The 72,089-nt window shown below is 37.7% G+C and overlaps 1 protein-coding gene and 1 long non-coding RNA gene across 2 annotated transcripts; both read right to left on the reverse strand.

The window, feature by feature from the left end:
* Positions 1 to 10,571: 10,571 nt before the first annotated feature.
* On the reverse strand, positions 10,572 to 24,452 carry LOC118830302. Its single transcript, XR_005009007.1, has 2 exons — positions 24,269 to 24,452; positions 10,572 to 14,042 (listed from the first exon to the last, which is right to left on the reverse strand). It is a non-coding gene; the product is annotated as an uncharacterized LOC118830302 (long non-coding RNA).
* A 44,426-nt stretch (positions 24,453 to 68,878) lies between these two features.
* LOC118829075 (biogenesis of lysosome-related organelles complex 1 subunit 2-like) lies at positions 68,879 to 69,241 on the reverse strand. Its single transcript, XM_036736016.1, has one exon. The coding sequence runs from the start codon at positions 69,239 to 69,241 to the stop codon at positions 68,879 to 68,881; it is 363 nt and encodes a 120-aa protein (XP_036591911.1).
* Positions 69,242 to 72,089: the final 2,848 nt, after the last annotated feature.

Genomic DNA, 72,089 nt, shown 5'->3' on the forward strand with positions numbered 1-72,089 from the left:
ATTACCCTCCACCCCCAATTTGGTACCTCAACTCAGCCATTGATAAAGAACAACAAAAAGTTGATACTGAGTTGCCCTTCTTTTCATCTAAATAATGATCTTGTGGGCATAGAAAGGACTTCAAAATTCATCTAGGCCAGCCTTCTCATTTACGCGTGAAGACAACAAAGCCTAGAAAAATAAAAGTAAAATAGCTTGCTACAGGCCCAAGGTAAGTAGACTAGGTGATTGTATCCAAGCATTAGCCAAAGTCTCCAGAACCAGAAATATCTTTTCATACACCTGACATTTTCATAGGTCCTCAAGGGGACGTGTGCATTTTCAATGCATTAGTTCATTATGATTCTCCACTAAAGGTTAAACTAATTCTGATTGAGTCATTGAGCTGACCCTGAGTCTAGAAAGTTATGTTACCAGAACTTTGTGCTCTCTTACCATACTGGAAACAATTAAGTAAATGACTGATGATGCATGGCATATCAATCCAAAAGGACTAGCTTAGACAGTTTTGTAGGGGCAAATTATCAACAGGTGGCTACCAAGTGATAAATTCTGACTATGGTGGGATGGCAAGATTGATGGACTTGGAGTCAGGAATACCTGGGTATGATTCCTGCCTCAGATACTTGCCAGTTGGGAAAATGTCCATCTCAGTTTCCTAATCTGGGAAATGGAGTTGAATTTGATAACCTTTAAGTTAGTTTCCAAATATAATTCTATGTTCTCATGAGACAGAGTTAGGTCACAATTAGGGCAAATATTCTGTGAAATGATTGCATTATTTGAATTAGGACTGCATTTCCATTGGACTAGAACCAATTACTAAGTTTTCTATAATTGTAATTTAAGTAATGCAAATTCAAATATATGTGACTACTTCCCAACATTCATTGTTGCAAGTAATTGGGGCCTCACTCTACCATTTACTAAGGTGGAAGAATCTACATCAGTGTAGGGAATATTCATACTAGTAAAATCATGAACATTTTTGAATTATTGAAGTTGAAGAAGAGGTCATGTTGATTGGATGGTTGACACGTTAGCCAGATAAATGTTAACACGAATCACTTTACCCCATATGGACTTTGTTCCCTGTCAGATAGCTTGGGAAACTTAAAAATCTTAGCTCTATTTAAAGTTAAGTTTTGATGAAGAGAGAAGGAAGAAGGAACAAAGAAGAAAAATATTGGACACACGACATCCTTGGTTCAACTTACGGCAGATGGTTGTTGGAGAAAAAGAGTTATGAAAACTTTAAAGCATTGTAGAAGGGAAAGCCACTATTGTTAAATAACCATACTTAAAAAAACCATAAAGGTCCTGTGTGCTGAAGGTAAAGAACTCAAAGGAGAGATGACAAAGACAAATTTTAACTATTTCAATACTTTTCTTAGGAGAATGTTGTTTGTTCACACTGAATAGCCAAAAATTAGCAGTCTTTGGCAAAGGGCAATATGGTATTATATTTGAAGTGTTTAAGAAGAAAACAGACATACAGACTCATGTAATGCCCATACTGACAGGGACCTTAGGAGACACTCAGCAACTCCAACCTCTCCCTAAGACAAACCACCTTGGATAAGTTTTAATGTAGTCTTTATTTGATGATCTGCATCATCAAATAAAGTATCTGATAGATGCTTACTACCTGATAAGGAATGCATTGTGCTTTTGGGTGTAGAATTTAGATTTGGTTGGGACCTTAGAGAGTCCAATTGCATTAATTGACAGATGAAGAAATTGAGGCCCAGAGAAATAAAAGTCAAGGTCACTTGGTAGAAAGTAGCTAAGATTTGAACTTAGGCCCGGTATGCTAATCTGTTGTGTTATGATTTGTACATGTAGTGTTTATTTCTGCCTCGTGGAATTTATGTGGAATTTCGTTCTGTCTTATGATAAGATACATTTTTAGCATGTCCTGTTATATTTAAAAAACCTTCTCTTTTCCCATTTAGCTTTCTCCACATATTTATAAAATTCAATTTTGTCAATACTCTGTTCAAATCTTTATCTTCTTTATCATTCATATTTTGGTTTCTTTAAATATTCATTGGTAGGGTATTAAAATCTCCCATCATTACTATTTTCTAGCTAATTCTTTTCACTTCTGTTAACTTTTCTTTTGCAAATTTAATTTCTATGCCATGAGACACATCTTTAATTTAAATAAATAATAAATATTTTCATTGCTGAAGGTGTCTATGGGCATGATATAGCATTTCTTTTTTAACGTCTTAGTGCTTTTTATTTTTAATTGACTTTGTCTGAAATCTTCACCACAATTCCAGATTATCAAGTGTCATCAACTGGAACATAGCAAGTCTATCTTTTTTTTATTAAGATCTTTTACTTTTAGTTGATAACTCTGAGTTCTGCATGTTTTTGAGCTGCAAATTTTCTTCCGCATGCTCCCTTTTCCTCTCCCCACCAAAGCAGCATGGAGTCCAATATATGTTCTACATATACCTTTGCATTAAACTTATTTACACAGTAGTGAAGTTGTAAAGAAGAATTATGACCAATGGAATGAATCATGAGAAAGAAGAAACAAAACTAAAAAAAAAGAGGAAATAGTTTGCCTCAATCTGCATTCAGGCTCTATAGTTCTTTCTCTGGATGTAGATGGCTCTTTCCATCATGAGTCCTTTGGAGTTGTCTTTGAACCTTGTATTGCTGAGAAGACTCAAGTCTATCAAAGTTAATCATCACAGTAGCAATATATCTGTGGTTGTATACAGTGTTCCCCTGGTTCTGCTCTGCTCACTCAGCATCAGATCATGTAGGTCTTTCCAGGTTATTATGAAGTCTGTATCTTCCCCATTTGTTATTGCACAATACTATTCCTTTATGTTCATATACCACAACTTGTTTAGCCATTCCACAACTGATGGGCATCCCCTTGATTTCCAATTCTTTGCTACCACAAAAAGAGCTGCTGTAAATATTTTTTGTACACACAGGTCCCTTTCCCACTTGTGTGATCTCTTTGGGATACAGTCTTAGAAGTAGTATTGCTGGGTCAAAGTATGTACATTTTCTAGCCCTTTGGGCATAGTTCTAAATTGCTCTCAAGAATGGCTGGATCCGTTCACAAGTCCACCAACAATGTAACACTGTTCCAATTTTCTCACATGCTCTATAGCATTTATCATTTCCCTGTTTTGTCATGTTAGCCTATCTGACAGGAGAGATGTGGTACCTAAGAGTTTTGTTTTGCATTTCTCTAATCAGTAGTTACTTAGAGCATTTTTTCATATGCCTATAGATATCTTTAATTTCTTCCTCTGAAAACTGCCTGTTCATATCATTTGACCATTTCTCAACTGGGGAATGATTTGTATTCCTATATATTAGGCTCAGTTCCCTGTATATTTTAGACATGAGGCCTTTATCAAAGACACTGGTTGTAAAGATTTGCTCCTAATTTTTTGCTTCCCTCCTAATTTTTGTTTCATTGGTTTTGTTTATACAAAAACATTTCAATTTAACATAATCAAAATTATCCATTTTGCATTTTGTAATGCTCTCTATCTCTTGTTGGGTCATGAATTCTTCCCTTTCCCATAAATCTGAGAGGTAAACTATTCCTTGCTCTTCCAAATTGCTTATAGCATCAGCCTTTATTCTTAGATAATGAACCCATTTTGACTTTACTTTCATATACTGTATAAGATATTGGTCTATGCCCAGTTTCTGTCATACTATTTTCCAATTTTCCCAGCAGTTTTTATGAAATAGTGAATTCTTAACCCAGAAGCTGGATTCTTTGGGTTTCTCTCAAAAAGTAGATTGCCATAGTCATTGACTACTGTGTCTTGTGTACCTAACCTATTCCATTGATCCACACTCTGTTTCTTAGTCAGTACCAAGTAGTTTTGATAACTGTTACTTTATAGTGCAGTTTAATATCTGGTATGGCTAGGCCGCCTTCCCCAAAATTTCTTTCCATTAATTGCCTTGATATTCTGGACCTTTTGTTCTTCCAGTTGAATTTCGTTATCATTTTATCCAGCTCTGTAAAATAATTTTTGGTAGTTCGATTGGTATGGGACTGAAGAGGTAAATTAACTTAGGTAAAATTGTCATTTTTATTAAATTAGCTCGGCCTAACCATGAGGAATTGATATTTTTCCATTTATTAAGATCTGACTTTATTTGTGTGAAAAATGTTTCATAATTATGTTCATGTGGGCCCTGGGTTTGTCTTGGCAGGTAGACTCCCAAATATTTTATAATGTCTACAATAACTTTAAATGGAATTTCTCTTTCTATCTCTTGCTGTTGGGCTTTGTTAGTAATGTACAGGAATGTCGAGGATTTATGTGGGTTTATTTTATATCCCACAACTTTGCTAAAGTTGTTTATTATTTCAATTAGTTTTTACATGATTCTCTAGGATTCTCTAAGTAAATCATCATATCATCTGCAAAAAGTGATAATTTAGTTTCCTCTTTGCCTGTTCTAATTCCTTCAATTCCTTTTTTGTTCTCTTTTTGCTACAGCTAACAATTCTAGTACCAAATTGAATAATAGGGGTGATAATGGACATCCTAGTTTCACCCCTAATCTTATTGGGAATGCATCTAGCTTATCCTCATTACATATAATGCTTGCTGATCTTTTAGGTACATGTTATTTATAATTTTAAGGAAGGTTCCATTTATTCCTATGCTTTTTAGTGTTTTTAATAGGAATAGGTGTTGTATTTTGTCAAAAGTTTTTGTGTATCTATTAATATGTTGATATGGTCAATTATGCTCTTGATTTTCCTAATATTGAACCAGCCTTGCATTTCCGAATAAATCATACTTGGTCATAGTGTGTTATTCTCAAGATAAGCTGTTGCAATCTTTTTGCTAATTTTTTTTAATTTTTTCCATCAATATTCATTAGGGAAATTTGTCTATAATTTTCTTTCTCTGTTTTCTCTCTTCCTGCTTTGGGCATTAGTACCATATTTATATCATAAAAAGAATTTGGTAAGACTCCTTCTTCACCCGTTTTCCCAAATAGTCTGTAAAGTATGGGAATTAATTGTTTTTTAAATGTTTGATAGAATTCACATGTAAAACCATCTGGCCTTGAAGATTTTTTTCCTAGGGAGTTCATTAATGGCTTGCTCAATTTCTTTTTCTGAGATAGGATTATTTAGGTATTTTATTTCCTCTTCTGTTAACTTGGGCAATTTATATTTTTGTAAATATTCATCCTTTTGCCTAAAGTTGTCAAATTTATGGGCATACTATTGGGCAAAATAATTCCTAATTATTGTTTTAATTTCCTATCCATTGGAGGTGAATTCACCCTTTTCATTTTTGATACTGGTAATTTGATTTTCTTCTTTCTTTTTTTATATCAAATTGACCAAAGCTTTATCAGGTTTTTTGGTTTTTTCATAAACCAGCTCTTACTTTTATTTATTCATTTAATAGTTTTCTTGATTTCAATTTTATTAATCGTTCCTTTGATTTTCAGTATTTCTAATTTTGTATTTAATTGGGGACTTTCAATTTGTTCTTTTTCTAGCTTTTTCAGTTGCTAAACCAATTCATTGATCTCCTTCTGATCTATTTTATTCATGTAAGCATTTAGAGATATAGAACTTCCCCTAAAAAGTGCTTTTCCTGCATCCCATAGGTTTTGCTATGTTGTCTCGTTATTGTCATTCTCTTTTTTTGTTTTATTTTTCTTTTTTTTGAAAATATTTTGATAATTTTATTATTATGCTGCTAGTATTTAAATAAATATAAATTAAAATAAAAACTTTCAAGAAAAATTCCCAGAAAACAGTAGCAAAATACTTTAGATTACTATGTCTATATCATCCATAAAGCCCTCAACAATCTGCCATTCTTCTATATTCACTCCCCATCCTGGTCAGATTGGCTAGGTAAGTATCCTGCACACATGATTTCACATTGCTTGCTTCCATGGTTTTGCCTAAGTTGACCTCCACATCTAAAGTAAACACCCTCCCATGACTCTGTCTCTTTTTTTTTCCTGATTATCTAAATCATTATTTATTTATTTAATATTGTTTGTTTTCAGCATTAATTTTCACAAGTTTGAATTACAAATTTTTCCCCAATTCTACCCTCCCCACCCCACTCCAAGAGGGCATATATTCTGATTGCCCCATTCCCCAGTCAGCCCTCCCTTCTGTCACCCCATTTCCCCCTAACCCCTTTTCCCTTACCTTCTTGTACAGCAAGATAGATGTTTATGCCCCATGGCATGTATATCTTATTGCCTAGTTGCATGCAAAAACTTTTTTTTTAACATCTTCCTTTAAAACTTTGAGTTCCAAATTCTCTCCCCCTTCCCTCCCCACCCACCCTCCCTAAGAAGGCAAGCAATTTGACATAGGCCACATGTGTATCATTATGTAAAACCCTTCCACAATACTCATGTTCTGAAAGCCTAATAATACTTTGCTCCTTCCTATCCTATCCCCCTTTATCCAGTTTTCTCCCTTGACCCTGTCCCTTTTCAAAAGTGTTTGTTATTGATTACCTCCTCCCCCTGTCTGCCCTCCCTTCTATCATCCCCTCCACCTTTTTTATCTCCTTCCTCCTTCTTTTCTGTGTGGTAAGATACCCAGTTGAGTGTGTATGGTATTCCCTCCTCAGGTCAAATCCGATGAGAGCAAGGTTCACTCATTGCCCCACACCTGCCCCCTCTTCCCTTCCAACAGAACTGATTTTTCTTGCCACTTTTATGCAAGATAATTACCCCATTCTATCTCTCCCTTTCTTCCTCTCTCATCTCTTACTTTGTTTTTCTTAGATATCATCCCTTCATATTCAACTCACCATGTGCCCTCTCTCTCTCTCTCTCTCTCTCTCTCTCTCTCTCTCTCTCTCTCTCTCTCTCTATATATATATATATATATATATATATATATATATATATATATATTCCCTTCAGCTACTGTAATACAGAGATCTCATGAATTACACACATCATCTTTGGGATTTTGATGGGATCGTGGGTGGGAAGCAGCTGGATAATAGAGTACTAGGCTAGGTAAAGATTTGGGCCTAGATAATGAAAGGCTTATGGCCTCAGGACAATGCCAGATCTAGTGGGAAGATTCAAGGACAGTACAAGGGGGGTCCCAGAGACTGTACCCCAACAGGTTCAAAGGGGTTCCTGGACCACACTAAGGCAGGCTGGCCTGGTCCAGAACAGAAGTTAATTTGAATTTGAAGAATAAATATGTTTTCTTTAACTAAATTGATTTAGAAATCAGTTGAGACTTCTGAGGACTTGTCTAGATCAACTTCATCTTTTTCAAATGATAATTTCTTGACCTCATTTACATTCTAAGTGTCTGGAGTTCAAACAACTGCACTAAAAACCTAAATAATATTGATTATAATGAGTTTTCTGGCTTCAAGTTCCAGCTAAAATCTCGCTTTCTGTAGAAAGTCTTTCCTGCTCCTCCTTAATTCTAGTTCTTTCCCTTTGTTTATTATTTTAAATTCATCCTATATCTATCTTGATTGTATATCATTGTTTGCTTGTTCTCCTGCCCGTTGGACTGTGGGACTTTTGAGAGCAGGGACTGTCTTTTGCCATTTTTGTATTACTAGTAGACATTTATTGAATGTTTATGGATTGACGGACAGATGGCTGATTTTCACTAGAATTGAAATTTTGGGTTTCCCAGAGGGGAAAATAGATATGATTGATGTCTGGTGATTACTCAACAGATAAAAAGAAATATACATCTTTTCCACTGTGCATGGCACTTTTATGAACATTGATCATGTCTTAGGTTATTAAAAAAACGACTCACAAACAAATGTATAAAAAGAGAACCACTATACATATCCTTTTTATCACAATATAATTAAAATGATATTGAAGGGTCACTGAAAAAATATTTAAATATTAAAAGCTGCTAGAGAATAAATAACTTAATCCCAAATAATTATTATGTCAAAGAATAAATAATAGAAATGAAAATTTCATTTGAAGATGACAACAATGGGACAATATTCCAAAATCTTTGTGATACAGCTAACATAGTCCTAAGGAGAAGATTTATATCTCCAAACACTTCTAACAAAAAAGAAAAGGAACATATCAGTGAACTGGGAAGGTAACTAAAAATGCTAGCAAGCCAACAAAATTTTAAATTCCAAATTAAATGCCAAAATATAAATCCTGAAAGCTATAGAAGAAATTAGCAAAATTGGAAAGAAACACTTAGTTAATAAAACTAGGGTTGGATTTAAAAAACAAAATCAAAGAAATATGAAAGGAGAATTCACAACAAATGAACAAGAAATATATTGTTAGAAATTATTTTGCCCATCTATATGCCAATAAGGCCATCAATTTAAATGAAATAAATGAATGTTTTCACACCAATGTAATACTGGGAACAAGCCATAAATAAATTTCCAAGGAAGAAAACTCCAGGATAGATTCCAGTGAATTCAATCAAACATTCCGGAAGGGACAGACACATCTGAAATGACTGAACAACAATGACAAGAACAACAAATACAATTGCCTATTGCTGCTGTATACGTGAATTACTGCAGGATGATTATGCTTATTTTTTTGTTTTGCTGTTGCTTCTTTCACTGTATTTTGTGTATTGTTTCTGCCATATTAATGCCTGTTTGTTGTTCTGCATACACATCACTGCTAGCAATTAACTTGTATTTTATATATAGGCCAATAGAGGGTGGTATTGTTGCAGCTGGCTAGCTTTGCTTTGTGGGCCAAGTTTACTCCTTTTGCTTAACTGCTTTGTACTATGGACATGCATGTACTTTTGAAATGTGCATATGATATATTCTGTATGTCATTAGGCATGTTGTCACCATTGTATCCAACTAGGTTATGGTTTGCTTATTGCAAAGTTTACAATGCTATGTTCTGCTAAAGTTCATTTATTTAGTTTAGTTTTCATAGTTTTTAAGTTGATTACACAAGATGCCAAGAAAATCACCCTTGTTGTTTTAAAGTGCTGATGCTTCTGTTTATACTCTATAGTTACAGGTTTTGGAATTCTCCCAGGTGATCTTTGCAAGGCACTGCAAAGAGTTTAAATCAGGGCAGAAAAGTAACCCCAGGACCAAAGCTCAATGGTATAGGATGCTCTTCTTATTGGTAGAAATCAATGCCCTGTACTTGCATGGTGGGAAGGGGGTGGTCTGTGAGAAGAAGAAGAGATATGAAAAAGAGAGCAGGAAGAAGAAGAGCTCCAGTCTCTCCAAATCTCTTCACACTAAGAGATTAGTAAAAGATAGAAAAAGTTAAGTTTCCACAGAATAATTAAGGAAGTGTCAGCTTGAACAAAGAAGGGAATAAAAATTAACTAAGCTGGGTGGACCCAGCCAATTAGAGAAGGGCTAATGGTTTTCCGAAAAACAACCAAACCAGGATGTTAGGAAAACTGGCTTAAACCAGTCAGATAACAGTCAGGGTTGAGCAGAGAGCAGGGTCAAATTGGTATTATGCATGCTCAATTGGCTAATTGAATATTACCTCACACACCCACAGGGAGGAGTGGTCTGCCATTTTGAACATGGGACATATGTTGGGGGTGGGGGGAACATACCCAGGAATTGCATGTGAGGGGCATATAGGGAAGATTGTAACCCAGAAAGGAGCAGACCAATCTCTTCTCTGAAGGGACTTACTGAGATGATGCTGCATCAATCTGCAGTGGTCTAACACTATAAATATGATCTCATTTTTGTAGGCAGTACTCCCTCTTCCTGAAGAAGGGCTGGGTCCACTCCTGCCCAGGAATGTCAGCCTAACTCCCTTGGATTCTTCAATAATAATAAATTGTCCTTGAGACCTAAATCTCTGTGCCAAGGGTATTTCTAACAACTCCTTTCATTCTCTTCTGGCTCTTAACTCTCTTCAGATCTCTTTTCTATCTCTTGAGAGTGGCAGTTGCTTCAGGTGCCTCTGGTTTCCAGCTTTGAGAGAAAAGGTTAGTGCCAATCCAACCTCCTGGCAGGATACAACTCTGCAAAGAAGCCAGCATAAGAACTGGCAGTTTTCATCAATTTCCTATACTTAGCTTGCTACAATAGAGACATTAGGAAATTTACCTTTGGATAAAATCTGAGACTCTTTCTCTTTTGGTTGAACTGACTTACCTCGTTCCCAATGAGGGAGCACCATCACTCTGTATTGTCTAGATTACATTCTCCAGTGTGTACTTAGTCTGATTTCAGTTTAGCAATCTCCTTGGAGAAATAGCTTTCTTTGCCACTTACTATGTGTGCTCATTGTGATATTTGGGGAGGGGGAGGAAATGATGTCTTGGATTCAAAGCTTGGGTCTTCCTTTCCCCATTAAGAAAGAAGTTTAGCTTCAACCTGAAAATCATATCCCTTAGACCTCTACTCCAACAAGGAGCAGATAGATATAATTCTAGCCCCATACCCATACTCTCTGAAGGAGAACCCCAACTTTCTGCTTGCCTTCCTAGCAGGAAACAAAGTCTCCCTTGGAGAAGGCAAAAGGGGGTGGGGGGGATGTGGAAGGTTTTAGAGATATCTGCCTCCTTTCAAACCACACAAAACACCCATTTCTCATGTGGAGGACAGCCTTGCTATGCCATTTTTCTTTCGATTTAGAATGCAAGGTAGAAAAGTTTTTTTTATCTACTTTGTTACAGGGAAAATCATTCATTGATACATAGAGGAAAGTATGTCTATAGGACACATGTGCTTCTGAATACAAGCCATTTCCCACAGTTACTTAGTAAACAGAAAACGTGTAGTCATGCAGGTCAAGTATTGGTCTTAGAGGCAGTTGGTTGTGACTTTCTACTCTCCTAGTATGCCATTAGCCTCAAGGCCAGAGGCAGGGTGAACTACTTTTGTCTTCTGATTAGCTTTTCAGTAAAACTAGGATAAAAGAAGATAAGATACATCTGCACTTGAATGGGAGGCTTATTCTAAAACGGTATTTGTCAGGTCCAGAAAGGGAAAAATATAGTGATCTCCTTTCTCTGCAATCACACTCAAAATAGATCTATAGATAAATGTGCTGCCTTCCCCAGATACACTACAAGACTGCACTTTTGTAATTGTGTTCCTAACACTTAGCATGAGGTGGTACATAGGTTCTTAGTAAGTACTTACTGGCTGAGTGTTTGCTTGATGAAAGCAACTCCTTCTCATTCTTCCAACTGAGGTATTGTATTAGCATATTTTTGGGTGGTCTCAGTTTTCTAAACATTTTGTCTCCAAATAGTGGAGTCATTTACTCCTCTAAATTATCCCTCCCATCTAACAAGTAGCCCTTCCATGATGCCATGTTGTCTGGATTCTAGGGCCATAATGCTTGTCACCAATTCCTCTCACCTTGGTTTCAGGGTCACGCCTCTATTAACACCTCCTTTTGGGAAAACCCCCAATTAATTGGAAAGAAAAGTTATAGATTTCCTGCTCCTTATCCCTGACTCCCACCTTATGCAGGCCCCTTTCCTCCTTACTATAGCACCAATGCCCCAGCTTCTTTTCTCTTTTAGACCTTTTTGCAATAATTAGTAACAAAATTGGTGCAGTGGTTAGAAAACTAGTGTGGAAACTATGAAGACCTGGAATCAAGTTCAATCTCTGACACACAATGACTATGAGGCCCTGGGGAAGTCACTTAACTTCTTAGTGATCTAGGCAACTCTGTAAGCCTATAAATTGCAGAGAAGGTGAGGTAGAGGGAGTCCCTTCACTGGTAGAGGGAATTCCCTCAATTAGGAATTAGTTCCCTATGCTAAAGAAATCATAGTTCAAGTCATCCCTTTGCTTATGAAAGAAGATTCCCCACAGTTGTATGCAAAAAGGTCTTTACTGAAACCAGCACAACACATCTGGCTCAGTCCAGCCTTTGCAGTACAGCTCATAGAGGGTAAGCCTCCTTCTCACTTTCACCTGTGGTATATTAATCAGCAAAAACACTGTTAAGATGATTTCTACTGAGCCTGTTTCTAACCTGAGAACACTCCCAGTTATGCAAAGCAGGCCTAGAGATAGGATTGACAGTAATCAAGTAGTTTAATTAATCAGTTTCAGAATGAAGAATGTTCTCTTAGCTGAACTAAAAGCACAGGTTATATACTGAAATCACAAGTGGGAAAGGAGGAGGGAAGGTGGACTATAAACAATCTTTTAGTGGTTTCCCACAAGAAACCTATCAATCCCACAATGGAGTCAAGTGTTTGGGAGTCAGGACCACTTCTCCCAGAGTACAGAACCAGAGTTCTGTGATGGGAACAGGTTCTACAATCTTTGATTCACTTCACTTAAGATCCAGTGATTGTGAGTGTTGTTGGAGTTTGCATTAATCAGTTTAAGCTGCATTGTGAGCTCTGACTCCCAAGCCAGACAGGCAGCTTTTGAGAATACTATATCAGTATTGTATTCATTATACATATTGATTAATTTGAAAATTATAAATTCTCTTCCCAACATTATTTCTTCTATTCTCAGGATTAGATAGCTAGGTAGATTCTACATAGATTGATAGATAGATTTAACATAGATTATAAATAGATTGATAAGTAGATGGGCAGTTAGAAAAGCAATTTTAAAATATTTCATTTTTTCCCAAACTAGATGTAAAAACAAATAACATATTTCTATGTTAGTCATTTTGTAGAAGGAAACTTGAAGAAGGAAAGAAAGAAGGAAGGAAGGAAGGAAGCGAGGGAGGAAGGAAGGAAGGAAAGAAGGAAGAAGATAAATAGTATGCTTCTGTATTCAGTTGCCATCAGTTCTTTCTATGGTGGTAGATAACATTTTTCATCATGAGTCCTTTGAGATTGTCTTGGACCATTGTGTTACAGAGAAAAGTTATTCACTGTTGCTCAGCATACAGTATGGCTGTTACTGTGTACAATGTTCTCTTGGTTCTGTTTCCTTCACTCTGCATCAGTCCATATAACTCTTTCCAGGTTTAGAAAAGCAATTATTGAGCGATTCCTAGGTACCAGTCACTGAGGATAAAAGTATAAGCAAAGAAGATAATCCCTGCTCTCAAGGAGCTTACATTTCAAAGAGGGAAAACCATAATACAGAAAATATGGGGGAGTGGTACCCAGAATCAGAATACCCAGAGGTGGAAAAAGATATTGTTGAAGAATGAAAAAAGAGTGGAAGCAGCAGAGTGAAGAGATGGCAAGAAGCTAGAATAAAAGCATATTTATCTACCTCCTCCTTTTCCCTCTATTTGGATCTAAAGTGTTAAGTAAGATGGGAAAGGTGAAGAAATAGTGAGGAGTGAGACAGATAGAGTATTCCATTCCACATCACTGCTGGGGTGGAGAATAAGAGAGGTCAATGTCATCTATAAGCATCAGGCTAAAGATAAAACCTCCCAGAAAGGTAAGCTCAGCCCCATAAAAACCTTTTCCACAAGAATTCCTGATAAACTCGTGGGGAAGATAGGATTACTGAGATTTGTGCAGGAAAAAAAAGCAAGAGAGCAGATTTCCATAGTGCATCTTGAAATGAAAGGGCAAAACACTGAAAGATTAGAAATCAAGGAGATACAAGTATGGGGTATTGCCCCTAAGTGCTATCCAAATGCACAGGAAGCAATCTTCTTCCACTGTGGTCTGCTGGCTTGGGGGGATTACAGGCAACAACAAAGTATGCCTGTTTAGGTCCTCCACGGTAACGGCAGTTGGGATGAGCACCACCAGTCAATTGACAGTCTGTGATGGGAACAGCTGTAGTACTATTATAGCAGTTCTTATCCACTCCATTCTTACAGGTGATGTTGGACCCGGAACAAACCATGATGACATTGTTAAGTGGGTAGTGCAGGAAGCTATTGAAGGCTTTACAAACAGGGAGATGCTGATTGAGTCGTCTCATCTCATTGTTGCAATATACATTGTCACTGGGGGCCCTAGTCTTGGGATACTGCACATGCTGCTCATTGAACCACTGAGCTGGAGTGAAACCAGGAGGAATCCCTTCAGTGACCGAGAACATAGTCACACAAAGTCCCAGCAGCAACAGTTGGAAAGTTCCCATCAGAGTGAGCTGTCTCTCCTATAGAGGTTTAGTAAAGAGAAGGAGAAAGAACATGAGCAAGAGGAAATAAAATATCCACTTGCCCTCCCAACCCATTTGCTATGTGACTCCCAAGGCATTATGTTACTATCTCCTGTCATCCCTGTCTCTCCATTTGGCCAGTTGACCATCAGTTTGATCACCCTGCAGACAAAGCATCATATGAAGCAGCGTATGGAGAATTACTGGGAAAAGGTAGACGAAATTATAAAGAAGCTACTCCAAAGCAGAAAGAGGGCATTACTTAAAACGAGACTACAGACCCCTTTTTACTTCAGGATGTCTTTTCTTTTCTCTCTTAATTGTGATGGCATATGTTCCAGAGGTGCTTAAAAGCTAGGCCCTTTCTGCCTACTGATGCCAAGGGGCCTTGTTGGACAATTCGTTGGATTCCACCACCAAATCCAATTCTCCTGAAACCAAGACATAATATAAATGTTCTAGGTAGACCATATCTGGAATATGATATTCAATTCTGGATTCACTAGCTTAGGCAATATGATAACGAGATGGAGAACATCCAGAGCAGGGCAACCATGGTTGTGAAGGATGATGAGTTCTTATCACATTGGACGGAGGACAGATGGGTCATGGGGTCAAAAATATAGAACATAATGGGACCTCAGAAAGGGCGATCTAGTCCATCCCCTTGGTTAGGGGAGACATGACAGCTGTGCTCAAGTATTTCAAGTTTCGTAAGATAAAAGAAGGATTAAACTTTGTTTGGATCCAAAGGGAAGAATAAATAGAAGTGGACAGAAGTTGAAAATAAGCAGATTCAAGCTCAATGTCAGCCACAATTAGAGTTGTCTAAAAGTCAAATGGGCTGCCTCAGAAAATACTGGTTTAGTTCCAACTGGAGATCTTCAAGCAAGGACTAGATGACCATTTATTATATATATTAAATTCAGACCTTCTTTGGTGGTCTGAATCAGACTAGTTCATCCAGAAGCCTCTTCCAACTCTAAAATTCATTGATTATCTGATATCTCTCAACATAGAAATGGATATGAAAACCTGTTGTCTATTGTGTCACAAAAACGAAATACCAGCAGGACTTTCCCCCATGAACTGTCCTTCTTTCTTAACTTTTGTACCTGATGTTTTGAATCCAACTGTTGGATTCATATTTCTTTCCATATTCTCTTCAAATTTCTTGGACTTGTGTTCCAAGGTGCCTAGATCTCTTTGGATGATGATCTTTTAATTAGTGTTGTTAATGGTCCTTCCCAGGGGTGGTAATCCACTATTCCAAATTTAATGAGCATATCGCTGCTTTTCATATTCATCTCCACCTGCTGCTTTCCCTGACCTCCTTCAAGATTTTTTTCAAACCCCACCTTCTGCAAGAGGCCTTTAATTGTCCTCTCCTTCTCACACCCAATATGCCACTTCTAGTACTCTACCTCTGAGAATGCCTTCCATTGATGCTGGACTTATTCTGAATGAACATACTTATTTTTGTGTTGCCTCTTTCATGGGAACGTGAGCTCTTTGGGGATAGGAATCCTGCCTATCTGCCTTCCTTTCTATTCCCAGTGCTTTGCATGATACCTGTCATACAGTAAGAACTTAATAAATGCTTGTTGGCTGACTGATACAGTCCATTCTTTCCCATAGTAGACCTGAATAAAGCCTTCTAATTTTTTGTAAAAGTCTTGGCTTGTAACTAGAGGTAAATTGTAAAATAAAGCAAACCTAAAAATCACAGGACTGATGCCTTATAAAAGATGAAGATTGTGTCCTAAATTATCTTGACTCCAGTACTAGATTAGCATGGCTTCCTGGGGTACATACCACCCATTTTTATATAAGAAGTGTTGAGGCCTGACATTTCTAAGCCAATGATGATGCTTCTGGAGAGGGCCAGAGCATTATTGCTCTCTACTAGCAAAACAACCAGTGCTTACCTCTTTTTTTTTTCCAAAGATGGCATCTTTTCATAGTCTTCCCACCAAGTTCAGGTATTAAGGTGTTCCTAAGTGCTATTTTTCTTAGCTATTTCACTGTCCCCACATAATGGAGACAACATATGTCTGATTATCCTTTTCTTCCTAGAGGCTTTCACTTTAAAATTGGCTTATGATTATATGGTATCACAAAATTACAGTAGTGACAAATACAAAAATCAAAACACAGTCCAACAGTGGTAAGGGAATCATTATGCTGTTTTGTCTTCACAGGAAGTTCAATTGTCTAGGGGGTAGGGGAGGGTAGAACATATATCGAACAAAAATTTTAAAAGTATTACCAAAGAATGTAGGAATAAATGTTTATTCTAAATTGATGATGTAGTGAGGTCGTATGATACAATGGGCAAAAATGCTGGTTTGACATCAGAGAATATATATGCAAATCATGCATCTGCTGCCTACCATCTGATTTGACGTTGCTCAAGTCACTTAATCTCTAAGACCCAGTTTCTCCATCTGTCCCATTATTAAGTTGAACTAAATGGCATCTAAGGTCCCTTCCAGTTCCAAGTCTTTGAACCTTGGATGCTATAAGTTCTATATGTTCTGAGGGCATGCACAGTAAAAATAATTAGGTTTGGGGAAGGGAATAGGCAATTATCAGGAACTCTTTCTTAGCGACATCCTGAAAAACATTCCATATCATTATAATGGTCCTTTTCAGCATTCTCAGTCTCACCTCCAAATGATCACAAACACAATTTCCTTCCAAGCAAGTGTTGAAATGAAGACAAAGATTTCTATTAGGAGACAGCTATGGTGGGTGGCAGTAGGGAGGGAGGAATGCTGAGCTGGGCAACAGAAAATCCAGATTCATTTCTTGGTTGTTCATTGCCCATCTATAGGATGATGAGAAAGTCATGGAAACTATCTGATGAAAATGGATATTGTACAGCTAAAGAATTGTAAACATTGTGCTAATAAAGACTACTGGCAACATGATCACTCTCATTTGTGTAGGTCCACCGGTCATCTCAAAACCAGACATTATATTTGATTGTGATGGACTTCGCCAGACTCTTTGACTATTTTTGATAAAAACATTTTAAAAGTAAAATAATTGTGATGTAACATAAGTAAAAGTATTTATATTAATTCATTTTATCTGGTCAGTGTTAGAAGACCCATAGCAGTCATTCTCTAAACCGTAAATGTTATACAATTGCATAAGGCAGATTCATTAGTTGAACAAACCTGTATCTATGCAACTCTAACCTGGAAGACCTTTCTAGACCATTTAAAGTCCTTCATAATTGGCCTCCAGCCTCTAAATCTGTACCAATTTCACACCCTCAAATGTTCTACATTACTGCCAAATTAATCTATTTGGTATTCCTCCTATATGCCATGCCATCTCATGCCATTGCAGAGACTATTCCCCATGCCTGTGATACATTCTCTCCTCACTTTTACTTCTTAGAGCACTTTTCTGGGGCACTGGATAAAACATTGGACTTTGTTCATGCAGACTTAGTTCAAGTATTACCTCGGATGCTTACTAGCTGTGTGACCCTGGATAAGTCTCTGGACTTCAATGACCTTATCTGCAAAATTAGGATAATAATACCACCAACTTCACAGGATTATGAGCTAACATATAAAGCGCTGTGCAAACCTGAATGCTCCATATAAGTTCTAGCTATTTTTATCATAATTATTATTGTAATCTCTTGCTTCTTTCAAGGCTTAGCTCAATTTCTAGCTCTTATACATGTCCTTTTCAGACTCCTCCCCATTTATTGCCCCCTTTTCCACAGCAGAGTGCTTTGTATTTAAGTCAATTTCAAAAACATCCAAATTCTGTGTACTTGGTTCCATCCAGTATGAAATAAATATTAGAAATTATTGTGTTAGCCACTTTGCATCACACAAGTAGCAATAGAAAAGTACCTTATGGGTGTGAACAGGCTATTAGACATAATCAATGAGGAACACCAAAGAAGAACAGCAGTATATTACAGAACATTACAGAACTGAATGACAGAAAGAGAAGATGGGCTTCTCATGTGGTAAGAGTAAGAAATTCCACATGGATAGCCCTAGTGCTCCACTAATAAACCAGATCATGTGGTATGTTGGAGAAAGGACAGAGGATGAGAGTGAAGAAATAGAGAAGTATTAGCAGGCTCTCACTTTCCTGCCTGAGGTGCAGTTGTTGGCTTCTGAGCAGTCATGCCCCAAGAGATGGTTAAAGGTATATAGTCATCAGAAAAAAGGGCCAACAGACACAGGTATTGAAAAAAAAATTCTACACTAGGCAATACCCTTGCAAGTTAGTCACTAGAAAAGGAAATTCTGGATTTTGCCTATAGATTCAACCCCGAGAGTATAGAAGAAATGGACTTTTGGTTCTAAGATGAAACTAGGAGCCTAGCAACCGTATCAGGTGGAGCTTAGTGGGCCTGTGACCATAAAAAGCTACTACAAAGGCAGAGAAGACCAAGACATAAACTCAGAAGAAGACAACAATATGAAAACAGCTAAATGTGAAAAAAGCCCTCAAAGAAAAATGCTAATTGGCTCCAAATCCAACAAGACTTCCTGAAAGAGTTAAAAAAAGAGATAAGAGTGGTAGAGGAAGAATTGGGAAAATTAAGAAGAATGATGCAAGAAAATCATGAAAAGAGTTTAAAAATTGCTTCATAAAAGACACACAAAAAATACTGAAGAAAACAATATTTCAAAAACCAAAATTGGCTAAATGGAAGAAGATGTACAAAAATTCACTGAAAAAAAATAGATTTGGGCAAGTGGAAACTAATGACTCCATGAGACAAATAGAAACAATAAAACAAAGTCAAAAGTTTTAGTGAAAAAAAAAACAGAAGATAATATGAAATATCTAATCAGAAAAACAACTGACCTGGAAAATGGATTAAGGAAAGATAATTTAAGAATTATTGGACTACCTGAAAGCCATGATTTTTTCCAAAAATAAAAAGAACCTGGACATCATATTTCAAGAACTTATCCTGGGAAACTGCCTTGGTATCTTGGATCCAAAGAATAAAATAGAAATTGAAAGAATTCACTGATCACCTTCTAAGAGAGATCCCAAAAGGAAAACTCCCAGGAATATTGTTACTAAATTCCAGAGCTTCTAGGTCAAGCAGCCAGAAAGAAACAATTCAAATATTGTGGAGGCATAGTCAAGATGAGAAAAGATTTAGTGATTTCCATGTTAAAGGAGTGAAAACTTTGGACTATGATATTCTGGAAGGCAAAGGAGCTAGGATTATAGCCAAGAATAATCTATCCAGAAAAAGTGAATATCATTTGGACTATGATATTCTGGAAGGCAAAGGAGCTAGGATTATAGCCAAGAATAATCTACCCAGAAAAAGTGAATATCATCCTCCTGGGGAAAAAAAGATATTTAATGAAATAGAGGACTTTTAAGCATTCCTCAATAAAAAAAGGCCAGAACTGAATAGAAAAGTTGACATTCAAACGGTAGACAAGAGAAGCATAGAAAGGTAAGCATAAAAGAGTAATCAGAAGGCACTCAATAAAGTTAAACTATTTACTGTCCTGCAAGGGGAGATGATACATATAACTCTAAGAACTTAATCATTATTAGGCAGTTAAAAGGAGTTTACATAGATAGAGATCATGGGTATGAGTCAATTCTGTTAGAATGATCTCCAAAGAAAAATGAGGGAGTGAGAAAGAGGGGTGAAGTGGGAGAAGAGGGAAGGGTGAGGTAGAAGACAGGAAAAATTTTTTCATGTGAAAGAGGCACAATGGAGTAGCTAGGAGGTACAATGAACAAAGCACCAGCCCTGGAGTCAGGAGGACCTGAATACAAATCAGACTTCAGATACTTGACACCTACTTGCTGTGTGACCTTGACCAAGTTACTTAACTCTGATTACCTTGCAAAAAAAATAAAATCAATTTTAAAAAACAAAAGAAGTACATAAGTACATGAAGGGTAAAAGGAGGGAGAGGGTCAATTCTTGAACCTCATTCTCATTAGAATTGGTTCAGGGAGGGAAGAAAATATATGCACCTTTAATTGTGTATAAAACTGTAACTTACCCAGAGGGAAATAGGAGGGGGAGAGGATAAAAGAAAGAGGGGGTTAGATATGATAAAAGAGAGGGTAGATTAAGGGAGGCTGTGGTTAGAAGCAAAATAGACTTCTGAGGAGGAACAGGACAGAAAGAGAAAGAGGAAGAAACCAAAACAATGAGTTGGAGGAACATACATAGTAATCATAACAGAGAATGTAAATGTGATGAGCTCACCCATAAAACAGAAGCAAATAGCAAAATGGTTGAGAAAGTAGAATCCAACAATATGTTGTTTATAAGTGACACACTTGAAACAGCAAAACACACATGGAGTTTCAAAATAAAGAGCTGGAGCAGCATCTAATGTGCTTCAGGTGAAATTAAAAGCAGGGAGGGTAGGGGTAACAATCATAATCTCAAACAAAGCATAAGCAAAAAGGGATCTGATTAAAAGAGATAACAAGATAATTATGCTCAAAGGTACTATAGGCAATGAAATGATACCAAAAATTTTTACAAGTTTCTTTCACAAAAAGCCTCATTTCTCAAATGTATATTGAGTATAGAACTGAATCAAATTTGTAAAAATAAATGCTTTCTCCCCAGTTGACAAATGGTCAAAGGATATAAACAGGCAGTTTTCAGAAGAAGAAATCAAAGCTATCTATAGTTATATGAATAATGTTCTAAATCTCTTGTGGGGTCTCAATTGGGAAAAAGCCTTAAAACACAGTAAGAAATGAAAGATGTAACTTAAACTTTGTGAAAGATGGAAGCCCAGATATGGTAACTTGTTGAAAATCATAATTCAAACGCTGAGTCATAACTTAGACAATATGTTAGTTAACTGTCAAAACATGAAGACAGTGACCCATGTGTGATCGGTACATGATCAATACAAAAACTTGTGATTGGACATTTTACCCAATTGGCAACATTGGCTTAAAGCTCAAGCTTGGAAATGAGCTCATTACTAAGCAGAAACCCCAAACATTCACCAATCAGTAGTGATATGCTTTATAGCTCCATTTGCTTTGTTTTATTTCTGTAATTACCACTGGACTTTTCTGGGGTCTTGAGGGGATTGATCCATTATTGGAACTGTTTTCATCTGGCAGCCTCCCAAGACTGGCTTCTATTGTAAGTAACAAATTATGATTATTAAAACCATTTATTAAACTCTATATTTAATCATAATGGAGTCCTCGGCCTCTTTCTTCAGTATCGAATTAGCTTTTCTGATTGGGGAAGCTGAGCATATCCCAGTGAACAGGGACATCTGCCCTTAGAAAGGTACAGAATTCCCCAAGCAGGAGAGGTACTGCCTCACACCTATCAAAAATGACAAATGCTGAAAGAGAGGAGGGAAAATAGATATGCTAATGAAGTACTAGTGGGGTAGTGAACTGGTTCCACCATTCTGGAGAACAATTTGGAACTATGCCCAAAGACCTCTAAAACTACGCATACACTTTCACCAACCAATGTCACTATTAGGTCTGTATCTCAGAGATCAAAGCAAAAGGAAATGGATCTATATGTATAAAAATACTTATAGCAGTTCTTTTTGTTTTGGCAAAGATTTGGAAATCAAGAAAATGCTCATCAAATGGGGAATGGCTGAACAAATTGTGGCATATGATTGTGATGGAGCACTATTGTGCTATAAGAAATGACAAGGGGGATAGTTTCAGAAAAACATGGCAAGACCTATATGAATGGATACAAATGAAGTGAGAAGAATGGGAAAATCATTGTGCACAGAAACAGCAATGATGTAATGATGATCGAGTGTGAAAGATTTGGCTACGCTGATCAATACAATGATCTGAGACTATTCCAAAGGGCTCATAATGAAAAAAATGCTATCTACCTCCTGAAAGAGAACTGGTGAATGCTGAGTGCAAATTGAATATCATTTTCTCATTTTATTTTTCTTGCCATTTTTGAAATATGGCTTATATGGAAATGTGTTTTGCATGATTTTAAATGCATAATATCATAGTGCTTGCCTTCTAAGGAGTGGGGGAGAGAAAGGAGGGACAGAGAGAATATGGAACTCAAAATTTAAAAATAAAGAAGTAATAAATTTGTGTTTTAAAAAAGTCCAAATCAGAGGTTATCTTCTCTCCCCTACTCCCATCCCCAAATGTATGCCTCTTCTGAATTCCCATATTTCTATAGAAGACATCACTGTCCTTCTGGTCTCCTAACCTTGAAATCTCAATTATTCTTCATCCCTTACTTTTCTGCACACTCCATGTGCAATCAATTAACAAATCTAGTCATTTCCACTTCTACGCATCTCTTACATCTTCCCCTTTCTTACTGTTTACATGACTACTACCTTAGTTCAGGCACTCATCACCTCTCTCCACTGTTATTTCAATGGCCTCACTGCCTAAAGTCTTTCCTCTTTCCAATCTGTTCTCCACACAGGAGACAAAGTGGTTTTCCTTAGAAACAGTTCTGACTATGTAGTTTCATTATGTGATAAATTCTGTTGACTCATTGCCCCTAAGATCAAGTATAAATAAAAAAAGAAAGAAGAATGTTCAGAAGGAATCATATAGAAGTAGGAGAATTTTGAAAGTAACCAATTTTGAAAAGTGTGAATGTTTTATGTACTTTTAAAAATGGTGGGAAATGCATGACTTTGTATAGAAGGAAATAACCTGCTGTGTGTATGACAATATTCTCTCTCTCTCTTTCTCTCTCCCTCCCTCCCTCCTTCTCTCTCTCTCTCTCTCTCTCTCTCTCTCTCTCTCTCTCTCTCTCTCTCTCCCTCCCTCCCTCCCTCCCTCCCTCCCTCCCTCCCTCCCTCCCTCTCTCTCTCTCTCTCTCTCTCTCTCTCTCTCTCTCTCTCTCTCTCTCTCTCTCTCCCTCCCTCCCTCCCTCTTTCTTCCTCTCTCCCTCTCTCCCTCCCTCTCTCTCTCTCTCTCTGTCTCTCTCTCTCTCTCTCTCTCTTTCTCTCTCTCTCTCTGATGTCTAAGTTCAGAATAAACAAAACTAGAAATAAAAAGTGTTCAAGGGACAATTGATCAGAGACAGTCTCCAGAAATGCACTCATAAAAATGGGCAATAATTGAAGGAGGAAGCAAGTTCCAGCAGAGGACACACAAGCAGCAGAAATGAGATCAAGCTCAAAACAAATGAGATCCAGATGAAAACAAAACTAATCTGGACAGTCGAGAGCCATGCTTCCAAACAGAGCAGACCCTGAGAGCCTAGATGAGCAATGTGTGTAGTTTCTAAAGAGGGAGATGTGTGAGGAATCCATAAAGAATGAAAAGAACAGGTCTGACTACATCCTCAAAAGAAAGACTAGCAAATGACATCCTCACTGATGAATTATACAAACATGCAGAAAGAACAAATAATTAAATACCATATTAACCATTCACCACAAAAATTCATGGAATGCAGCTAATAACTCCTCAGAGGAAAATTTCTAACTATGAATATTTATGTTTGCAAACAGTTTTAAATATTAAGGAACTGAGTATATCACTTAAAGGACTAGTGTTTAAAATGGAAATGTTTTACATGATTGCACATGTATACCTTATATAAGATTGCTTACTATCTCAAAGAGGGGGGAGACAGGGGAAGGGGAGGATAGAATTTGGGACTCAGAACATAAAAAAACAACCAATGTTTAAAAAAAGATTTTGCATGTAATTGGGGAAAAATAAAATATTATTTAAAAATAAAAGACTAATATTAAAAAGACTGGGTAGTTATTTGGTTTCTTTCGGTTTTAGTTTATAGGTTTGTGTTGGTTTGGTTTGGTTTTTGCCTGAACGCTTCCATCACTAACTGTTAGTAAGGCTTCAGCCACACCCAAATGTGTTAGGGCCAGTCCTCTTTTCACCCAGTGATTCATATTGCCAGTATGCACTAGACATCCTGGCAACCTCTTGGAAGCCAAAGTGTACTAAATAAATACCCCAAATTTTGCTCACTGAGTACATCTCACAGAAACCATACACAAAACCTCTCCAAGATGATAGAACTTGCTGGAAGTTATGATCTGCTAGTATAGTCTTCAAGAGATTCCCTGCATATCATTATGTATCATCAGGGAATTTGAAGGGGAAAGGCATTAAATGACAACATAGTAACAGGGGCAACCCAGAACCACCTATTTTTTCAATATTTTGGCATTTAGCTAGTCTTACTGTTTGTACCCTCCCTCCAGGAGCAACATACTCACCTAACCCTGTTGAGGAAGGTAAATAACTGAGTGGGAGAACCAGCAACAGATCCAATCCCTGTGGACTGAAGGGGTAAATTTGAAATCCAGCTTCAGTTGGTCCAATGGAGTCTTTAATATGGTCCAAAAAAATCTAATCAAACACCCTCCACTGCCCAACCTAAAGTGAAGTCTAAAATTATCTGAATCTGGTGGTTGGGACAGCAGAAATAGAGAAGTTGTGGTTAGGAGGGGAACAGAAAGTATAGTCACCAGATCCAATAACACTTTAACAGAAGGCCAACAGAGAGGGTTTAGCAATAAGGCCCCAACTATGTATGGGGAGGGGCCAGAGATTGAGGAAAATCATCAGCAAAATCTGGTACTATGCTTCTTATCATAAGGCAAATAAGGGAAGCAAAAGAGTCCTAAAAGGCCAACTCACAAGTCAGAGGATAAGAAATATTCCTCAGAAGAAAAAAAGAGATTCACAAACAAATGAGAAAAATGAGAAATGAGAAAGAAAAAAAAGAAAGTGAGAAATAGAGGGAGGCATAGAGGAAGCAAGGAAAGAAAGGAGGAAGGGAAGCCTCTGTAATTAAAAAAAAAACATGGGTAAAAAAAAAGTAAATGCAGAGATCACATACAGATTTAAAAGAGAAGGGAGAAAAATCAATATAAAATATTTAAGTAGAGGAAAGTACATAATAATAATTACTATCTTAATAATGGTTTAAATAAGAAAAAACAAAATTTGCTACACTGAAGGAACACATTAAAAAAATAAGGGCATACACAGATTTTAAATAAGAGACTGGAGCTTAGCAAATGATACTCTGGAAAAGAGATGATGAAATATGACTAATGGTAAAAATACGAGCACAGTTTAAAGAGGTGAGCTACATTATTCTTTTTTTAAAAATGAACCACAGGGCGGAGCCAAGATGGCAGCTGGTAAGCAGGAACTAGTGTGAGCTCTGTACTTAGTCCCTCCAAAAACCTATAAAAATGGCTCTGAACCAATTCTAGAATGGCAGAACCCACAAAACAGCAGAGGGAAGCAGGGCTCCAGCCCAGGACAGCCTGGATGGTCTCTGGGTGAGGTCTATCCCACACGGAGCTGGGAGGTGGGAGCTGGGAGCTGGGAACGGAGTGGAGCAGAATCCAGCCTGAATGGCTTGGACCATCCAGACCAGAAGCCAAGCGGAGGGGGCCCTAGCGCCCTGAATCAGTGAGCTGCAGCAGTTACCAGACTCCTTAATCCACAAACACCAAAGACTGCGAAGAAGGTTAGTGGGAAAAGCTGCAGGAGTAGAAGGAGTTCACGGTTCAGCTTCCAGCCCCAGGGGCAGCGGAGGTGGGGCAGCTACAGCTATTGTTACTTCCGGCTCCAGGCCCACCTGGTGGGAGGAATTAAGTGGCGGATCAGAGCAGGAGTGCACAGCCTGCTGAAGATCTAAGCCCAGTCCGGGTTGGGGGTTGGGGAAGGAGCAGTGCTGGTGTGGCAGAGCTGGCACCTCCCCCACAAACGTGGAACATAGAACTCTCTAGTCTACAAGCAGTCATACCCTGCTGAAAAACTCAAGGGTCAAGTTAGTTGGCTGGGAATATGGCCAGGCAGCAAAAACGCACCAAGATTCAGTCTCAGACTTTGCATTCTTTCTTTGCTGACAAAGAAGACCAAAACATACAGTCTAAAGAAGTCAATAAAGTGCAAGAGCCTACACCAAAAGCCTCCAAGAAAAATATGAACTGGTCCCAGGCCATGGAAGAGCTCAAAAAGGATTTGGAAAAGCAAGTTAGAGAAGTAGAGGAAAAATTGGGAAGAGAAATGAGAAGGATGCGAGAAAACCATGAAAAACAAGTCAATGACTTGCTAAAGGAGACCCAAAAAAATACCGAAAAATACACTGAAGAAAACGACACCTTAAAAAACAGACTAACTCAAATGGCAAAAGAGCTCCAAAAAGCCAATGAGGAGAAGAATGCCTTGAAAGGCAGAATTACCCAAATGGAAAAGGAGGTCCAAAAGACCACTGAAGAAAATACTACTTTAAAAATTAGATTGGAGCAAGTGGAAGCTAGTGATTTTATGAGAAATCAAGATATTATAAAACAGAACCAAAGGAATGAAAAAATGGAAGATAATGTGAAATATCTCATTGGAAAAACCACTGACCTGGAAAATAGATCCAGGAGAGATTTAATTTAAAAATTATTGGACTACCTGAAAGCCATGATCAAAAAGAGCCTAGATATCATCTTTCAAGAAATTATCAAGGAGAACTGCCCTGATATTCTAGAGCCACAGAGCAAAATAGAAATTGAAAGAATCCATCGATCGCCTCGTCAAATAGATCCCAAAAAGAAATCTCCCAGGAATATTGTCGCCAAATTGCAGAGCTCCCAGATCAAGGAGAAAATACTGCAAGCAGCCAGAAAGAAACAATTTGAGTATTGTGGAAACCCAATCAGAATAACCCAAGATCTGGCATCCTCTACATTAAGAGATCGAAGGGCTTGGAATACGATGTTCCGGAGGTCAGTGGAGCTAGGATTAAAACCTAGAATCACCTACCCAGCAAAACTGAGTATCATGCTCCAAGGCAAAATATGGAGTTTCAATAAAATAGAGGACTTTCAAGCTTTCTCAGTGAAAAGACCAGAACTGAATAGAAAATTTAACTTTCAAACACAAGAATCAAGAGAAGCATGAAAAGGTAATCAAGAAAAAGAACAAGAAAAAGAAATTGCAAGGGACTTACTAAAGGTGAACTGTTTTGTTGACATTCCTACATGGAAAGATGATGTGTATGATTCATGAGACCTCAGTATTAGGGTAGTTGAAGGGAATATGCATACATATATGTCTATGTATATCTATGTGTGTATGTATATATGTGTATATATATATATATATATATATATATATATATATATAAAGAGAGAGAGAGAGAGAGAGAGAGAGAGAGAGAGAGAGAGAGAGAGAGAGAGAGGACACAGGGTGAGTTGAAGATGAAGGGAAGATATCTAAAAGAAATAAAATCAAATTAAGGGATGAGAGAGGAACATACTGAGAGAGGGAGATAAGGAGAGATAGAATGGGATGGATTATCTCCCATAAAGGTGGCAAGAGGAAGCAGTTCTGTGGGAGGAGGGGAGAGGGCGGATGAGGGGGGAATGAGTGAACATTGCTCTCATCAGATTTGGCCTAAGGAGGGAATACCATACATACCCAATTGGGAATCTTACCCCACAGGAAAGAAGAGGGAAGAAGATAAAAAAAATGGGGGGGATGATGGAGGGGAGGGCAGATGGGGGTGGAGGTAGTCAAAAACAAACACTTTCGAAAGGGGACAGGGTCAATGGAGAAAATTCAATAAAGGGGGATGGGTTGGGAAGGAGCAAAATATAGTTAGTCTTTCACAACATGAGTATTGTGGAAGGGTTATACATAATGATACACATGTGGCCTATGTTGAATTGCTTGACTTCTTAGGGAGGGTGGGTGGGAAGGGAAGAGGGGAGAGAATTTGGAACTCAAAGTTTTGAAAACAGATGTTCAAAAACAAACAAAAATGTTTTTGTATGCAGCAAGAAAATAAGATACACAGGCAATGGGGTGTAAAAATTTATCTTGCCTTATAAGAAAGGAAGGGAAAAGGGGATGGGAGGGGAGTGGGGTGACAGAGGGGAGCACTGGCTGGGGAACAGGGCAACCAGAATATACCCTATCTTGGAGTGGGGGGGAGGGTAGAAATGGGGAGAAAATTTGTAATCCAAACTCTTGTGAAAATCAATACTGAAAACTAAATATGTTAAATAAATTTAAAAAAAAGAAAAAATAAATAAAAGTGAACCACAGAAAGTGAAATAATATAATTCTTAAATATTTATGCAACAAAGTACATTGGGTATGCAAATTACTAAGAAGAAAAGCTAAGAGCATTACAAAAGACATAAATAGCAACAATAATTGTAGAAGACTCTAATGTTCTTTCAGAGTTTAAAAAAATCTAACAGATAAACCAGAAGGAAAGCATAGAGATGAAAAGGCTGTTGGAAAAATTAGATTGAAAAAATGTGTGGTATTAGGAATTGACTGGTAGTGATAGTCATGAAAAAGAAAAGATTGTCAATTAAACATCAAAGGATATACAGAAGACAGCAAGAGGAAGAACAGGAGGGAGCACAGACAAACAGAACAGTGTTGTTATTAGAGGGTGAAATTAAAATATACTTTAAAAATAGTCTATCTGCAATAGTAATTCATGGTTTCATATAAAATCCTCTTTTTGTTCTTTTTTGAATATTAAAGTGTTTGTGTTTATTGATGTTTTTGAAATTCATAATAAAAACCAAATTGTTTTAAAAGTCTTATCGTATCTTATGAATGAACACATCGAAGAATATACATATTTCACAATATTCTTTGGTAGCTTTTTTAGAAAACTGACTATGTGCTATATCAAAAGGAAGTCAAAAATGTAAAATGCAGAAATATTAAATAAATCTATTATAGACAATATACCTTGATAAAACTAGTTGTTAACACAGGGAATACAAGCCAGATACAAACTTAAATGGAGACAACATGACAATCTTAAACATTCTTTTTAAAAATGAATTATTCAAAGGATAAAGAAAACCAACGAATAACTATGTGAAAGAAAATGTCGACCTCAAACTTTTTTAGCAGATAAAGCAGTACCCTCTATACACGCAAAAAATTTTTGTTTCTGAAGACTTTAGAATTGGGACTAGATCTGTGATTTCACAGGCATAGGGACTACAAGCTGAGTAATCTATTTCTACTCATATGGGTCAGGACTTTCTCTGCAGTTCACAGACTTAGAGAGTTATTCAGGATCCTGAGAGGTTAAGTGATTTTCCAAGGGTCTCACAGCTAGTGCGTCAAGGGCAGGACTTGAACTTATATTTTCTTGATTCTGAAGCCAGCTCTCTATCCACTATACCTTTATAGTTTTCCCTTGAAAACATATATAAACCAAATAGAAAAAATGAGAATAAATGAACTGAGAAAACAATATTTAAAAAATAACAAATCAACAAATTAACAAGTCATAAAATCTCAAAAGAAGTAACCATTTAGAATCGTTTTCTAACATAATTTTTTAAATTGTTAGGAAAATCAAATTTCCAAAATGTAAAATCAACCTTCAAACATAAGCAACATTTCTCCATAATAATATGAAAATTCAAGAAGCAATAATAGAAAGGGAAATCTCATTCAAAATAACAACAAAATGCATAAAGTACCTGGGGATCAGTCAACCAAAGCACACAATATTTTTATAAATTAAATTACAAAATGCTAATTAAAGAAATAAAGAAAATATAAATACCTGGAGAAAGATTCAGTGCTCACTGTTGTGTCATACCATTACAACAAAAATGACAAAACTACCAAAATTATTTTACAGTGTTAATGCTATCCCAATTATATTATTTCATTAGTTTATTTTTAGTTTACAACATTAGTTCCATAAGTATTTGAGTTCCAAATTTTCTCTCCCTCTCTCTCCCTCTCTCTCCTCCACTCTCCTACCCCCCTCCCCAAGATAGTATACAATCCTTTATTGGTTCTACATATACATTCACATTAAACACATTTTCACGTTAGTCATGTTGCAAGGAAGAATTTTAACCAATGGAATGAACCATGAAAGTGAAGAAACAAAGCCAAAAAGAGGGAGCAAATAGTTTGCTTCAATCTGCATTCAGATCTGTAATTCCTTCTCTGGATGTGGATAGCATTTTCCAACATGAGTCTTTTGAAGTTGTCTTAGAACCTTGCATTGCTGAGAAGAGCCAAGTCTTTCAAAGCTAGTCATCATACAATATATCTGTAGCTGTGTACAATGTTTTTCTGGTTCTGCTCCCCTCAATTAACATCAGTTCACATAAGTCTTTCCAGGTTTTTCTGAAATCCATATGCTCATCATTTCTTATAGTAAAATAGTGTGCTATTACAGTCATATACCAGAACTTGTTTAGCCATTCCCCAATTGATGAGCATCCCCTCAATGTCCAATTCTTCGCCTCCACAAAAAGAGCTGCTATAAATATTTTTGTACATGGTGGCCCTTTTCCCACTTTTATGATCTCTTTGGGGTACAGCATTAGAAGTGGTATTGCTGGGTTAAAGGGTATAAGCATTTTTATAGCCCTTTAGGCATAGTTCCAAATTACTCTCCAGAACGTTTGGATCAGTTCACAACTCCAACAACAATGCATTAGAATTCCAACCCAATTATATTATTAAAGGGATACTGTATTAGGAGGGCAGAGTTTATAATCTCAAAGAGGATCATAAACATGTCTGAAAGGTTCGGAACCGCCGGATATAAGAAACTCTCAAAGTAGAAGGCAGAAGAATCAAAACATATATTTAGGCTCCACAGTAACCAACCCATGAACCAGCAACCCCATTTTGATATATTGATCAAAAGCTTCCAGGCCCAATAAGTACGCCTTGAAAGAGTAACCAGGAGGCTACAGAGAAGCATGATTGCGTAAAGCAAAATCATGCTTCCCACTCTATGGTAATAAGATTACCCACTGGCCTGAAGTCTTTGTTCAGCTTCCTCCCGTAGGTCAGCTCTGCTACTGGCAGCTCCTGCTTCAGCTGTGGCTGTAGCTGTGGCAGCCTCTGGCTCCAACGGGAGCTGCCTTTAACCATCCAGCTTCTGCGGGGGTGTAAGGTACGCCGGGGAAAGCACAGGTTCTTTCAATCTGCTTAAGCAAGGTGAAGGGGTTGACCGGGAAAGCACAGGTTCTTTCCATCAGCTTAAGCAAGGGAAGCAAGGTGAAAGGGCCGACAAGCTTACTCCAGTCCAAGATACAAACAGCATTCAGTTCAGGGGAAAAAGCCAAACTAGTCAAGGGCACTTGTTGACTAAGTGCTAAGGAGCCCATTTTTGGTTGCCAATACACTCCACCCCTTGTTATAGGATACATAATCTAATCAGCCATGTATCCTAGAACATACATTGTGATCCAATTACAAAGGAAACTAAAACATATCATTCATTATAAAGCAAAACATATCATTTGGTGACATTCCTAAATATTGGTTTATGATTCAAATGTGATCCACCCCTAGGTCCCAGCAAGATAATCTCTTCAATCAATCATCCCAAAAATAATTATTAATAATTCAAATGTCCACCCCTAGATCCTTGTATCCATTACATAGGATCAATAATATCATAACAATAAAACAACACAGCAAGGATAACACAAAATAAGTAAACAGAACACTCTCATCATTCCCACCCCCCTTGAACGATTGGGGCTCAAAATCTTGGGGTAAGGGGTGAAGGTCTCATTTTCCATAGCTTCTTCTTGCTGAAATTGGATGCAGAGATGGCCCTGCCCCCAAAAAGTCCCATTCCAGAGGTCAGTTCTTTAACGAGCTGGCAGGAATTCCAAGAATGCTATGTGCTTAGGCAGTCACCAGAAAGTGCAGGGTGCTTAAGCCTAAAGGAAACAGAACTAGCAACAATGTTAGCCAAAACAAAGAACAAAAAGAGTAGACAAGTATGGGGTATTACCCTTCAAATAAAATCATCTCAAGTTTGGTTGAGATTTCAGTTATGCAAAGATCCAACATCAGAGCCAAACTCAGGTGGGAAATGTTTCTTTTCAAAAGGAATATAATGAGGAAGCCAAGAGGATCCCACCCTAGATAGAGACTAAGATTGTCCTCTCAGCCTTTCCCCAGATGTACAAGGAAACACAATGGGAAAATTAAACTAAGAGGATCCCACCCTAGATAGAGACTAGGATTGTCCTCCCAGCCTTTCCCCAAATGTACAAGTTTTCATCCGTTAATCACACAAGGTCACCTTCACTCTGAGTGGCTTGTGGGCTTGCAGGAGCAGTTCTTATTTCTCTATTTCTCCTGTTATCAAGTCCTTTATCTCTATACATTCTATATAATTCATTGGTTGGAATTCCATCTATCATTTTGAAACCTACCCCTGCTCTCAATAGAGCAGTAAACATTTCTTTCCTTGTTACTCTCCTTTGGCGCCAAGTTTGCTGGTTATTCACCCTTCTCTCTCGAGGAGATCTATCCCTTCCCCAGTCACCTAAGTCATGTAACTGTAAAATCTTATTTATCACTGTTGTAAGACGGCTCCCTACTTCTCCAAGTAATAAATTCAAAATTAGTTGTTTATAAGCAGGGGGAGCTGTTCTAATTATTAAATTCCTATGAGGCAGTCCCATTGGATCGTTGTAATATTTGTCTGCAGTTCCTATCATAATGGCAGTCTTCATTACCTCCTCCTTTAGTCTCATGATACAATCTCTAAGTGAATACCAGGGTCTGTGCTCAGTGGGCCACATAGAATCAGTAGCATATCTCTTATTGCATCCCACAGCGGCTAATGCCAACAGAGTAGTCCTGCTATCACCATCTCCTTGCTGATGATGTTCCCTAAAAGCTTGTTGAACTAGAGGATCATGGCTGATACCTATGAATCTCATGCAGTCTGTCCTATCTACTGATATTCCACTGGCCCCTTGATCACTGAGTCTTACCATCCAAGATATCAATGGTTCTCCTATTCTTTGGCTGAATCTACTCAAAATATCTGTGACCTCTTGCAGTGAGAAATCTTCCTGAATTTCCCTTGTAACTGAATCTTCACCTCGGGTTTCTGTCTTCCTCCTTTGTATGGGTCGAGCCCTTGTCTGATCATTTAACCATCTCCTATTCTCTGTGTGAGGGACATCCTGAACCCCAGTAGTGTTTTGTGCCTCAGCCCCTAACATCGTCTCATTTTCCCCCCACTCACTTCCTCTGCCACCATGGCTAGGACGAAGCAGGCAGTCAGGCTCTTTCTGGGCTGGGTTGAAATGCACTCTGGGCTTTTTTGGTCTCCTGTTGCTCTTAGCCACATTAATAGAAAAGTTCTCATTTGAGTCAGTTTGGTCTCCTGCTATCTGAGATTCCCCTTCTTGCTGTGGGGTAGGAGTGCCCCTATGTCTTTCACTTAATCTCAATCTTTCGTATACTAGCCGGTAGGCTGATAACACTATCCAGCTTTGCCTAGATAGTGATGCCCCTGACTGAATCCCAACTTCTTGTAAACACTTTTCTAAATCCCTAGGATCTCCTCTCCGTAGCCTTGGTTCCCAGTTTTCACAGGGTCCAGCTTTTTTAGCCAATTCTTTTGCTAGGGAGGAATAAAATGGATCCTCCCATCCTGGGATATTCATCTCTTCCTCTGAAATTGTTCTGCTTCTAAATAGAGATCTTATACCTAGCGATCCCATCCTGGTCGCCAAATGTATTAGGAGGGCAGAGTTTATAATCTCAAAGAGGATCATAAACATGTCTGAAAGGTTCAGAACCGCTGGATATAAGAAACTCTCAAAGTAGAAGGCAGAAGAATCAAAACATATATTTAGGCTCCACAGTAACCAACCCATGAACCAGCAACCCCATTTTGATATATTGATCAAAAGCTTCCAGGCCCAATAAGTACGCCTTGAAAGAGTAACCAGGAGGCTACAGAGAAGCATGATTGCGTAAAGCAAAATCATGCTTCCCACTCTATGGTAATAAGATTACCCACTGGCCTGAAGTCTTTGTTCAGCTTCCTCCCGTAGGTCAGCTCTGCTACTGGCAGCTCCTGCTTCAGCTGTGGCTGTAGCTGTGGCAGCCTCTGGCTCCAACGGGAGCTGCTTTTAACCATCCAGCTTCTGCGGGGGTGTAAGGTACGCCGGGGAAAGCACAGGTTCTTTCAATCTGCTTAAGCAAGGTGAAGGGGTTGACCGGGAAAGCACAGGTTCTTTCCATCAGCTTAAGCAAGGGAAGCAAGGTGAAAGGGCCGACAAGCTTACTCCAGTCCAAGATACAAACAGCATTCAGTTCAGGGGAAAAAGCCAAACTAGTCAAGGGCACTTGTTGACTAAGTGCTAAGGAGCCCATTTTTGGTTGCCAATACATATACTTTGCAAGAATTAATAAATAACTATAAAATTCATTTAAAAAACAAAATATTTACAACATTAAAGAAAATTATGAAAATAGGTAGAAAGGGCAAAGTGGGGATAGCACTTCCAGATCTCAAACTATATTATAAATCAGTAGTTGTCAAAAATGTCTGATATTTGTTAAAAAATAGAGAAGTAGCTCAATGGAACAAACTAGACAATGGACCTCAAAAATCTGGCAATTGTGCAACTAGAAAAAAAATAAGAAAATTCACCTCAAAAAACAAAAGAACAAGTATTTAAATTAAATAATAGAGAAAATGGGAAGGCAGAGGACCTAGAATTACCAGCTCTTAAACTATATGGTAAAGTACTTATCAAAACTATGTGATAATAGTTAAACAATCAAAAAGTTGATTAGTGGAACAAATCAGGCTCAAGAAAACCCAGAAGCAGTCTTCCATGAATTCAGAGACTAACTACTAGAGTAAAGACCCTATATTCAACAGAAATTGCTGAAAAGACTAAAAGACATTCTAATACAAATTAAGTTTAGAAAAGTATTTAACTATATAAAAAAATGAGATTCAAATAGACACATGACTTAGATATGAAAAATCATATCATATATGAAAGGAACAAAGAAGTTGATATCTTTCACAGTTATGGATAGGGGAAGAGTTCTTGACCAGACAAAAGGCTTTGTTGTTGTTCAGTTGTTTTGCAGTCATGTCTCACTCTTTGTGGCCCCATTTGGGGTTTTCTTATCAAAGATACTGGAGTGGTTTGCCATTTCCTTCTCCAGCTCATTTTACAGATGAGGAAACTGAGACAAACAGGGTTAAGTGACTTGCTTGGGGTCACATAGCTAGTAAGTGTCTGTGGCCTGATTTGAACTCAGGAAGATGAGTCTTCCTTACTCCAGGCCTAATGCCCTATCCACTGTATCACCTAGCTATCCCATGCATGCAAATAATTATGTACTACCAAATCAACAAAAGGAGGCTTACAGAAGATAAAAAGGACAATTTTGACTACATGAAACCAAAAAGATTTTACACAAATAAAATCAATTCAATCAGAATTTTAAAGAAAAAGTTAACTGGAAAAAAATCTTTGTAACAAATTTCTCTGATAAAGTCTGACATACATGATATATAGGGAATTGATCCAAATATATAAGAAGAGTTATTCCCCCTAGGTAACTGGTCAAAGTTCATGAGCAGGCAGTATTCAAAGCACTATCAATAAACGTGTGACAAGAACTCACTTTTTCACAAAAACTGCTGGTAAGACTGGAAAATAGTATGGCAAACATAGACATAGACTGATATCTTATGCTGTATACCAAGATAAGGTCAAAATGGGTACATGATTTAGACATTAAGGGAGATAGCATAAACAAATTAGGAGAGGAAGAAATAGTTTACCTGTCAGATCTACAGAGAATGGAATTATTAAATGCACAATGGATTATTTTAATTACATTAAATTTTAAAAGTTTTGCATAAACAAAGCCAATGCAACCAAGAGAAGAAAGGAAGCAAAAATCTGGGAAACAATTTTTGCAACCACTGTCCCTACTAAAGGCATTTCTAAAATTTATTTTAGAAATTGTTGGAGAAGCTGTAAGAGGGTCACTCCTAGAAACTAGAACAAAACTGGGTTGCCATGAGCCTTTGCCATCCTTTCATCCTTCCCCCAACTCTGGGCTACCTAGAGGAAACTAGGTAAGATGACCTATATGACTTCCCAAGTCTCTTGTATCAGTTGAGTGTCAGAACCTACAGCATTTCTGATGACATGTATGATGACCATGCCTAACCATCTGTTCTCCCTCTGTGTCTTTATTTCCTTTACAGAAGTATGTATTACAAGAATGTCATATCCCCTGCTGCTATACCCTAAGTGCCCTCCTTGATATTGTCACCAGACCTGCTGGCACTTCCTTCTAAAATATCTAGGCCTATATATCTGTCCTACTAGCAAATTCTTAAGACATCTAGGTCTTGGCCTCTGCAGCTGAAATTTATTACAGATATGTTGTCTCCTCCAATTAGAGTACAGCTCCTTTAAAAACAGCAACTGTCTCACCTTTTCCTACTTGTTTGTATGCGCAGTACTTAGTGGTGTGCTTGGCACATAGGAAGTGCTTAATAAATGTTTTTTTATTCATTAATATGAACGTTATATAAGACAAAAACAGTCCATGCCCTCAAGGAGATTCTAGGCTAATGTGGAGAGATAAAGAGTAAACTATATACAAACAAGAAGGGGGACAGAAGTGTTTATTTATGTGCCAGGCACTGTGTCAAATGCGTCACAAACATAATCTCATCAGATCTTCAGCACAACCCTGGCAGGCAGGGTTATATCTTATTATCTCCATTTTGCAGTTGAAGAAACTAAAGCAAGCAAAGGTTAAGTGATTTGCCCAATGTCACATAGCTGGTCAGTGTCTGAGGCTGGATTTGAACTGAGGTCTTCCTCACTCCAGTCCCAGTCCTCTATCCCCGGTACTACTTAGCTCCCTTGAAAACAAGATATATGCAGGATACATTGGAAATAATATCAGAAGGAAAGTACTAACATTAGAGAGGACCAAGAAAGGATTCTTGAAGAAGGTTCAATTTTAGCTGAGACTTGAAGAAAGTCAGGGAAGCCAGGAAGCAGAAATAAGGAAGGAGCAAATGCTAGGGGTGAAAGACAGCAGCTGAAAAGGCATCTAGTCTGGACTTGGGGTGTCTTTCGTGAGGAATAGAGAGGAGGCCAGTGTTACTGGGTCGTGGAGCACCTGGAGGGGAGCAAAGTATAAGAATACTGGAGAGGTGGGAAGGGTTCAGGCTTTGAAGGACTTTAAAACCAAATGGGATTTTTGTTATTCTTATCATTTCATCTTAGAGGTGATAGGCAGCCATATGTATTTAATGAGTGAAAGTGGAGAGGGATGACAAATTCAGACCTTTACTTAGGAAAATCATTTTGGCAGCTGAGTGGAAGATGGACTGGGATGAGAAAAAGAAACCAAGGAGGAGGCTATTGTCACCACACATCTGTGAGGTAATGAGGGCCTCTAAGAGGGTGGCAACTGTGTCAGAGAAGAGAAGGTGGTATAGATGAGAGATGTTGTAAAGATATAATTGACAAAATTTAGCAATAACTTGATATGGGATGGGGAGGGAGGGAGGACATGAGAGGGTAGGGGAAATGAGGGGATGGAAAAGGGAGAGCTATAAAGGGACAGAAAGGCTGAAAGAGAAGGGGAAGTTAAGGATGTCACTTAAGTTGCAAATCTGGGAAACTGGGAAGATGGTGATATCCTTGACAGTAATAGGGAAGTTCAGAGAAAGGGAGGCTTTGGGGAAGAAATATAATGAGTTCTGTTTTGGACATTCTGTTAACATGTCTGTGGGACATCCACTTTGAGGTGTCTAATAGGCAGTTATAGATGTGAGACCAGAGGTCAAGAGAGAGGTAAGAAGCTAGAAAAATAGATCTGAGAATCACCTGCATTGAATTAACAATTGAATCCATGGGAGCTCATGAGATCACCAACCAAGATATTACGTAAGAAGAAGAGAAAATGACCTAGGACAGAGCATTGGGAGCCACCTACAGTAAGCAGGTATGGCTTGAATGGAGATCCAGCAAATGAGGCTGCCAAGAAAAGGTCAGATAAGTATAAGACAGAAATGTTAGAAAAACCTAAAACAGAAGAGAGTATCAAGAAGATGGTGGTCAGCTATCTTGAAGACTGAAGAGTGGTCAAAAAGATGAGGAGAGAGAAGAGACTTAGTTGTTTAACCACACCAAATCAATACTAAAGAGGAAGGCAGGAAGGCAGTGAATAAGCATTAATACAGCAAATACTACATGCCAGGCACTGTGCTAGGCACTTTACAAATAGTATCTCATTTGCTTGGTGCAAAGACTTTTTCTAGTTGACTGTTTCTTTTCTAATTCTGATTGTTTAGATTTTATTTGCATAAAAAGCTTTTCAATTTCATGTAATCAAAGAAACCGTAAATGTAAAATGACTAACCAGCAGCTTTGCAAACATTTCTTTCTGTCTAAACACAGTTTTAATATCAGCCTCTGAGTTGCGTGTACTACTAGTAATAAGTTCTTACTGAATTCTGTCCTAATCAGTATATTATTGCAATCCATGATTCTTTTAAGCTTACCCTTCCTTTTTTTCATGAGGAATAAATCATTTGGCTTAAACCGTTTTATGCATGTACATTGTATATCTTTTAAATCCCCCATTTGGGGAGCCCCTTAGGCTTTCAAGCCACAACTATTACTATCATTAGTAACATTCCCCCAGAAGCTGGGATTGGGGCAATATGATAATAACTGAAAACGAGAAGCCCACTTCCCCTTCTAAGTCAAGCTTCCCCAAAGCTGAAGCTGAGCTAAATGCAATGTCTAGGGAAATAACAGGCAGTGATAAAAGTCAGTGTCTAGTCCTATGGGCCCTAGCTTACAGGTACCTCTACCTTGTATGAAAGGGTAGAAAGAAATGGGAACAAAGACACAGAGAAATGAAGTGACTTGTACATAATCAGTTACTAGATGGAGTAGAAGTCATGTCTGCTGGTAACAATTTCAGTGTCCTATCCATGCTTTCTATACTCTACCATGCTGCTTCCTACTCATTGTATGACCCATATAGACTGACCATGTGGTTGAGGCACAAAGATTTTCAACAGAAATATTCATTGTATTGCATGTTTGTGTAATGCCCAGCTCCTAGGAAGTTATTTTCAAGCACCCAAACAGGTGATTCTTGTATTTCAGCTAAATATACCCTTTCGCCTTACTTTGTCTGGGGATAAAAACCTTCTTGTATGATAACTAGGTTTGACTTTTGAGGAGGTGTATTAGTGGCAATGATATATGTATGATAGTTTCACTCCTATGGTTCACTCAAAGCTATATCTGATTGCCAGGAGATATTTATTATTAATTCATTTTTCTAATTACAGTGACAAAAGCACATATCCTCTGTGAAATGGATCTTAAATTATTCTTTTAGCCAATGTAAATTTAACCTTCCTATAGATTTCTGAAAGAGCAAACTGTTGTATTGTTCTTATTCTACATATGAAGAAATGCAAAAATTAATCTAAAACACTTTCTCAGCCTTTTTTTAAATTTAGTCTTCTGGATTCAATCTAGGATACCTACAGGCATCTTCAACTTAATTTCTCCATAGCTTTTCTTATTGTGATTATGGAGCTAAACTGGTCTATCCTGACCTAAATCATTCTTCCTTTCTTAATTCCATGAAATATGCTAAGTACTTTCACCTCAGTAGACTTGCTCAAGCCAACAAAAACATGTACTTTTAGAATCAAGCCCATGGCAGCTAGCTGGTGCAGTAGAAAGAGCAGCTGCCCCTGGATTCAGGAGGACCCATATTCAAATCTGGCCTCAGACTCAGTAGCTGTGTGATCCTGGACAAGCCACTTAACCCTGATTGCTTTAAAAAAAAAATAGAATCAAGCCCCAGCCTATCAGATATACATGTAAGGATGGCACAAAGTCATGGAGGAGGGATCTTATCTACTGGATGGACAGTATTTACCTTCTGAAGATTTCTCCTTCCACCTAAAGTTGGGTAAAGAGGCTTGTGGGTAGAAGAGCCTAGAAAGGGGTCCACTGACTTCTCATGACCAGGCTGTCACTAACCTTTCATTCAGCCATATTGGTATATTAGAGAAAAGTTGAGTCCAAACATATTTGATTTTCTCAAAGATATAAAAATTGAAATCAAACATTGAAAAAGTTTCTGGCAGCAATATTAAAAATAGTTATAGCTAAAAGAAAGTAACATAACCTGACGAAAGAAAGAAAGAAAGAAAGAAAGAAAGGAAGGAAGGAAGGAAGGAAGAAAGAAAGAAAGAAAGAAAGAAAGAAAGAAAGAAAGAAAGAAAGACAGAAAGGAAGGAAGAAAGAAAGAAAAAAACAAAGAAACAAAGAAAAAAGAAAGAAAAAAAAGAAAGAAAAAAGAAAGAAATGAAATGAAAAACCTAGAAGTCAAGCAAGCAAAAGGAACTAGGATGCCAAGCAAGGGAGAGAATACAAACAAATGATCTCAGGTGGTCCAGGAAATGCCACATCAGGATGGAGGAAAATTTGCGGCAGATGACATTCTGAAACTTGAAAATTGCTATTCATTGCTGACCCAGAGAAAGCAGGGAGGAGGACACTGAATCTGCTTCTTTCTTTTTCTTCCATCTTCCCATTTCTCCACCTTGGGGAAATTGAGATTCCCTGGTGCTAGTTAATAAATTGATGTCAGATATCCTACTTTCCTTTAAATAACTGCATTAATTTCTTATATTTTTAACCTGTAATAAAAATATTGACCTTCATAACCAGAGTTTTTACTATACTTGACATAGTGCTCAAGGATCTAGATGAAAGGAAGAGTGTAATGGGGAGGACCCTCCTTTCTGAAGATGAGGGACATCTTGCCTATTTAAGTTAAACTTCAGGTCCAGAGACATAGGTGAGGGAATTATAAAAGACTATTATAAGATTGGCAAAGATTTTTTAATTTATTTTTTATTTTCAGTTTACAACACGTAGTTCCACAGGTTTTTGAGTTCAAGTTTTCTCCCCCTCCCTATCCTAGCCCTCCCTCCCTAGACAGCACGTAGTCTGATACAGGTTCTACATATACTTTCACATTAAACTTATTTACACAATAGTCAAGATGTAAAGAAGAATTATAACCAATGGAATGAACCATGAGAAAGAAGAAACAAATCCAAAAAAGAAGGGGAAAAAATGAGAGTAAATAGTTTGCCTCAATCTGCATTCAGCTACTGTAATTCTTTCTCTGGATGTGGATAGCTTTTTCCATGATGAGTCTTTTGGAACTGTCTTTGAACCCTGTATTACCGAGAGGAGCTAAGTATATCAAAGTTAATTGTCACAAATACCGTGTGTCTGTAATCATGTATAATGTTCTCCTGGTTCTGCTCCCCTCACTCGGCATCAGATCAAATAAGACTTTCCAGGTTATTATGAAGTCTGTCTGCTCCTTATTTCTTATAGCACAATAGTATTTCATTGCATTCATATAGCACAATTTGTACAGCCATTCCCCAATTGATGGGCATCCCCTTGACTTCCAACTCTTTGCCACCACAAAAAGAGCTGCTATAGATATTTTTGTACGTACTCTTCCCTTTCCCACTTGTGTGATCTCTTTGGGATACAACCCTAGAAGTGGTATTGCTGGGTCAAAGGGTATGCACATTTTTATAGCCTTTGGGGCATAGTTCCAAAAAGCTCTCCAGAATGGCTGGATCACTTCACAACTCTACCAAAAATGTAATAGCTTTTCTATTTTCCCACATCTTCTCCAGCATTTATCATTTTCCTGTTTTTTCATGTTAGCCAATCTGATAGGAGAGATGTGGTACCTAAGAGTGGTTTTGATTTGCATTTCTCTAATCAATAGTGATGTAGAGTATTTTTATATGAGTATAGATATCTTCAATTTCTTCCTTTGAGAATTGTCTGGTCATATCCTTTGACCATTTGTCAATTGTGGAATGACTTGTATTCCTATAAATTTGACTCCGTTCCCTATATATTTTACAGTTGACACTACAGCCTGAAATACTGGTTGTCTGGTCATATCCTTTGACCATTTGTCAATTGTGGAATGACTTGTATTCCTATAAATTTGACTCTGTTCCCTATATATTTTACAGTTGACACTACAGCCTGAAATACTGGTTGTAAAAACTCTTTTCCAATTCTCTGCTTCTCTCCTAAGCTTTGTTGCATTGGCTTGGTTTGTACAAAAACTTTTCAACTTAATATAATCAAAATTATCCATTTTGCATTTCATAATGTTCTCTATCTTTTCTTTGCCCATAAATTCTTCTCTTCCCCATAAATCTAAGAGATAAACTATTTATTGTTCTCCCAAAGTGCTTATAGTATCAGCCTTTATACCTAAATTATAAACCCATTTTGACTTTATTTTGGTATACCATGTAAGATACTAGTCTATACCAAATTTCTTCCATACTATTTTCCAGTTTTCACAGCAGTTTTTGTGAAATAGTGAATTCCTATCCCAGAGGCTTCACTCTGGGTTTATCAAAGAGTAGATTGCTATTTATCAAAGATTAGATTGCAATGAATTGTTTTTTTAAAAACCAAGATATCCGCAGATTCAAATAGTGAGCTGATAATACCCACAAACTACAAGCAATGAAGAACATGTTTCTTTCCATTTTTGTCATCACAGTTGATATTTGGAAGACAAAGTGTGAAAAGTAAGCCATTACCACAGGACAAAAATGGGAGTGAGTTCCTTGGAAAGTAAAAGACACACCCTTCAAGAGGAGTGACCAGCTAGAGAAGCTCTTCTCATGACAAAGCAAGAGGATCCAGTCTTCTAGACATTTTGAAACAGGTCATGTGACTTAGTGCATTATTGACTGCTCAACCCACCTTGCTCACCGGCACTACTTGGTTATTATATGTGTGTACATGTGTCTGTATGTATGCGTGGGTCAAGGATACTGACACTGAGCCACCGCTTGACGGGAATGATTTTCTTCATGAGTAGTGGTAGTTTGTGCTGAGCCATTGACACACTACATCACCCTCCTGACTGCATCTACAAATAATTTCAGTATGATCTCTTCAATTGGCTATCGTACTGCCCTACTCCTTAACAGCAATTAAACATTGATCATTCTTCCATTTAGCTGCAATTTCTTTGTCGTATGATTTCATTTGTATATCTGTATAGTGATAAGCATCTGTAGAATATCTATATAGTGATGTGGTTTAATTCCCATACTAATGCACAGCATTGGACAAAAATCACCATCCCATTTCACAGATGAAGAAACTGAGACAAAAGTGACCAAACAACTTTCCCATGAACACACTAAAAGACTCCCTTTTTTCTGGTTCTTCTTTCAAAATATCACTAATGTGAAAACATGTCTAATATGATTGTACCTGTATGGCCTATATCAGATTGCATCCCATTGGGGAGCAGGGGTAGAAGAGGCAAAATTTGGAACTCAAAATTTATAAAAGTGAATGTTGAAAACTGAAAATAAATGAGAAAAAATAAAATTAAGAAAAAATGTTACATGTCAATAATAAAAGACATAAAAATTGAGACAGCTCTGAGATTTTGGATCATATACATAAAAATGAACAATAAGACAGAAAAGGAAAATGACAATTGTTGGAGGAACTGTAGGAGGGCCACTCCTAGAAACTAGAACAAAACTGAGCTCCCATGAACCTTTGCCATTCCTTCATCCTTCCCCATCTCTGGGCCACCTAGAGGAAGCCAGGTGACATGAACTATATGACTTCTCAAGTCTCTTCTATGAGCTGAGTGTCATCACCTACAATATTTCCAATGAGATGGATGATGACCATGCCTAATCATCTGTTCTCCCACTGTGTCTTTATTTCCTTTAGTTCTTATCATATCATCTGCTGCTATACACTTCAGCCCCTTCTCCACCCAACCTCCACCCCCAACATTGTCACCAAACCTGCTGGCACTTCCTTCTAAAATTTCTAGGCCTATACATCTGTCCTACAAGCTAACTCTTAAGACTTCTAGGTCTTGCAGCTGAAATTGATTATACATATATTGTCTCTTCCAATTACAGTACAAGCTCCATAAAAACAGTAACTGGCTCACCTTTTGCTATTTGTTTGTATGCCCAGTACTAAGTGGTGTGCTTGGCACATAGGAAGTGCTTAATAAATTTTTTTTATTCATTAATATGAACGTTATATAAGACAAAAACAGTCCATGCCCTCAAGGAGATTCCAGGCTAATGTGGAGAGATAAAGAGTAAACTATATACAAACAAGAAGGGGGACAGAAGTGTTTATTTATGTGCCAGGCACTGTGTCAAATGCGTCACAAACATAATCTCATCAGATCTTCAGCACAACCCTGGCAGGCAGGGTTATATCTTATTATCTCCATTTTGCAGTTGAAGAAACTAAAGCAAGCAAAGGTTAAGTGATTTGCCCAATGTCACATAGCTGGTCAGTGTCTGAGGCTGGATTTGAACTGAGGTCTTCCTCACTCCAGTCCCAGTCCTCTATCCCCGGTACTACTTAGCTCCCTTGAAAACAAGATATATATATAGGATACATTGGAAATAATATCAGAAGGAAAGTACTAACATTAGAGAGGACCAAGAAAGGATTCTTGAAGAAGGTTCAATTTTAGCTGAGACTTGAAGAAAGTCAGGGAAGCCAGGAAGCAGAAATAAGGAAGGAGCAAATGCTAGGTATGAAAGACAGCAGCTGAAAAGGCATCTAGTCTGGACTTGGGGTGTCTTTCGTGAGGAATAGAGAGGAGGCCAGTGTTACTGGGTCATGGAGCACCTGGAGGGGAGCAAAGTATAAGAATACTGGAGAGGTGGGAAGGGTTCAGGCTTTGAAGGGCTTTAAAACCAAATGTGATTTTTGTTATTCTTATCATTTCATCTTAGAGGTGATAGGGAGCCATATGTATTTAATGAGTGGAAGTGGAGAGGCATGACAAATTCAGACCTTTACTTAGGAAAATCATTTTGGCAGCTGAGTGGAAGATGGACTGGGATGAGAAAAAGAAACCAAGGAGGAGGCTATTGTCACCATACATCTGTGAGGTAATGAGGGCCTCTAAGAGGGTGGCAACTGTGTCAGAGAAGAGAAGGTGGTATAGATGAGAGATGTTGTAAAGATACAATTGACAAAATTTAGCAATAACTTGATATGGGATGGGGAGGGAGGGAGGACATGAGAGGGTAGGGGAAATGAGGAGATGGGGAGAGGAAGGGAGAGAAATAAAGGGAGACAGAGACTGAAAGAGAAGGGGGGGCGTGGTTAAGGATGTCACTTAAGTTGCAAATCTGGGAAACTGGGAGGATGGTGATATCCTTGACAGTAATAGGGAAGTTCAGAAAAAGGGAGGCTTTGGGGGAGAAATATAATGAGTTCTGTTTTGGATATTCTGTTAAAATGTCTGTAGGACATCCAGTTTGTGATGTCTAATAGGCAGTTATAGATGTGAGACTAGAGGTCAAGAGAGAGGTAAGCAGGTAGAGAAATAGATCCGAGAATCACCTGCACCGAAATATCAATTGAATCCATGGGAGCTCATGAGATCACCAACCAAGATATTACATAAGAAGAAGAGAAAATGACCCGGGACAGAACACTGGGAGCCACCTACAGTAAGCAGGTATGGCTTGAATGGAGATCCAGCAAATGAGGCTGAGAAGAAAAGGTCAGACAAGTAGGAGAGAGAAACGTTAGAAAACCCTAACAAAGGAGAGAGTATCAAGAATGTGGTGGTCAGCTGTCTTGAAGACAGAAGAGTGGTCAAAAAAATGAGGACAGAGAACAGACTTAGTTGTTTAGTCGCATCAAATCAATATCAAAGAGGAAGGCAGGAAAGGAGTGAATAAGCATTAATACAGCAAATACTACATGCCAGGCAGTGTGCTAGGCACTTTACAAATAGTATCTCATTTGCTTGGTGCAAAGACTTTTTCCAGTTAAGTGTTTCTTTTCTAATTCTAATTGTTTAGATTTTATTTGCATAAAAAGCTTTTCAATTTAATTTAATCAAAGACAACATAAATGTAAAATGTCTAATTAGCAGCTTTGTAAACATTTTTTTCTGTCTAAACACAATTTTAATATCAGCCTCTGAGCTGCCTGTACTTCTAGTGATAAGTTATTGATGAATTCTCTCCTAATCAGTATATTATTGCAATCCATGATTCTTTTAAGCTTACCCTTCCTTTTTTTCATGAGGAATAAATCATTTGTCTTAAACCCTTTTTATGCATGTACATTGCATATCTTTTAAATCCACCATTTGGGGAGCCCCTTAGGCTTTCAAGCCACAACTATTACTATCATTAGTAACATTCCCCCAGAAGCTGGGATTGGGGCAATATGATAATAACTGAAAACGAGAAGCCCACTTCCCCTTCTAAGTCAAGCTTCCCCAAAGCTGAAGCTGAGCTAAATGCAATGTCTAGGGAAATAACAGGCAGTGATAAAAGTCAGTGTCTAGTGCTATGGGCCCTAGCTTACAGGTACCTCTACCTTCTATGCCAGAAAGAAATGGGGAACTAAGACACAAAGAAATGAAGTGACTTGTACATAATCATTTAGTAGATGGACTAGAAATCACGTCTGCTGGTAACAATTTCAGTGTCCTATCCGTGCTCTCTATACTCTACCATGCTGCTTCCTACTTATTGTATGACCCATATAGACTGACCATGTGGTTGAGGCACAAAGATTTTCAACAGAAATATTCATTGTATTGCATGTTTGTGTAATGCCCAGCTCCTAGGAAGTTATTTTCAAGCACCCAAACAGGTGATTCTTGTATTTCAGCTAAATATACCCTTTCGCCTTACTTTGTCTGGGGATAAAAACCTTCTTGTATGATAGCTAGGTTTGACTTTTGAGGAGGTGTATTAGTGGCAATGATATATGTATGATAGTTTCACTCCTATGGTTCACTCAAAGCTATATCTGATTGCCAGGAGATATTTATTATTAATTCATTTTTCTAATTACAGTGACAAAAGCACATATCCTCTGTGAAATGGATCTTAAATTATTCTTTTAGCCAATGTAAATTTAACCTTCCTATAGATTTCTGAAAGAGCAAACTGTTGTATTGTTCTTATTCTACATATGAAGAAACACAAAAAAATAATCTAAAACACTTTCTCAGCCTTTTTTTAAATTTAGTCTTCTGGATTCAATCTAGGATACCTACAGGCATCTTCAACTTAATTCCTCCATAGCTTTTCTTATTGTGATTACGGAGCTAAACTGGTCTATCCTGACCTAAATCATTCTTCCTCTCTTAATTACATGAAACATGCTAAGTACTTTCACCTCAATAGACTTCCTCAAGCCAACAAAAACATGTACTTTTAGAATCAAGCCAATGGCAGCTAGCTGGTACAGTATATAGAACAGCTGGCCCTGGATTCAGGAGGATGCATGTTCAAATTTGGCCTCAGATGTGCATTAACTGTGTGATCTTGGACAAGTCACTTAGTCCAGATTGCCTTAAAAATATATATATAATCAAACCCCAGTCTATCAGATAGACATGTAAGGATGGCACCAAGTTGTGGAGTAGGGAATTTATCTACTCCATGGATAGTGTTCACCTTTTCAAGCTTGTTCCTTCCACCTCAATTTTAGTAAAGAGGCTTGTGGGTAGAAGAACCTCGAAAGGGGTCCACTGACTTCTTATGACCAGGCCATCACTAGCCTTTCATACAGCCATGATGGTATATTAGAGAAAAGTGAGCCAGGGACTCAGAAAGCAGCTGATGCTGGAGCTCTGGAAGCACTCTCAGGAGTTTTCTGCTGCTGCCACCGCCACCACTGCACCACTTCCACCACCCCCAGGGATGTTGCCTGGACTAATCTGAAATCGATTCTGCAGTTTCCCACTAACCTGCTCTTTGGCATTTTTGGGTTGAGAAGTCTGGTAACTGCCACAGCTCAATGATCCATAGTCCTAAGGCCTTTTCCTGTCTGTCCTGGCCCGGCCCAAACTGGGCTGTGCTCTGCTCCCAGTAACATGGTATGGACCATTTCTGGCAACAATCCAGGCTCTCCTGGCCTGAAGACCTGTACCCCTCTGCTATTTTGTTGGTTCTGCAGCTCTATAATTTGCTCAGAGCCATTTTTACTGGTTTTTGGAGGGATTTGGGGGAGAGCTTAAGCAAATTCCTGCTTCCCAGCTGCCATCTTGGCTCCGCCCCAGCTTAAAAATCTACCTCATCCTTCTGACTGCCTCTACATATAATTTCAGCATGATCTCCTCAATTGGATATTACACTGCCCTAGTCCTTAACAGCAATTAAACATTCATCATTCTTCCATTTAGTTGCAACTTCTTTGTCTTATGATTTCATTTATATATCTGTATAGTGATGAGTATCTGTAGAATATACATATAGTGATGTTGTTTAATTCATCTACTAATGCTCATCATTGGACAAAAATCACCATCTAGTTTTACAGATGAAGAAACTGAGACAAAAGTGACCAAGCAACTTTCCCATGAACACACTAAAAAGACTCAGGGCCTGAGTTCAATTTCAGGTATTCAGGCTTCACATTTAGTGCTCTTACCACTGTATCATGGATAAGATTTCAAAAAAGGTAGCACATTAAAATCCTTAACCCCTTGTTGATTATACTTTGTGGGCCTTCTTGACTTCAGGAAGTTATACTTCAAGGGGTAAGATCAATCCTAGGCTGGTTAGAGAAATAGGAAAAGAAGTGTATGCAAATAGCAAGAATATTCTTTAGGCATGAATATCAACTATGTTTTTTCTATGAACAGGTTGCTAGTGTTTAACATTTGGTACATGTGTGCACAATTATCCAAGAAGCTCATTTATGCTGATGAGGACACCAGATTGAATCTTATAGAGAATAATTTATCTTACTCTGCTCTGAAGTCAGAAAGGGAACCTTTATGTAAATTTGGTGATAAAGCATTAAGTGAGAAAAGATCTCAGGAAAGTTATCTATAGTAGTGAAAAAATTTCAAATTTCATATGTAAGTCCCTACCTGGACCTATGAAAAAGATGTGATGGAGACTTTGTCTCCTACCTTAGATGTTAGCAATTAGCACAGTGCCTGGCACTTAATAAATGTTGGTTAATTGATTGATTAATGTATCATCTCTCCGCTTGTGATGCAATCAAGCAGAAATATGTTTGGGCTCCTAAATCTCTTAACAAAATCTCAGACACTACCTTGCTCTTATTCCTCCTTCACTCCACATGAGGTCACAAAAAGTCAGACATGACTGCAATGACTGAACACATGAATTTCAAGAATTTGTGGAGGGGAAAGCTGCTTTAAGTCATTTTTGTGTGCATAAAACCAACAAAAATACACAGATATGGCATGAACTATGCATATGTAAGACACAACAATTTTACTCTGAGGTGCCACTAGTTTATACCTGACCTCTCCAGTGTTTTGAGGGCTTTCTTGGGCATGTTAGATTCAGAGGTATTCAAAAGACTAAGTGCTGCTTTCTGTTGGAATGATGAGAATTGCAAAGACTAGTGAAAAGGGATGCAAATGTTTATCTTCTTCCCCAGAACAATTCAAGGAAACATATTAACAATTTGTTGGGTACTCTACTATACCACATTAGGTAGAATATTGAGGAAAGAAATTAACTCACCTTAACTATATGAGACAAAAGATGTTCCTTTAAAATAGGTGATTCAAAGAATCATAGAGATTATTCCTGTGTACGCCATCTGGAAGATACCATGCAACTGTTTATTGTCAGCTGAACAAGGTATTTAGTCCAAGAAGTATAACCCTAAAAGAGGGATGACACATCTTGATGGCAGAGGCTACTATGGCAGAGCAGCAAAGAAGAATGGAGAACAGAAAAGCATGTTAGTTCTTCAGGATAAGATAGCAAGAACAGTGGCACATAGAAACAGAAAAGCGAAGCTTCCCATCCTCTATGGGAGCAAAGGTGGAGTGGGGACAACAGTTAGTAGAATCCTTTCACCACATCTGTGAGCTTCACAAGGCAGAGCCTAGTCTGCTCATGCAGGAATTTTTAAGGTTTTTCCCAAAGTCTCAATTTTCCTAGTTGTTATTCCCTTCTGGCATTTGAGTCTATAGGAGATTGTACTCACTCATATGGGTGACTGTGAATGATTCCACTGCTTGATTTTTCTCCTCTTATTTATTTCCAAGAGTCAATACTATGGTATATACTATGGTATATAGAAGGCTGACCTCAGAGTCAGAATGACCAGAGTTCAAGTTCTGTTCTGATACATACTAGTTTTGTGACAAATCACTTAACCTCAGTACCCAAGGCCACACTCAAGGCTGAAAATTGTGATCTACATTGATAGACAGACTTTCTTCACCTGAGAATTTCCCATACCAATGAAATCACAGATCTGGACACAGAAGTTCTATGCTAATCTGGCTTGATCAAATGCTTTTTTAGTTGATTTATAGTTTTTGCCTGGTCTGTTGAAATAGAATATCCTTGATAGGGGTTGAAGCCAAATATTATTCCCACATTGAATCCAAGGAATTATGTATTTAAATGATGTGTGGAATAACCATTATACATGAAAATTAGTAGCATTACAAGTGCGTTTAACTAGGTACTATGTCAATATAATCACTGGTGGAGGACAGCAAGTAGTGGTTGTGCTATTTTAATTAACAACTATGATTTTAAAAAATATTTAAGGGGATTTAAAAAATCACAGGACAGAGAAGAGATTTTTTAAACCAGTTTGATTCCTAGCATAAATTATAAGAACTACACTTAGTGATGCGTCAGTGAGCATTTGTGTTAAAACTGGAATAGGAATAGTCCTAGTGAAATAATGACTCCTGTATATCCTTCTGGACAAAAAAAACTGTTTAAAAATACAAAAAAGAATAGAGTAAATTTATAAATGAGAACCTAATATAAATAGCTGACACTCCTCTTGATTAAAAACCAAAAGCTACTGCTAAAGTAAACATATCTAATGTATAAATAAAACTTGTAGAGTGAAGGTAAGAGGATGGACTTGTAGCCTTCTTGAACTTCCGGGAGACAGGGTGAAGAAATAAAATGGCTCTCATCCCTTCCTTCCTCACATAGATAATACTTCCTCAGGAGAAACCATGAAATAGAGGAGCCAGAAGTGGGTATTCATTAGCCAAAGAGAGGGAATTCATGAGACCCAGGGAAGTGAAGCCAGCAAAGGTCAACACCAGGAACCGACAGGTGCCTGTGCACAGCCAGGGGAAGTGGCACAAGGGAAGGACAGACAATGGCTGAGACTACCCCTCCCTCACACCTCAACAAACCAGAAGCCATAGCACACAAAGCCTGTAACTAGGCCCACAATTCCCAGAACAAGAAGCCTAGGATAGAGCCCCCTGATGCCAAGAAGCAGAAATCCACTTTAAAGCCAGGAAAAAGTTAACCAATGTGAAGAAGCACTCAAGGAAACCGAGAACCATTGATTCTTTTTATGGAGACAGAGAAGATCAAAATACCAATTAGGAAGAAAACAGCATAGATGCTATACCCACATTTGAAACCTCAAAAGGGAATATGAACTGGTCTTAAACCCAAAAAGCATTCCTGGAAGAGCTCAAGGAGGATTTTGAAAACCAAATTAGAGAGACAAAAGAAAAAAATAGAAAAAAAATTCACTGATGAGGAAAAATCTTCAAAAAGTAAAATTGGCTGGGGCAGCTAAGTGGTGCAATGAGTAGAGCACTGGCCCTGGAGTCAGGAAGACCTGAGTTCAAATCTGGCCTCAGACACTTGACACATGTACCAGCTGTGTGACTTTGGGCAAGTCACTTAACTCCAATTGCCCTGCCAAAAAAAAACAAAGAAATAAAATAAAATAAAATGGGCAAAATGGCTGAGGATATTCAGAATCTAATTAGAGAGAATGACGCCCTGAAAAGTACAATTAACCAAATGGTAAAGGAGACTAAGAAGCAAAATGAAGATAACAATTCATTAAAAATTAGAATTGAGCAAATAGAAGCTAATGACTCTATCAGTCAAACAAAATCTGAAGAATGAAAAAATGGCCCAAAATGTGAAATATCTGATTGGAAAAACAACTGACCTGGAAAATAGATCCAGGAGAGACAATATAAGATTTATTGGTCTCCTGGAAAGCCAGGATGAAAAAAAGAGCCTGTAGATTATCTTCCAAGAAATCATTAAGGATAATTGCCCTTGGGTCCTAGAACCAAAGGCTAAAATAGTCATTGAAAGAACCCACCAATCACACCCTGAAAGAGATCCCAAATTGAAAACTCCAAGGAAAATTATAGCCAAATTCCAGAATTATCAGGACAAGGAGAAAATACTGGAAGCAGCCAGAAAGAAATAATTCAAATATCACAGAACTACAGTCAGAATCACGCAGGATCTTTCGGCTTCTACATTAAATGACAGGAGAAATTGGAATATGATATCCTGAAAGGCAAAGGAGCTTGGACTACAACCCAGACCAATTATGCAGCAAAATTGAGCATAATTTTTCAGGCAAGGAGATGGACATTCAATGAAATAAGGTAATTCCAACATTCCTGATAAAAAGGCCAGAGCTCAATGGAAAATTTGATCTTCAAATACAAAACTCAAGAGATACATAAAAAGGTAAACAGGGGGGAAAAATCCTTGTTAACCAACAAGGGCAAATTGTTTACATCCTTACATAGGATTATATTGTTTTATATATGCTATATATGTGTCAGTCCTGAGAATGGTACAGTTATTATGACAATTGAAAGGGACATCCATAGATTGTGGGTGTTGGTATAAAATAACTGATATAAATACATAAAAAACATAATTAAGAAATGTAAAGGGATGGTTCTGGGAGAAGAGGTAAGGAGGTAGTAGAAAATGGTAAATTACATCACATGAAGAGGCACAAAAACATATTATAGTAGAGGGAATGAAGGGAGGGAGAAGAACGGTATTTGAGCTGTACTCTCATTGAATTTTGTTCAAGAAGGGAATAACATCCTCTGGTATGTATACAAATCAAACTTGTTCCACAGGCAGTAGGAGGGGAAAGGGGGAAGAAAAGGAGGGGGGGCTGGTCAGAAAGGAGGGAAGAAATAAGAAATGGAAAAACAGTAAGATAAGGGAGGGGAATCAAGAGGGAGGGTAAACTGAGGAAGGCAGTGGTCAAAAGAAAACTCTTTTGAGGAGTGGAAGGGAGAAGGGAGAAATAAAAGCATACACAGAAGGGGAATAGGATAGAGAAAAAGACACATTGAGTAATAATAGTTGTGAATGTAAATGGAGTGAGTTCTCCCATAAAACAGAAGCAGATAGCAGAATGAATTAAAAAACATAATCCTACAATATGTTGTTTACAAGAAAAACATTTGAAACAGGAGTATACACAAAGGGCAAAAGTAAAAGGGTGGAAAAGAAAATATTGTGCTCCAGCTAAAGTAAAAAAAGCAGGGGTAGCAATCCTAATCTCAGACAAAGCAAAAGCAAAGAAAGATGCAATTAAAAGACATAAGGAAGAACATTATATCCTGCTAAAAGGCACCATAGACAATGAAGTAATATCCTCATTTAACATATATGAACCAAGTGTTATAGCATGCAAATTCTTATAAGAGAAGTTACAGGAGATACAGGAAGAAATAGACAGCAAAACTATACTACTGGGGGACCTCAACCTCCCCCTCTATGAACGTGATAAATCTAACCTCAAAACAAACAAGAAGAAGTTAAGGAGATGAATAGAATTTTAGAAAAGGCAGAAATGATAGACCTATGGAGAAAACTGAATGGGGATAAAAAGGAGTATACTTTTTTCTCAGTGGTGCATGGCACATACTCAAAAATTGATCATGTACTAGAGCAAAAAACCTCACAACCCAGTACAGAAAGGCAGAACTAGTCAATGCATTCTTTTCAGATCATGATGCAATAAAAAGTATTTGTAATAAAGGACAATGGAAAAATAAATTAAAATTAATTGGAAACTAAATAATCTAATCCTAAAGAATGAGTGGGCCTAAGAACAAATCATAGAAACAATTAATAACTTCATTCAAGAGAATGACAATAAGGGTGGAGCCAAGATGGCAGCTGGAAAGCAGGGACTTGCCTAGGGCTCTCCCCCAGGACCCTCCAAACACCAATAAAAAATAACTCTGAACAAATTCTAGACCTGCAGAACCCATGAAATAGCAGAAGGAAGCAGGACTCCAGCCCAGGACAGCCTGGATGGTCGCTAGGTAAGGTCTATTGCGCACAGAGCTGAGCTGGGATTGGAGCAAAACAGAGCCCAATGTGGTTGCACCTGGACCACCCAGCCAGGCAGAACAGGCCCTAGCACCCTGAATCAGTGAGCTGTGGCAGTTACCAGACTTCTCCACCCACAAACACCAAAGACAACAGAGAAAGCTAGTGGGAAAAGCTGTGGGGACAGAGTGAAAGGAGTTCGCAGTTCAGCCACTGACCTGGGGGCAGCAGGGGTGATGCAGCTACAGAACTACAGCTGCAGTTGCTTCAGGCCCCAGGACCACTTGGTGGGAGGAATTAATCTGCAGATCAGAGCAGGAGTGCAGAGCCTGCTTAAGATCTGATTCAGGTCCAGGTGGGTGGTTCTTCGGGGAGGAGGAGCGCTGGTGTTACAGAGCTTGCTATATAGAAATAGATCTGAAAACAACAGCACATCCCCTCAAGCTTGGAACAAAATACTCTCTACTCTACAAGCAGTCTTACCACAACGAAAAACTCAAGGGTCAAGTAGTTGGCTAGGAACATGGCCAAGCACTGAAAACGGACTCAGATTCAGACTCAGATTTTGGAATCTTTCTTTGGTGACAAAGAAGACCAAAACATACAGTCAGAAGAAGTCAACAAAGTCAAAGAGCCTACATCAAAAGCCTCCAAGAAAAACATGAACTGGTCTCAGGCCATGGAAGAGCTCAAAAAGGATTTGGAAAAGCAAGTTAGAGAAGTAGAGGAAAATTTGGGAAAGGAAATAAGAGTGATGCAAGAAAACCATGAAAAACAAGTCAATGACTTGCTAAAGGAGACCCCCCAAAATACTGAAGAAAATAACACCTTAAAAAATAGACTAACTCAAATGGCAAAAGAGCTCCAAAAAGCTAATGAGGAGAAGAATGCCTTGAAAGGCAGTATTAGCCAAATGGAAAAGGAGGTCCAAAAGACCACTGAAGAAAATACTACCTTAAAAATGAGATTGGAACAAGTGACTTGATGAGAAATCATGATATTATACAACAGAACCAAAGGAATGGAAATATGGAAGACAATGTGAAAGATCTCATTGGGAAAACCACTGACCTGGAGAATAGATCCAGGAGAGATAATTTAAAAATTATTGGACTACCTGAAAGCCATGATCAAAAAAAGAGCCTAGATATCATCTTTCAAGAAATTATCAAGGAGAACTGCCCTGATATTCTAGAGCCAGAGGGTAAAATAGAAATTGAAAGAATCCACTGATCATCTCCTGAAAAAGATCCCAAAAAGAAAACTCCTAGGAGTATTGTAGCCAAATTCCAGAGCTCCCAGATTAAGGAGAAAATAGTGCAAGCAGCCATAAAGAAACAATTTGAGTTTTGTGGAAACACAATCAGAATAATACAAGATCTAGCAGCTTCTACATTAAGGAATTGAAGGGCTTGGAATATGATATTCCAGAGGTCAATGAAGCTAGGATAAAACGAAGAATCACTTACCCAGCAAAACTGAGTATCATGCTCCAAGGCAAAATATGGATTTTCAACAAAATAGAGGACTTTCAAGCTTTCTCAGGGAAAAGACCAGAGCTGAATAGAAAATTTGACTTTCAAACACAAGAATCAAGAGAAGCATGAAAAGGTAAGCAAGAAAGAGAAATCATAAGGGACATACTAAAATTGAACTTTTTTGTTTACATTCCTACATGGAAAGATGATGCGTGTAATTCATGAGATCTCTGTATTAGAGTAGCTGAAGGGAATACATACATACATACATATATATATATACACACAAACACACACACACACACACACACATATGCACAGAGAAAGAGAGAGAGAGAGAGAGAGAGAGGGCACATGGTGAGTTGAATATGAAGGGATGATATCTAAAAAAATCAAATTAAGAGATGAGAGAGGAAGAAAGGGAGAGATAGAATGGGGTAATTATCTTGCATAAAAGTGGCAAGAAAAATCAGTTCTGTTGGAAGGGAAGAGGGGGCGGGTGTGGGGCAATGAGTGAATCTTACTCCCTTGGGATTTGACCTGAGGAGGGAATAACATACACACTCAATTGGGTATCTTACCTTACAGGAAAGAAGGAGGAAGGAGATTAAAAAGTTGGGGGGTGGGGATGATAGAAGGGAGGGCAGATAGGGGGAGGAGGTAATCAAAAGCAAACACTTTTGAAAAGGGACAGGGTGAAGGGAGAAAACTGGATAAAGGGGGATAGGATAGGAAGGAACAAAATATAGTTAGGCTTTCACAACATGAGTGTTGTGGAAGGGTTTTACATAATGATACACATGTGGCCTATGTCAAATTGCTTGCCTTCTTAGGGAGGGTGGGTGGGGAGGGAAGAGGGGAGAGAATTTGGAACTCAAAGTTTTAAAGGAAGATGTTAAAAAAAAGTTTTTGCCTGCAACTGGGCAATAAGATATACATGCAATGGGGCATAAACATCTATCTTGCTCTACAATAAAGGAAGGGAAAAGGGGATGGGTGGGGAGTGGGGTGACAGAAGGGAGGGCTAACTGGGGAATGGGGCAATCAGAATATATGCCATCTTGGAGTGGCGGGGAGGGTAGAATTGGGAAGAAATTTGTAATTCAACTTGTGAAAATTGATGCTGAAAACTAAAAATATTAAATAAATAAATAATGATTTAGAAAATAATAATAAAAAAAAAGAAACAGAGTCATGGGAGGGTGTTTATTTTAGATGTGGAGGTCAACTTAGGCAAAACCATGGAAGCAAGCAATGTGAGATCATGTCTGTAGGATAGTTACCTAGCCAATCTGACCAGGATGGGGAGTGAATATAAAAGAATGGTAGATTGTTGAGGGCTTTATGGAGGATATAGATGTACTAATCTGAAGTATTTTGTTACTGTTTTCTGGGAATTTTTCTTGAAAGTTTTTATTTTAATTTATATTTATTTAAATAATAGCAGTATAATAATAAAATTATAAAAATATTTTCAAAATAAAGAAATATAAAACAAAAAAGAGAACGATAATAATGAGACAACATAGCAAAATTTATGGGATGCAGCAAAAGCACTTTTTAGAGGAAGTTCTATATCTTTAAATGTTTACATGAATAAAATAGATCAGAAGGAGATCAATGAATTGGTCAAGCAACTGAAAAAGCTAGAAAAAGAACAAATTGAAAGTCCCCAATTAAATACAAAATTAGAAATACTGAAAATCAAAGGAGAGATTAATAAAATTGGAATCAAGAAAACTATTAAATGAATAAATAAAAGTAAGAGCTGGTTTTATGAAAAAACCAACAAAACTGATATACCTTTGATCAATTTGACATAAAAAAAAGAAAGAAGAAAATCAAATTACCAGTATCAAAAATGAAAAGGATGAATTCACCTCCAATGGATAGGAAATTAGAACAATAATTAGGAACTATTTTGCTCAATTGTATGCCCATAAACTTGACAGCCTTAGGAAAATGGATGAATATTTACAAAAATATAAATTGCCCAAGTTAACAGTAGAGGAAATAAAATACCTAAATAACCCCATCTCAGAAAAAGAAATTAAGCAAGCCATTAATGAACTCCACAGGGAAAAATCTTCAGGGCCAGATGGTTTTACATGTGGATTCTATCAAACATTTAAAAAACAATTAATTCCCATACTTTATAGACTATTTGGGAGAATAGGTGAAGAAGGAGTCCTACCAAATTCTCTTTATGATATAAATATGGTGCTAATACCCAAAGCAGGAAGATAGAAAACAGAGAAATAAAATTATAGACAAATTTCCCTAATGAATATTGATGGAAAATTTTTTTTAAAAGTTAGCAAAAAGATTGCAACAGTTTATCTTGAGAATAGCACACTATGACCAAGTATGATTTATTCCAGGAATGCAAGGCTGGTTCAGTATTAGGAAAATTGTGAGCATAATTGACCATATCAACATATTAATATACACAGAAAAACTTTTGACAAAACACAACACCTATTCCTATTAAAAACACTTAAAAGCATAGGAATAAATGGAGCCTTCCTTAAAATTATAAATAACATGTGCCTAAAAGATCAGCAAGCATTATATTTAATGAGGATAAGCTAGATGCATTCCCAATAAGATCAGGGGTGAAACAAGGATGTCCATTATCACCCCTATTATTCAATTTGGTACTAGAAATGTTAGCTGTAGCAATAAGAGAAGAAAAAGAAATTGAGGGAATTAGAATGGGAAAAGAAGAAACTAAATTATCACTTTTTGCAGATGATATGATGATTTCCTTAGAGAATCCTAGAGAATCATGTAAAAACTAATTGAAATAATAAGCAACTTTAGCAAAGTTGCAGGATATAAAATAAACCCACATAAATCCTCGACATTCCTGTACATTACTAACAAAGCCCAACAGCGAGAGATAGAAAGACAAATTCCTTTTAAAGTTATTGTAGACACTATAAAATATTCAGGAGTCTACCTGCCAAGACAAACCCAGGGCCTATATGAACATAATTATGAAACATTTTTCACACAAATAAAGTCAGATCTTTATAAATGGAAAAATATCAATTGCTCATGGTTAGGCAGAGCTAATTTAATAAAAATGACAATTTTACCTAAATTAATTTACATATTCAGTCCCATACCAATCGAACTACCAAAAGATTATTTTACAGAGCTGGATAAAATGATAACAAAATTCAATTGGAAGAACAAAAGGTGCAGAATATCAAGGGAATTAATGAAAAGAAATTCTGGGGAAGGTGGCCTAGCCATACCAGATATTAAACTGCACTATAAAGTAACAGTCATCAAAACTACTTGGTACTGACTAAGAATCAGAGTGGTGGATCAATGGAATAGGTTAGGTACACAAGACACAGTAGTCAATGACTATAGCAATCTGCTCTTTGAGAAACCCAAAGAATCCAGCTTCTGGGTTAAGAATTCACTATTTCATAAAAACTGCTGGGAAAATTAGAAAATAGTATGGCAGAAACTGGGCATAGACCAATATCTTATACAGTATACCAAAGTAAAGTCAAAATGGGTTCATTATCTAAGAATAAAGGCTGATGCTATAAGCAATTTGGGAGAGCAAGGAATATTTTACCTCTCAGATTTATGGGAAAGGGAAGAATTCATGACCTGACAAGAGATAGAGAGCATTACAAAATGCAAAATGGATAATTTTGATTACGTCAAATTGAAAAGTTTTTGTATAAACAAAACCAATGCAACAAAAATTAGGAGGGAAGCAAAAAAAATAGGAGCAAATCTTAACAACCAGTGTTTTTGATATAGGCCTCATGTCTAAAATATACAGGGAACTGAGCCTAACATATAGGAATACAAATCATTCCCCAGTTGAGAAATGGTCAAATGATATGAACAGGCAGTTTTCAGAGGAAAAAATTAAAGATATCTACAGGACTATGAAAAAAATGCTCTAAATCACTATTGATTAGAGAAATGCAAATTAAAACTACTCTTAGGTACCACATCTTTCCTGTCAGATTGGCTAACATGACAAAACAGGGAAATGATAAATGCTAGAGAACATATGAGAAAATTGGAACAGTGTTACATTGTTGGTGGACTTGTGAATGGATCCAGCCATTCTTGAGAGCAATTTAGAACTATGCCCAAAGGGCTAGAAAATGTGCATGCCTTTGACCCAGCAATACTACTTCTAAGACTGTATCCCAAAGAGATCACACAAGTAGGAAAGGGACCTGTATGTACAAAAAATATTTATAGCAGCTCTTTTTGTGGTAGCAAAGAATTGGAAATCAAGGGGATGCCCATCAGTTGTGGAATGGCTAAACAAGTTGTGGTATATGAACATAAAGGAATAGTATTGTGCAATAACAAATGGGGAAGATACGGACTTCATAATAACCTGGAAAGACCTACATGATCTGATGCTGAGTGAGCAGAGCAGAACCAGGGGAACACTGTATACAACCACAGATATATTGCTACTGTGATGATTAACTTTGATAGACTTGGATCTTCTCAGCAATACAAGGTTCAAAGACAACTCCAAAGGACTCATAATGGAAAGAGCCATCTATATCCAGAGAAAGAACTATAGAGCCTGAATGCAGATTGAGGCAAACTATTTGCTCTTTTTTTTCGTTTTGTTTCTTCTTTCTCATGATTCATTCCATTGGTCATAATTCTTCTTTACAACTTCACTATTGTGTAAATAAGTTTAATGCAAAGGTATATGTAGAACATATATTGGACTCCTTGCTGCCTTGGTGGGGAGAGGCAAAGAGAATGTGGGAAAAAAAATGTGTAGCTCGAAACATGCAGAACTCAGAGTTATCAATTAAAAGCAAAAGATCTTAACAAAAAAAAAAGATGGACTTGGTATGTTCCAGTTGATGATACTTGATTATCTGGAATTGTGGTGAAGATTTCAGACAAAGTCAATTAAAAATAAAAAGCACTAAGACATTTTAAAAAAATGCTATGTCATGCCCATAGATACCTTAGGCAATGAAAATATTTATTATTTATTTAAATTAAAGATGTGTCTCATGGCATAGAAATTAAATTTGAAAAAAAAAAGTTAACAGAAGTGAAAAGAATTAGCTAGAAAATAGTAATGATGGGAGATTTTAATACCCCACTAATGAATATTTAAAGAAACCAAAATATGAATGATAAAGAAGATAAAGATTTCAACAGAGTATTGACAAAATTGAATTTTATAAATATGTGGAGAAAGCTAAATGGGAAAAGAGAAGGTTTTTTCCAAATATAACAGGACATGCTAAAAATGTATCTTATCATAAGACAGAAAGAAATTCCACATAAATTCCAGGAGGCAGAAATAAACACTACATGTACAAATCATAACACAATAGAATAGCATAGCGGGCCTAAGTTCAAATCTTAGCTACTTTCTACCAAGTGACCTTGACTTTTATTTCTCTGGGCCTCAATTTCTTTATCCGGCAATTAATGCAATTGCACCCTCCAAGGTCCCAACCAGATCTGAATTCTACACCCTAAAGCATGATGCATTCTTTATCAGATACTTTATTTGATGATGCAAATCATCAAATAAAGACTACATGAAAACTTATCCAAGGTTTGTCTTAGGGAGAGGTTGGAGTTGCTGAGCGACTCCTAAGGTCCCTGTCAGTATGGGCATTACATGAGTCTGTATGTCTCTTTTCTTCTTAAACACTTCAACTATAGTACCATATGCCCTTTGCCAAAGACTGCTAATTTTTGGCTATTCAGTGTGAACAAACAACATTCTCCTAAGAAAAGTATTGAAATAGTTAAAATTTGTCTTTGTCATCTCTCCTTTGAGTTCTTTACCTTCAGCACACAGGACCTTTATGGTTTTTTTTTAAGTATGGTTATTTAACAATAGTGGCTTTCCCTTCTACAGTGCTTTAAAGTTTCCACAAATCTTTTTCTCCAACAACCATCTACAGTAACTTGAACCAAGGATGTCGTGTGTCCAACATTTTTCTTCTTTGTTCCTTCTTCCTTCTCTCTTCGTCAAAACTTAACTTTAAATAGGGCTAAGATTTTTAAGTATCCCAAGCTATCTGACAGGGAACAAAGTCCATATGGGGTAAAGTGATTCATGTTAACATTTATCTTGCTAATGTGTCAACCATCCAATCAACATGACCTCTTCTTCAACTTCAATAATTCAAAAATGTTCATGATTTTACTAGTATGAATATTCCCTACACTGATGTAGATTCTTCCACCTTAGTAAATGGTAGTGAGGCCCCAATTACTTGCAACAATGAATGTTGGGAAGTAGTCACATATATTTGAATTTGCATTATTTGAATTACAATTATAGAAAATGTAGTAATTGGTTCTAGTCCAATGGAAATGCAGTGCTAATTCAAATAATGCAAACATTTCACAGAATATTTGCCCTAATTGTGACCTAGCTCTGTCTCATGAGAACATAGAATTATATTTGGAAGCTAACTTAAAGGTTATCAAATCTAACTCCTTCATTTTACAGATTAGGAAACTGAGATGAGCATTTTCCCAACTGGCAAGTATCTGAGGCAGGAATCATACCCAGGTATTCCTGACTCCAAGTCCATCAATCTTGCCATCCCACCATAGTCAGAATTTATCACTTGGTAGCCACCTGTTGATAATTTGCCCCTACAAAACTGTCTAAGCTAGTCCTTTTGGATTGATATACCAAGCATCATCAGTCATTTACTTAATTGTTTCCAGTATGGTAAGAGAGCACAAAGTTTGCGTTCTGATAACATAACTTTCTAGACTCAGGGTCAGCTCAATGACTCAATGAGGCATCAGAATTAGTTTAACCTTTTAGTGGAGAAGCATACTGAACTAATGCATTGAAAATGCACACGTCCCTTTGAGGACCTATGAAAATGTCAGGTGTATGAAAAGATATTTGTGGTTCTGGAGACTTTGGATAATGCTTGGATACAATCATCTAGTCTACTTACCTTGGGCCTGTAGCAAGCTATTTTACTTTTATTTTTCTAGGCTTTGTTGTCTTCATGTGTAAAAGAGAAGGCTGGCCTAGATGAATTTTGAAGTCCTTTCTATGCCCACGAGATCATTATTTAGATGAAAAAAAGGGCAACTCGGTCTCAACTTTTTGTTATACTTTATTGATGGCCGAATTGAGGTACCAAATTGGGGGTGGAGGGTAATCTTTAATGTGTTCATGATAACTGTATGCTTAAAAAAAGACACAGTGTCATCCTCAGGTAGAACCCTAGCATGTACATTCAAGGCTCAGAATGACACCTGTACAGCACTTCTACCCAGTTTACATAGTATTGAAAGTTTGGCAGGAAATTATTACCTAGCCCAAATCTTTCCTTTTACAAACCAAGAAACAGATGCAAAGAGGTTGCAACCACATAGAATGAATCAGTGCTGTCAATTAATTCTGTCAATATTTGTTGATGGACTTCCATTGTCTCTTGAAAACAAATTCCTTAGGCTCCCTTTGTGGCTCTAATTAATCTTTCTTGCTTTGTCTCACACCACAACAACTCTCCCTTGTCTATGTTGCAATAAAAACTGTATTGCTTTTGATATTTCTAAAATACATCCAGCAATTTCCTGCTTCCATGACAGGGCTTTTTCCTAATCTGGAATGGCAACATCCTTCCTTCCCTCTCCCTTCCCTACCCCATCCACCACCTCTCCCCTTTCCCTCTCATTGGCATCTAATGCATCTTTCAAGACCCAGTTCAAATGCCTTCTCTTCTGTGAAACCTCCTCTTATTCCTGCAACTAGTTATGATATCTCTTGAGAGATTGCATTTTATACGCTTCTTATAAAGTTATGATATTTTAATTTGTATTTCATTTATCTGTGTGCATGTCCCATCTCCTTCTATTCTCATGGGAATATAGGATGGGAGATAAAAAGCTGGAAGTAGTCCTTAGAGGTCATCTAGTCCAACCTTCTCATTTTACATATGAGGAAATTAAGTCCTAAATAGATTAGTAACTTGCCCAAGGTCACAGAGGTTGAAGGATCCTAGAGATGGGGCTGGTGGAGAAATCACAAGACATCTAGTCCAACTCCTCATTTTACAGAGAAGGAAACCGAAGACAAGAGAAAATGAGTGAACTTCCAAAAGACACAGAGCTAGTAAATAAGAGATCTAGGATTCAAATCCAGACTACAAGGTCAATGCTCTTTCCATGTACTACACAGCCTTGACTGTAAGCATTTAACCCAAACACATTTAAATACATTTATACCTTCAAGCCTTGAAGTGAAAAAACAACATTTTATTTGGTGAAGGGAGGAATTGTCAATTCGTGAAGACATTGGGTGAGGCAATTTGAAGAAAAATACTCTTTTCTCCTAATCCTTTTGCCTTCTCCCCCAACCATCCCAAGTCCCTCACCCATGTTTATATATCCCAGGAAGAAAGACTTGATTAGAACTTGCTGCATCTCTTTCATTTGTGAAAGTCTCTTCCCTATACCACCTTTATTCAGCCAAAGACCCTAGGAATGAATTTCTGTCCTTCTAATATCTGATATCCCTCCTCCAATTTCCTAGCCTTTCAATCCTCTCTGCCTTTGGTGCCTGGGGGTGAAGGAAAGATGTGTGTGTGTGGAAAGGGAAATAGGTTAGAGGGTAGGGTAATGTGGTGGCTCAGATTCTCTCAATTGTTAAGCAATAAACTTCAGCAAACTTATTCAGTGTTCAATCCTTGGGATGTTCAAGAAAACATAAGCCCATGTGGCCAATAGCTTCAAATGCCTAAGCTTGTGGCATAAGTAGAGACAGGTCCTAATTTGAAATTTTCTTTTTCACCTTGGTGTCCTCCAGGCTCACAGGTGATCCATTCAGGCCACAGTGGAGCTCTACATAGCTATAGCTTCTGGTGCTCCTATAGCCTTGACCAGATTCCAACTGCTCACAGGTAAGGGTTTTGAAAGGTTTCTTTGTCCACACCACACATACTCATAACGATCTAACCCATTCCTACAGCACATATCTTCTATCTGGCTCCAACTGGTATAGATCAAGGTATGGGAAGCTTTTCCCAACTCAGGTCAGCATTGGGAGACAGACATTCTGCAGCCACTGAAAATAGGGTCAGTCCAGGAGCATGCTATACTTCGAACAGGAAGGGGCTGTGAAGTGGATCAAGAGGAAGTTCCAGACTCATATTGAAGCACCACCAGACTCATACTGAAGCACTGTGACAGGGATGGGTACCAAAGAGGAGCTTTGTTGCTCACTGCCTAGTTCTGGGTCACAAATTCATAATGGATTGAGGAGACTACACTGGAGATAATGTTCCTAGACTGGGACTCCATAAGCAGAAACCATATGATTGTCTCAATAGATGCAGAAAGAGCATTTGAAAAATACAACACCAATTCCTATTAAAAACACTAAAAAGCATAGAAATAAGTGCAGACTTCCTTAAAATTATAAATAGCGTCTTTCTAAAACCATCAGCACCATTATAATTAATGGGGACTAGCTAGATGCAATCTAAATAAGATGAAGGTGAAACAATGATGTCCATTATCACCACTATTATTCAATTGGGTATCAGAATTGTTATCTGTAGCAAAAAGAGAAGAAAAAGAAATTAGAATAGGCAAAGAAGAAACTAAATTATCACTTTTTGCGGATGATATGATGATTTACTTAGAGAATCCTAGAGAATCAAGTAAAACAAATACTTGAAATATTAAACAACTACAGCAAAGTTGCAGGATATAAAATAAACCCATATAAATCCTTGGCATTCCTATACATTACGAAGAAAGCCCAACAGCAAAAGATAGAAAGAGAAATTCCATTTAAAGTTATTGTAGACACTATAAAATATTCGGGAGTCTACCTGACAAGACAAACCCAGGGGCTAAATGAAAATAATTATGAAACACTTTTAACACGAATAAAGTCAGATCTAAATAAATGGAAAAACATCAGTTGCTCATGGTTAGGACAAGCTAATATGATAAAAAATGAAAATTTTATCTAATTTAATTAACTTATTCAGTGCCATACCAATCAAACTACCAAAAAATTATTTTACAGAGCTGGATAAAATGATAACAAAATCCATCTGGAATAGCCAAAGGTCCAGAATAGCAAAGGAATTAATGAAAAGAAATGCTAGGGAAGGTGACCTAGGCATACCAGATATTAAACTGTTCTGTAAAGCAGCAGTCACCAGAATTACTTGGTACTGGCTAAGAAACAGAGTGGTGGATCAGCGGAATAGGTTAGGTATACAGGACACAGTAGTCAATGACTATAGCAATCTGCTCTTTGATAAACCCAAAGAATCCAGCTTCTGGGTTAAGAATTGACTATTTCATAAAAAACTGCTGGGAAAATTGGAAAATAGCATGGCAAAAACTGGGCATAGACCAATATCTTATATCATATACCAAAATAAAGTCAAAATGGGTTCATTATCTAAGAATGAAACCTGATGCTAGAAGCATTTGTGAGAGCAAGGGATAGTTTACCTCTCAGATTTGTGGGAAAGGGAAGAGTTCATGACCCAACGAGAGATAGAGAGCATTACAAAATGAAAGATGGATAATTTTAATTACGTTAAATTGAAAAGTTTTTGTATAAGCAAAACCAATGTGACAAAAATTAGGAGGGAAGCAGAAAATTAGGAATAAGTCTTTATAACCAGGTCCTCTGATAAAGGCCTCCTATTTAAAATATACAGGGAACTGAGCCAAATTTATAGGAATACAAGTCATTCCCCAATTGAGAAATGGTCAAAAGATGTGAACATGCAGTTTTCAGAGGAAGAAATTAAAGATATCTATAAGCACATGAAAAAATGCTCTAAATCACTATTGATTAGAGAAATGCAAATCAAAACAACACTTAGGTACCACATTTCACCTGTCAGATTGGCTAACATGACAAAATAGGAAAATGATAAATGCTATAGAGCATGTGGCAAAATTGGAACACTGTTACATTGTTGGTGGACTTGTGAACGGATCCAGTCATTCTCAAGAGCAATTTGGAACTATGCCCAGAGGGCTAGAAAAATGTGCATACCCTTTCACCCAGCAAGACCATTTCTAGGCCTGTATCCCAAAGAGATCACACAAGTGGGAAAGAGACCCTTCTGTACAAAAATATTTATAGCAGCTCTTTTTGTGGTAGCAAAGAATTGGAAATCAAGGGGATGCCCATCAATTGGGGAATGGCTAAACAAATTGTGGTATACAAATATAATGGAATACTATTGTGCTATAAGAAATGGGGAAGATACAGACTTGATAATAATCTGGAAAGACCTACATGATCTGATGCTGATTGAGCAGAGCAGAACCAGGAGAACATTGTACACAACCACAGATATATTGCTTCTGTGATGATTAACTTTGATAGACTTGGATCTTCTCAGCAATACAAGGATGGAGAATGCTATCTACATCCAGAGAAAGAACTGTGGATTCTGAGTGCAAATTGAGGCAAACTATTTGATCTCTTTTTATTGTTTTGTTTCTTCTTTCTCACGATTCATTCCATTGGTCATAATTCTTCTTTACAACTTAACTATTGCGCACATAAATTTAATGCCAAGGTATAAGTAGAACATATATTGGACTCCATGCCATCTTGGGGGGGAGGGGGAAGAGGAAGGAGGGAAAGAAGATTTCAAGCTCAAAAACATGTGGAGCTGAGTGTTGTAAACTAAAAATAGAAAATCTTAATAAAAAAAAGAAGATGGACTCACTATGTTCCAATTGATGACACTGGAAAATCTCGAATGGTGGTGAAGATTTTAGACAAAGTCAATTAAAGCTAAAAAGCACTAAGAAATAAAAAAGAAAGCTATGTCATGCCCATAGATACATTCAACAATGAAAATGTTTATTATTTATTTAAATTAAAGATGCGTCTCATGGCATAGAAATTAAATATGCAAAAGAAAAGTTAACAAAAGTGAAAAGAATTAGCTAGAAAATAGTAATGATGGGAGATTTTAATAACCCACTAATGAATATTTAAAGAAACTAAAATATGAATGATAAGGAAGATAAAGATTTGAAGAGAGTATTGAAAAATTGAATTTTATAAATATGTGGAAAAAGCTAAATGGGAAAAGTGGGGATTTTTTTCAAATACAACAGGATTTGCTAAAAATGTATCTTATCATAAGACAGAATGAAATTCCACATAAATTCCAGGAGGCAGAAATAAACTCTACATTTACAAATCATAACACAATAGAATAGTGCTCAACAGGGAAAAATACAAGGCAAAGATTTGAAATCAGAGGTCCTTAGCCTTTAAGTGGAGAATCATAATGAGCTAATGCATTGAAAAAGTACATGTTCCCTTGAGGACCTATGAAAATGTCAGGTGTATGGAAAGATATTTCTGGTTCTGGAGACTTTGGATAATGCTTGAATACAATCACCTAGTCTACTTACCTTAGGCTTCTGGCAAGCTATTTTACTTTTATTTTTCTAAGCTTTGTTGTCTTCACATGTAAATGAGAAGGCTGGCCTAGATGAATTTTGAAGTCCTTTCTATGCCCACAAGATTATGATTTAGATGAAAAGAAGGGCAACTCAGTATCAACTTTTTGTTATACTTTATTGATGGCTAAACCGAGTCACCAAATTGGGGGTGGAGGGTAATCTTTAATGTGTCCATAATAACTGTGTACTTAAAAAAAGCCACACACTGTCATCCTCAGGTAGAACCCTAGCATGTACATTCAAGGCTCAGAATGACACCTGTACATCATTTCTGCCCAGTTTACATAGTCTTGAAAGTTCTTGTTGCAACAATCCAGCTAGCAGCTGCTGTGGGCGTGTAAAACCAACAAAAACCAGCACGCAGAATGCTGTAAGCCCAGGTTCTTTTGATGTGCTTTATTAACGAAAGCAACATTAAGGTTAACAACCTTATTTTTTTTTCATATGTTGGCATTTATTATTTAAGTTCAAGAACAGGTTGTGAAAGGGGTAGGTGTGGGAGGGCCTAGAGGAGAGGGAGGGAAGAGACAGGGAGACTAGAGTCTCTCCTCTGTGTCTGCTCTACATGGGGTTGATCCTGATTTCTGAGCCTTGGTCCAGGGCACACAACAAAGCACGCGATTAAGATGAGGTTGGGGGGTACAGGTTTTGGAAAACACGGCGGGGGTGAGGGTGGCCAGAGTTACACATCCAACCAGAGGTGGGGGCTGGGATTCTCCTTGGATCAGCAGCACAGCTTCTTTTTAGGAATTGAAGCATAGTGGTAAGTTCCATCCCACTTATTTCAGCTCTTATAAAATATTCTTGTAGTTAAAAGTCTGTGCTAAAGAATTCTTTCATCGCCTCTCTAACTTCTTGTACTTTGCTAGTTTCTTTGAATATGCATCCAATTTGTAAGCTGCCTGCTCAAGAGCTGCTACTTGCTCCTCAATTAGAGTGATCTGATCCAGATAAGGCTGAAGTGCTGCATATTTCTGGTTTAAGTCCTTTAGGTTTCTACTTACGTTTACTGCAATATCTTTCATTTCTAGATACTTCAAGCTAGTCAGTTTGTTCATATTTTCCAGAAGTTTATAGTCTTCACCGGTAGCTGTGAGCTCACCCGTCAGGTACGTGGCCATTTTGGAGAACATGTCCTGGCACAGCCCCGTGATGTCCGCCTCGGCGGGCTCCGTGGCCTCCTCCGCTGTCTCCACCATGGCATTGTCTAGGCCGGGGAAGGGAGGTAGGAGAAAGGATGGAGGGATGGGATGGCGAAGAAAATGGAAAAGGAAGGGGGGAAGGGGGGGGAAGGGAGGGGAAGGGAGCGGGAGGGAGGGGAAGGGAGAGGGGCAAGAGTGGAAGGAAAGGGAGAAAAGGGGGTTAACAATCTTATTTTAATGCAGCATACAAATATCATTCACTTAGTTCAGGGGGAAAACCAGGACCCTGAACTTCAGAGCAAACACAAACAAATTACAAACATCAACAGACAGACTTTGTCTGATTCAAATCTCAATGCACAGTTACCAGGGTTTAACAAAGTACCAGGTTTTCTCGAAAGTCGGGAAGCTCCTAACAATGACTGAGCTAGAGTCACGTGCCACTCCTGCTGTGGCTCAGAGCTCTGAACAAAGAAAGCCAACTTCTGTTTTTTTATGTCTTCTTCAGTGTGAAAGGTGTCACACATGCGACTCACCCAAGTGACCTAAAGTAGTCAAAAATGCAACTAAAACCCATGTGGTCTAAAAGCCTCTGATGTCACAAACATGTCACTCAAACCCATGTAAACCAGGCTTTCCCTCGAGGCAAGGAGGTCATCAAAGACTCCTAATTTAATCAAGGAAACAAAGGCCAAACTGTTCAAGGGCACTTGGTTGAATAAGTGCTAAGAGCCCATCTTGATTCCCAATACAGTTCTGCAGGAAATTATTATGTAGCTCAAATCTTTCCTTTTACAGACAAAGAAACAGATGCAAAGAGGTTGCAATCACATAGAATGTGTGAGTGCTGTCAACTAATTTCATCAATACATGCTGATGGACTTCTATTGTCTCTTGAAAACAAAATTCCTTAGGCACCCTTTCTGGCTCTAATTAATCTTTCTTGCTTTGTCTCACACCACAACAACTCTCCCTTATCTATGTTGCAATAAAAACTGGATTGCTTTTGATATTTCTAAAATACATCCAGCAATTTCCAGCTTCTGTGACAGGGTTTTTTACTAATCTGGAATGGCAACATCCTTCTTTCCCTCTCCCTTCCCTCCCCCATCCACCACCTCTCCCCTTTCCCTCTCATTGGCATCTAATACATCCTTCAAGACCCAGTTCAAATGCCTTCTCTTCTGTGAAACCTCCTCTTAGTCCTGCAGCTAGTTATGATATCTCTTGAGCGATAGCATTTTATATGCTTCTTATGAACTTATGATACAATAATTTGTATTTTATTTATCTGTGTACATGTCCCATCTCCTTCTATTCTCATGGGAATATAGGATGAGAGATAAAGAGCTGGAAGTAGTCCTCAGAGGTCAGCTAGTCCAACCCTCTCTTTTCACATATAAGGAAATTAAGTCCTAAATAGATTAGTGACTTGCCCAAGGTCACACAAGTTGAAGGATCCTAGAGATGGGGCTGGTGGAGAAATCACAGGATGTCTAGTCCAACTCCTCATTTTACAGAGAAGGAAACTGAAAACAAGAGAAAATGAGTGAACTGCCCAAAGACACAGAGCTAGTAAATAACAGATCTGGGATTCAAATCCAGAATACAAAGTCAGTGCTCTTTCATTGTACTACACAGCATTGACTGCAAGCATTTAAACAAACACATTTAAACACATTTAAACACATGCACATCTTCAAGCCTTGAAGTGAAAGAAAGAAAGAATTTTATAGAAGGAAACTTGAAGAAGGAAGGAAGGAAGGAAGAAAGGAGGGAAGGAAGGAAAGAAAGAAGGAAGAAAAGAAGGAAGGAAGGAGGGAAGCAAAGAAGAAGGGAAGGAGGGAAGGAAAGAAGAAGAAAAATAGTATACTTCAGTCTGTATTCAGATCCCATCAGTTCTTTCTATGGTGGTGCATAGCATTTTTATCATGGATCCTTTAGGATTGTCTTGGATTATTGTGTTACAGAGAAAAGTTATTCACTGTTGCTCATCATGCAGTATTGCTGTTACTGTGTACAATGTTCTCTTGGTTCTGTTTCCTTCACTCTGCAGCAGTCCATATAAGTCTTTCCAGGTTTAGAAAAGCAATTATTGAGCAATTACTAGGTACCACTCACTGAGGATAAAGGTATAAGCAAGGAAGATAATCCCTGCCCTCAAGGAGATTGCATTTTAAAGAGGGAAAACCTTAATGCAGGAAATAAGGGGGAGTGGTACCCGGAATCAGAATACCCAGAGGTGGAAAGAGATATTGCTGAAGAATGAAAAAAGAGTGGAAGCAGCAGAGTGAAGAGATGGCAAGAAGCTAGAATAAAAGCATACTTATCTACCTCCTCCTTTTCCCTCTATTTGGATCTAAGGTGTTAAGTAAGATGGGAAAGGTGAAGAAATAGTGAGGAGTGAGAGAAATAGAGTATTCTATTCCACATCATTGCTGGGATAGAGAATAAGGGAGGTCAATTTCATCTATAAGCATCAGGTTAAGAGTAATAGGAGAGTCTCATGCCCTGGTAAAGCCACCCAGAAAGGTAAGCTCAGCCCCATAAAAACCTTTTTCACAAGAATTCCTGATAAACTCATGGGGAAGATAGGATTACTGAGATTTGTGCAAGAAAAAAAAGCAAGAGAGCAGATTTCCATAGTGCATCATGAAGCAAAAGGGTAAAACACTGGGAGATTAGAACTCAAGGAGATACAAGTATGGGGTATGGGTTCTAAGTGCTAACTATCCAAATGCACTGGAAGCAAACCTCCTGAACTATGGTCTGCTGGTTTGGGGGGATCACAGGCAACAACAAAGTATGCCAGTTTAGATCTACCACTGTAGTGGCAGTTGGGACGAGTACCGTTGATAAATCAACAGTACAACAGCTGTTGTACTATTATAGCAGTTCTTATCCA

The sequence above is a fragment of the Trichosurus vulpecula genome, chromosome 8 (assembly GCF_011100635.1).
Source record: "Trichosurus vulpecula isolate mTriVul1 chromosome 8, mTriVul1.pri, whole genome shotgun sequence".
NCBI lineage: Eukaryota > Metazoa > Chordata > Mammalia > Diprotodontia > Phalangeridae > Trichosurus > Trichosurus vulpecula.

Coding starts and splice junctions, on each gene's coding strand:
- LOC118829075 (XM_036736016.1), bottom strand. CDS start 69,241: ATGGTGGAGACAGCGGAGGAGGCCACGGAGCCCGCCGAGGCGGACATC.